The 72,089-nt window shown below is 42.7% G+C and overlaps 1 protein-coding gene across 1 annotated transcript; it reads left to right on the top strand.

Moving 5' to 3' along the window:
* The first annotated feature begins 6,464 nt into the window (after positions 1-6,464).
* LOC142659347 (uncharacterized) lies at positions 6,465-57,438 on the top strand. Its single transcript, XM_075835445.1, has 7 exons — positions 6,465-6,557; positions 15,341-15,504; positions 15,996-16,163; positions 16,248-16,371; positions 18,841-18,938; positions 19,093-19,207; positions 53,529-57,438. The coding sequence occupies exons 2-7, from the start codon at positions 15,427-15,429 to the stop codon at positions 55,082-55,084; spliced, it is 2,139 nt and encodes a 712-aa protein (XP_075691560.1). The 5' UTR covers positions 6,465-6,557; positions 15,341-15,426; the 3' UTR covers positions 55,085-57,438.
* The last annotated feature ends 14,651 nt before the right edge of the window (positions 57,439-72,089 follow it).

A 72,089-nucleotide genomic window follows, 5' to 3' on the forward strand; every position in this document is an offset into this window, starting at 1 on the left:
GCACACTTTGCCTGACCTCCTGGCCCGAAATTTGCATGTCCTGCTCGGATCTCTTCTGAGGTTTTTTCTTATCAGATTCCTGTGGCTTCCTACTGAAATGCCTCTATTACCTCCTGCTGACACCACTCTGAAAGATTAATGGTCTGCAGTGTCGATGTGTCGGTTACTGTTGATCTCTATATTATCTGCTGATGGCTCCTATGACCTCTGGCTCTCAGTGATTTGAAAAGTTTGTTGGGCTGATGTCTCACTGCAGTGTTTTCATGCCACTAACTGATCCATCCTCAATACTGATGGAGTTAACCCTTGGAGAGGTATGGTAGGGATCGGGCTATGAGGTACGTTGGAAGATACTTATATATATATATATATTCTATTATCAGAGGGACAATGTGGCTATACTGAGGTGGTATTGGCCTGAAGATTCATGTTTTTTTGCTTGTCATACCCCTCTGCCATTGTCTTGTACTTATTAACGTACTCTCCATCTTCACCTGCTTATCTCCTGGGAGTGCCTACTTTGGTTATACATATAGAACCATTCTAGTTAGTATAAAGTAAAACCTATCCTGGATGATCACCTTACTACAGTGGCTGACCTGAGTGTACTGGCCTTTAGCTGAATATCTAGGACCTGGGTTACTTAATCTGCCTGAATTTCCGATTGAGGTGGAAAGTCTGGGATAGTATGCCACCAAGAAAAAAATCCTGAGGAGGCAGTGTAAGGATGGATAAGTGGGGGTGCCCCCTTAAAATCATCTAAAATTGACAATTTCTTAGGTTCACCCACAACTTCCCCTACTCTTATTAACTCTTTGCAATCTAAAAGAGGAGAAGGAGGTGGGGATCCTGTAAGCCCAAAATAATCTTTTAAAAAACCTCCCCGGTCCTGAGATAGAGAGCAGAAATGGGCTCAGAACGGGGGGATGGACTACAGTTCTTACTGAAATTCTGTGTACCCTGAGGAAAATGGAAGAGGCCAAAGTGGCTGGTCTTGCTCTTCAAATGAGGGGGGGGGGGGGGCATTAGATCAGATGTTACTCTGATAAGAGATGATCTCTCTAAAAGAAATGTGAGGATGGATACAACTCAAGTCAGTATATCAGACGCTGAAGACTCGATTGTGAGTTTACAAAAAGAAGTGTTAGCGCTGAAACATTCTAATCAGTGTCATATCTGATAAAGTGACTGATATGGAAGAGAAGTCGTCCAGAGCTAATATACGTTTGGTTGGCTTTCCTGAGAACTCTGAGGGTGCAGACTGTGTACAATTCATCAAGTCCTGGTTCCTGGGTAAATTTGGGGAAAGCACTTTGTAAAATACGTTCTCAGTTGAGAGAGCCCATAGGCTACCATTGAAACCTAGACCACCAGGGGCTCCACCGAGACCACCATTAGTTACATTTCTGAGGGCTGGAGACCGAGACATTATCCTGCGGAAAGCAAGATCTGCCTCAGATCTCACTCATAATGGAGCTAGAATAACCCTCTATCCAGACTATTCTCAAGGAACATTCATCGAGGTCAAGAACAGGCTGAGGAAGGCAGGCCTGCAGTATTCACTGCTTTTTCCAACTAGGCTAAGAGTCGTTTATGAAAACCGCAGGTTTTTTTTTATTCTACAGAGGAGGCAGTTTCCTGGATGGACTCCAAAAAGATACAACTATAATTTTTCTAGGGGGAAAATGCTTTCCTGATCTGTTTAAATCATTTTTGTATTTCTATTTTTTTCCTCCTTTGGTCTTGCTGAACATAAATTATGTTAATAGCTGATCTAGGAGTATGTGGGTGGGAGAGGAGTATTGAATGCTCTTTTTTATTTTTGAATTATGTTTGTAACTGATGGAGGAGTAGGTGGGTGGGGGAAAAGTATTGCAAAGTTTTGAAGTTCGCAAGGTTGGGGACCTGCGAGCTACATAAGGGGGTGGGATGGGGAAGGTATGGGCTTAGTATATTGTGGAGGTTTTTGTTTTTTAAATATGCGATATATATCTTATCGCTGCAATACCAAATATGTATGGCTTTATTATTTTTTTCTATAATAAATGACTTGATAAGTGAAAAAGGGCGATTGTGTTTTGTGTTGTTTGAAACTTTTTATTGTATGTTTTACAACTTTTATTTTTACTTTTTTTACACTTTTCTTTAGTCCCACTAGGGGACTTTAATGTCCAACTGTTTGTTTGATGTTCTAATACATTGAACTACCTATGTAGTGCAATGTATTGGAACTGTCAGTTGTTCACTGACAGCAAGCCGATCAGGCTCCGCCTTTGGGCGGGGCCTAATCAGCTTACGTAATGGCAGACAGGAGTCCATTGTTAGGGCTCCTGTTGCCATAGTAACAGTCGCCAGCCTTGCCATCGCATGGCAAGGCTGCCGATTTTCTACAAACCTCTAGGATGCAGCGATCACAATGGATCGCTGCATCGAAGGGGTTAATGCCAGGAATCTGAGCTAGCTCCGGTTCCTGGCGATAGATCGGGGTGTCCGCAGTAACATATAGCGGACACCCACTGCTGATGACGCCGGCTCATCTTCTGAGCCGGAAGCTGAGCCGGCGCCATCTTGCCGATGGTACCGGAAGCCTCCTGGGCCCCGCCGACGACGGGGCATAGGAGGATTTACTGGCGCACCGGGAGGTAAGCATTAGCCCTCCGATCGCCTTTGCAGCCACCGGCAACCCAGCGATCACGTTGCTGGGGTGCCGGTGGCTATAAACTCCTCACATGCTGCGATCTCTATTGAACGCAGCATGTGAGGGGTTAATCGGTCGGATCGGAGGCTAGCTCCGGTCCTGCCCGATACCTCAGGGTGCCAGCTGTAACATACAGCTGTCACCCGGCGGTGATGTCACTGGCTCAGCTCCTGAGCCAGCTTCATCTCCATAACGTACAGTAACGTGAAAATGCGGTAAGACGCCAGTTTTCTTGACGTTACTGTACGTGATCCGGCAGGAAGGGGTTAAAGTACTCATTAGGAAGCCCGTCTGGACCCGGAGCTTTGTTAGGTTTTAATCCCATCACTACCCTTTTTATTTCAGTCTCTGAAATTGGCTCATTTAAACTACCTAGTTGCGACTCAGATAACTGTGGAAGAGTAATCTCCGACAAAAACTCTTTAATTAAGTTTGGCTAAACGTGTGGTAAAGAAGAATCATCTTTTAGATTATATAAATCGACTATAATAGTCTGCGAAGGAATCTGCAATCTTTTGAGGGTCATACATCTTCTGACCATTCGGAAGGGATAGGTATTGAATTTTTGATCTACCTGTTTGGACTTTTACTCTCCTGGACAGAAGTTTACCAGGCCTATCCCCTTGTGCATAAAAATTCAATTTGAGGCATTTTACATTTTTATCATATTGAAATAAAAGGTCTTAAGAACTCTATTAATGCTGCACGTATAGAATCTTGATTAAGCCGAGACTTCAAGAGAAACGTGTTCAATTTCCATGGGGCTCTAAAGGACACACTGTATTTTTCCATCAGGGTTAGGGAAATAGGAGCATGGTCCGACCATGTAATAACACCAATGTCACTTTTTTCAGAGTTTAGTAAAATCTCCCTATCTACCAAGAAAAAAATCTATCCTGGAATATACCCTGTGGGGTGCTGAAAAGAAAGTGAAATCCCTTTCAGAGGCGTGTTGATAACGGCACATATCATGTAAATATTCCCCTGATACCAAGGACTCTATATCCAAACTTCTGCCCTGAGTTAGATCTATCTAATCTGTTATGAATTACTATATTAAAATCTCCACAAATTAGCAAGGCTCCTTGTTGCACATTTTTAGCTTTGGCTATAATTTTAGTAATAAAACGGGACTTGTCGTTTGTTAGGAGCATATATTGAAACAATAGTGTACGTAACTGAATCCAATTTACACACTAAGATTATATACCAGCCTTGAGGATCTATTAACGGGAATGTGTCGCTAGAAAAATATATATTATTTTTTTTAGTTAAACAGTATACAAACGATTACACATTGTTCTAATTTTTTCACAAGTCAGGAAATATTATAAATTAGATTCTAATTTATAACATTTCCATGTGCTGGTCACTAGAGGGAGCAATTCCCAAAATTGCAGCATTGGCATGTGGTAAAGCAACCACCTTGCTTTATGGTGCAAAAAATTGGAGAAGACACATTCGCTCTAGTGTCCTCAAACAATCCCCCCTTCTTTATCCTGGCTAGTGCCAGGAGAAAGGAGGGGGTCGAATGTTCAAACCTCCTACACTGTGTGCCGCCATTTTTTGAACGAATATACAGTGTAGGAGGATTAGATACAGTGGTAATCACACAGTATAACACGAACATACACACACATAACTTACCTGCTCCTGCCGCCGCTGCTGCCTCCGATCCCTCCGCTCCTAGTCCTTGCTTCTGAACATATGTCCGGAAGCCGCGACTGGAAGTAGTCATCTTACTGTCCGGCCGCGGCTTCCGGTCCACATGAAAATGGCGCCGGATGTCGCTCGACCGAAGACCTTCCTTTTGGACTGTGTGGGAGCGGCGCATGCGCCGTTCCCACACAGATGGCGTACGCTATAGTGAATGGAATGGCTCCCTTTATTTCCTGTAAAATGCCTAAAGGGTTAAAACACTTTCTGAATGCTGTTTTGGATACTTTGAGGGGTGCAGTTTTCAAAATGGGGTGATTTATGGGGACTTCCTAATGTATAAGGCCCTCAATGCCACTTCAGAACTGAACTGGTCCCTGTAAAAATAGCCTTCTTGAAATTTTCTTGAAAATATGAGAAATTGCTGCTAAAGTTCAAAGCCTTGTAACGTCCAAGAAAAATAAAAGGACGTAAAAAAAACGATGCAAACAAAGTAGACATATGGGGGATGTTAACTAGTGAGTATTTTGTGTGGTATTACTATCTGTTTTACAAGCAAATACACTAAGGGTATGTTCACACGAGGGCGTCCGTAACAGCTGAAATTACGGGGATGTTTCAGCCTGAAAACATCCCCGTAATTTCAGCCGTACCGGCATGTGCAGGCGCTTGAACGCCGCGTCAATTACGGCCGTAATTAGCGCTGCTATTCATTGGAGTCAATGAATAACGGCTCCAATTACGGCCAAAGAAGTGACAGGTCACTTCTTTGACGCGGGCGTCTATTTACGCGCCGTCATTTGACAGCGGCGCGTAAATATACGCCTCGTGTGAACAGACAAACGTCTGCCCATTGCTTTCAATGGGCAGATGTTTGTCAGCGCTATTGAGGCGCTATTTTCAGACGTAATTCGGGGCAAAAACGCCCGAATTACGTCCGTAAATAGGCCGTGTGAACATACCCTTAAATTGAGAAAAATGCTAATTTTTGCTAATTTTTTCAAAATTGTGGGGTTTTTCAGAAATAAATACCAATATTATCGACCAAATTTTTTCACTAACATAAAGTACAAAGTGTCACAAGAAAATCTCAGAATGGCTTGGATCGGTAAAAGCATTCCGGAGTTATTACCACATAAAGTGACACGTCAGATTTGAAAAAAATCATCTGTGTCCACAAGGCCAAAACAGGCTCAGTCCTGAAGGGGTTAAGGAGATGGACATCTTTAGCCGGTAAATGCGACTCCTGAATGCACAATATATCACATCTAGAGTTGCTCGGTTCCTTCTGTTACTTATTTTTAATGTTTACATCGTTTATTGTAAAAAAAACAAAAAAACATATTACAATGTATTACTATGGTAACCGGTCGGCATCGCGCAGTTTCTTCAGAGGAAGCCGCTATTACTAACTGATCAGATGACGCGGTCGCTATTCATCACAGCATCTGAGGGGTTAAACAGCCGGGATTGAGCGGCGTCCGGTTGTCAGAAGCCGTGTACGGTGCCGGCTCCGCTCCTTCTAGGGTGACGGTGCACGTCCAACGTAATACTATAGATCTGATGTCACCAAGGGGTTAAACCCTCCTGTATTTCATATTTACAGCGCTAATAATAATCACCAACACTTTGCCGGACAAAAACGCAACAAAACCGGACAGAAATGACCTCATGTAACCTTACTACTGCATTATGGGAAATCTCCTGACTAATAACAACGCGAACAGTAAACAAAAGCGGTGACCGAAATTCATGAACACCCGCCCAGCGCTGCTCCACCTCATAAACGACTGCTGAAGGACCTTTGATGACGTCCCCACCACGTGACCGGGATAAGACAGAGCTCCGCCCCTCTTGTCACCCGTTTCTCGTCACATGTCCTTCATACGTCGCTCAATTTTTCCACTTCTATGCTCCGCCCCTGATGCCGCGGTCACATTATCATGATATCGTCACATGTCCTCCATCTACCACGTCACCACCATGTGACCAGGACTGAATTCCGCCCCTCATACGCGTATTTGCAGCTCCGCCCCGTCACAGAGCCCCGCCCCTCCTGTCCCGGTCATGTGGGGGTGACGTCATCACAGGTCCTTCAGGTATCGCCGTGAATGAGGCAGAAAGCAGCGCTGGTCGGGTGTTCTCTCTGTTATCAGTCACCCCTAGCAGAGATTTAACCCCTTCGGTGCCGGCCTCTTTGGGGGTAAGTTGTTATTTCTGGTCTTTGTAGTGGTCGGGTGTTTTGTTGGACGAGTCGTATTTTGTAATGACATAATATTCGCTATATATTTCCCAATCGTCTCAAATTCAGTGGGACATTCGCGGATCTACAGGGAACAGTGTGTGTGGTAATATCTACAGGGAGCAGCGTGTGTGGTAATATCTACAGGGAGCAGCGTGTGTGGTAATATGTACAGGGGGCAGTGTGTGTGGTAATATATACAGGGAGCAGTGTGTGTGGTAATATCTACAGGGAGCAGTGTGTGTGGTAATATCTACAGGGAGCAGCGTGTGTGGTAATATCTACAGGGAGCAGTGTGTGTGGTAATATCTACAGGGAGCAGTGTGTGTGGTAATATCTACAGGGAGCAGCGTGTGTGGTAATATCTACAGGGAGCAGTGTGTGGTAATATCTACAGGGAGCAGTGTGTGGTAATATCTACAGGGAGCAGTGTGTGTGGTAATATATACAGGGAGCAGTGTGTGTGGTAATATCTACAGGGAGCAGTGTGTGTGGTAATATCTACAGGGAGCAGCGTGTGTGGTAATATATACAGGGAGCAGTGTGTGTGGTAATATATACAGGGAGCAGTGTGTGTGGTAATATCTACAGGGAGCAGTGTGTGTGGTAATATCTACAGGGAGCAGTGTGTGTGGTAATATCTACAGGGAGCAGTGTGTGTGGTAATATATACAGGGAGCAGCGTGTGTGGTAATATATACAGGGAGCAGTGTGTGTGGTAATATCTACAGGGAGCAGTGTGTGTGGTAATATCTACAGGGAGCAGTGTGTGTGGTAATATATACAGGGAGCAGTGTGTGGTAATATCTACAGGGAGCAGTGTGTGTGGTAATATCTACAGGGAGCAGCGTGTGTGGTAATATCTACAGGGAGCAGTGTGTGTGGTAATATCTACAGGGAGCAGTGTGTGTGGTAATATCTACAGGGAGCAGTGTGTGTGGTAATATCTACAGGGAACAGTGTGTGTGGTAATATCTACAGGGAGCAGTGTGTGTGGTAATATTTACAGGGAGCAGTGTGTGTGGTAATATTTACAGGGAGCAGTGTGTGTGGTAATATATACAGGGAGCAGTGTGTGTGGTAATATATACAGGGAGCAGTGTGTGTGGTAATATCTACAGGGAGCAGTGTGTGTGGTAATATCTACAGGGGGCAGTGTGTGTGGTAATATATACAGGGAGCAGCGTGTGTGGTAATATCTACAGGGAGCAGCGTGTGTGGTAATATCTACAGGGGGCAGTGTGTGTGGTAATATATACAGGGGGCAGCGTGTGTGGTAATATATACAGGGAGCAGTGTGTGTGGTAATATATACAGGGGGCAGCGTGTGTGGTAATATATACAGGGAGCAGCGTGTGTGGTAATATCTACAGGGAGCAGCGTGTGTGGTAATATCTACAGGGAGCAGTGTGTGTGGTAATATCTACAGGGAGCAGTGTGTGTGGTAATATCTACAGGGAGCAGTGTGTGTGGTAATATATACAGGGAGCAGTGTGTGGTAATATCTACAGGGGGCAGTGTGTGTGGTAATATCTACAGGGAGCAGTGTGTGTGGTAATATCTACAGGGAGCAGTGTGTGTGGTAATATATACAGGGAGCAGTGTGTGTGTGGTAATATCTACAGGGAGCAGTGTGTGGTAATATCTACAGGGAGCAGTGTGTGTGGTAATATCTACAGGGAGCAGCGTGTGTGGTAATATCTACAGGGAGCAGTGTGTGTGGTAATATATACAGGGAGCAGTGTGTGTGGTAATATATACAGGGAGCAGCGTGTGTGGTAATATCTACAGGGAGCAGCGTGTGTGGTAATATCTACGGGGAGCAGTGTGTGTGGTAATATCTACAGGGAGCAGTGTGTGTGGTAATATCTACAGGGAGCAGTGTGTGTGGTAATATATACAGGGAGCAGTGTGTGTGGTAATATATACAGGGAGCAGTGTGTGTGGTAATATCTACAGGGAGCAGTGTGTGTGGTAATATATACAGGGAGCAGTGTGTGGTAATATCTACAGGGAGCAGTGTGTGTGGTAATATCTACAGGGAGCAGCGTGTGTGGTAATATCTACAGGGAGCAGCGTGTGTGGTAATATCTACAGGGAGCAGCGTGTGTGGTAATATCTACGGGGAGCAGTGTGTGTGGTAATATATACAGGGAGCAGTGTGTGTGGTAATATCTACAGGGAGCAGTGTGTGTGGTAATATCTACAGGGAGCAGTGTGTGTGGTAATATCTACAGGGAGCAGCGTGTGTGGTAATATCTACAGTGAGCAGTGTGTGTGGTGCTATCTACAGGGAACAGTGTGTGTGGTAATATCTACAGGGAGCAGCGTGTGTGGTAATATCTACAGAGAGCAGTGTGTGTGGTAATATCTACAGGGGGCAGTGTGTGTGGTAATATCTACAGGGGGCAGCGTGTGTGATAATATATACAGGGAGCAGTGTGTGTGGTAATATCTACAGGGAGCAGTGTGTGTGGTAATATATACAGGGAGCAGCGTGTGTGGTAATATCTACAGGGAGCAGCGTGTGTGGTAATATCTACAGGGAACAGTGTGTGTGGTAATATCTACAGGGAGCAGCGTGTGTGATAATATCTACAGGGAGCAGTGTGTGTGGTAATATCTACAGGGAGCAGCGTGTGTGGTAATATATACAGGGAGCAGCGTGTGTGGTAATATCTACAGGGAGCAGCGTGTGTGGTAATATCTACAGGGAGCAGCGTGTGTGGTAATATCTACAGGGAGCAGCGTGTGTGGTAATATCTACAGGGAGCAGTGTGTGTGGTAATATCTACAGGGAGCAGTGTGTGTGTGGTAATATCTACAGGGAACAGTGTGTGTGGTAATATATACAGGGAGCAGCGTGTGTGGTAATATATACAGGGAGCAGCGTGTGTGGTAATATATACAGGGAGCAGCGTGTGTGGTAATATATACAGGGAGCAGTGTGTGGTAATATCTACAGGGAGCAGCGTGTGGTAATATCTACAGGGAGCAGCGTGTGTGGTAATATATACAGGGAGCAGCGTGTGTGGTAATATATACAGGGAGCAGCGTGTGTGGTAATATATACAGGGAGCAGTGTGTGGTAATATCTACAGGGAGCAGCGTGTGGTAATATCTACAGGGAGCAGCGTGTGTGGTAATATATACAGGGAGCAGCGTGTGTGGTAATATCTACAGGGAGCAGTGTGTGTGGTAATATCTACAGGGAGCAGTGTGTGTGGTAATATCTACAGGGAGCAGCGTGTGTGGTAATATATACAGGGAGCAGCGTGTGTGGTAATATCTACAGGGAGCAGTGTGTGTGGTAATATCTACAGGGAGCAGCGTGTGTGGTAATATATACAGGGAGCAGCGTGTGTGGTAATATGTAGAGTGATCAGTGTGTGTGGTAGTATCTACAGGGAGCAGTGTGTGTGTGGTAATATCTACAGGGGGCAGCGTGTGTGGTAATATCTACAGGGGGCAGTGTGTGTGGTAATATCTACAGGGAGCAGTGTGTGTGGTAATATCTACAGGGAGCAGTGTGTGGTAATATCTACAGGGAGCAGTGTGTGTGGTAATATCTACAGGGGGCAGTGTGTGTGGTAATATATACAGGGAGCAGCGTGTGTGGTAATATATACAGGGGGCAGTGTGTGTGGTAATATATACAGGGAGCAGCGTGTGTGGTAATATATACAGGGAGCAGCGTGTGTGGTAATATATACAGGGAGCAGTGTGTGGTAATATCTACAGGGAGCAGCGTGTGGTAATATCTACAGGGAGCAGCGTGTGCGGTAATATATACAGGGAGCAGTGTGTGTGGTAATATCTACAGGGAGCAGCGTGTGTGGTAATATCTACAGGGAGCAGTGTGTGGTAATATCTACAGGGAGCAGTGTGTGTAGTAATATCTACAGGGAGCAGTGTGTGTGGTAATATCTACAGGGAGCAGTGTGTGGTAATATATACAGGGAGCAGTGTGTGGTAATATCTACAGGGAGCAGCGTGTGTGGTAATATCTACAGGGAACAGTGTGTGTGGTAATATCTACAGGGAGCAGTGTGTGTGGTAATATCTACAGGGAGCAGCGTGTGTGGTAATATATACAGGGAGCAGTGTGTGTGGTAATATATACAGGGAGCAGTGTGTGTGGTAATATCTACAGGGATCAGTGTGTGTGGTAATATATACAGGGAGCAGTGTGTGTGGTAATATATACAGGGAGCAGTGTGTGTGGTAATATCTACAGGGGGCAGTGTGTGTGGTAATATCTACAGGGAGCAGTGTGTGTGGTAATATCTACAGGGAGCAGCGTGTGTGGTAATATCTACAGGGAGCAGCGTGTGTGGTAATATATACAGGGGGCAGTGTGTGTGGTAATATATACAGGGAGCAGTGTGTGTGGTAATATCTACAGGGGGCAGTGTGTGGTAATATCTACAGGGAGCAGCGTGTGTGGTAATATCTACAGGGAGCAGTGTGTGTGGTAATATATACAGGGAGCAGTGTGTGTGGTAATATCTACAGGGAGCAGCGTGTGTGGTAATATCTACAGGGAGCAGTGTGTGTGGTAATATCTACAGGGAGCAGTGTGTGTGGTAATATCTACAGGGGGCTGTGTTTGTGGTAATATCTACAGGGAGCAGTGTGTGTGGTAATATCTACAGGGGGCAGTGTGTGGTAATATCTACAGGGGGCAGCGTGTGTGGTAATATATACAGGGAGCAGCGTGTGTGGTAATATATACAGGGAGCAGCGTGTGTGGTAATATCTACAGGGGGCAGCGTGTGTGGTAATATCTACAGGGGGCAGTGTGTGTGGTAATATCTACAGGGAGCAGTGTGTGTGGTAATATCTACAGGGGGCAGCGTGTGTGGTAATATCTACAGGGAGCAGCGTGTGTGGTAATATATACAGGGAGCAGTGTGTGTGGTAATATCTACAGGGAGCAGTGTGTGTGGTAATATATACAGGGAGCAGTGTGTGGTAATATCTACAGGGAGCAGTGTGTGTGGTAATATCTACAGGGAGCAGCGTGTATGGTAATATCTACAGGGAGCAGTGTGTGTGGTAATATCTACAGGGAGCAGCGTGTGTGGTAATATCTACAGGGAGCAGTGTGTGTGGTAATATCTACAGGGAGCAGCGTGTGTGGTAATATCTACATGGGGCAGTGTGTGTGGTAATATCTACAGAGAGCAGTGTGTGTGTGGTAATATATACAGGGAGCAACGTGTGTGGTAATATCTACAGGGAGCAGCGTGTGTGGTAATATCTACAGGGGGCAGTGTGTGGTAATATCTACATGGGGCAGTGTGTGTGGTAATATCTACAGGGGGCAGTGTGTGTGGTAATATCTACAGGGAGCAGTGTGTGTGGTAATATCTACAGGGAGCAGTGTGTGTGGTAATATGTACAGGGGGCAGTGTGTGTGGTAATATCTACAGGGAGCTGTGTGTGTGGTAATATCTACAGGGAGCAGTGTGTGTGGTAATATCTACAGGGAGCTGTGTGTGTGGTAATATCTACAGGGGGCAGTGTGTGTGGTAATATCTACAGGGAGCAGTGTGTGTGGTAATATCTACATGGGGCAGTGTGTGTGGTAATATCTACAGGGGGCAGTGTGTGTGGTAATATCTACAGGGAGCAGTGTGTGTGGTAATATCTACAGGGGGCAGTGTGTGTGGTAATATCTACATGGGGCAGTGTGTGTGGTAATATCTACATGGGGCAGTGTGTGTGGTAATATCTACAGGGGGCAGTGTGTGTGGTAATATCTACAGGGAGCAGTGTGTGTGGTAATATCTACAGGGAGCAGTGTGTGTGGTAATATCTACAGGGAGCTGTGTGTGTGGTAATATCTACAGGGAGCTGTGTGTGTGGTAATATCTACAGGGAGCTGTGTGTGTGGTAATATCTACAGGGAGCTGTGTGTGTGGTAATATCTACAGGGAGCAGCGTGTGTGGTAATATCTACAGGGGGCAGTGTGTGTGGTAATATCTACATGGGGCAGTGTGTGTGGTAATATCTACAGGGAGCAGTGTGTGTGGTAATATCTACAGGGAGCAGTGTGTGTGGTAATATCTACAGGGAGCAGTGTGTGTGGTAATATCTACAGGGAGCAGTGTGTGTGTGGTAATATCTACAGGGAGCAGTGTGTGTGTGGTAATATCTACAGGGAGCAGTGTGTGTGTGGTAATATCTACAGGGAGCTGTGTGTGTGGTAATATCTACAGGGAGCAGTGTGTGTGGTTTTATCTACAGGGAGCTGTGTGTGTGGTAATATCTACAGGGAGCTGTGTGTGTGGTAATATCTACAGGGAGCTGTGTGTGTGGTAATATCTACAGGGAGCTGTGTGTGTGGTAATATCTACAGGGAGCAGCGTGTGTGGTAATATCTACAGGGAGCAGCGTGTGTGGTAATATATACAGGGAGCAGCGTGTGTGGTAATATATACAGGGAGCAGCGTGTGTGGTAATATATACAGGGAGCAGTGTGTGTGGTAATATATACAGGGAGCAGTGTGTGTGGTAATATATACAGGGATCAGTGTGTGTGGTAATATCTACAGGGAGCAGTGTGTGTGTGGTAATATCTACAGGGAGCAGCGTGTGTGGTAATATATACAGGGAGCAGCGTGTGTGGTAATATATACAGGGAGCAGTGTGTGTGGTAATATCTACAGGGAGCAGTGTGTGTGGTAATATCTACAGGGAGCAGTGTGTGTGGTAATATCTACAGGGAGCAGTGTGTGGTAATATCTACAGGGAGCGGCGTGTGTGGTAATATATACAGGGAGCGGCGTGTGTGGTAATATCTACAGGGAGCGGTGTGTGTGGTAATATATACAGGGAGCTGTGTGTGTGGTAATATATACAGGGAGCTGTGTGTGTGGTAATATCTACAGGGAGCAGCGTGTGTGGTAATATCTACAGGGAGCAGCGTGTGTGGTAATATCTACAGAGGGCAGTGTGTGTGTGTGGTAATATATACAGGGAGCAGTGTGTGTGGTAATATCTACAGGGAGCAGTGTGTGTGGTAATATATACAGGGAGCAGCGTGTGTGGTAATATCTACAGGGAGCAGTGTGTGTGGTAATATCTACAGGGAGCAGTGTGTGGTAATATCTACAGGGGGCAGTGTGTGTGGTAATATCTACAGGGAGCAGTGTGTGTGGTAATATCTACAGGTTGCAGTGTGTGGTAATATATACAGGGGGCAGTGTGTGTGTGCGTGTGTGGTAATATCTACAGGGAGCAGTGTGTGTGGTAATATCTACAGGGAGCAGTGTGTGTGGTAATATCTACAGGGAGCAGTGTGTGTGGTAATATATACAGGGAGCAGTGTGTGTGGTAATATATACAGGGAGCAGTGTGTGTGGTAATATCTACAGGGGGCAGTGTGTGTGGTAATATCTACAGGGAGCAGCGTATGTGGTAATATCTACAGGGAGCAGTGTGTGTGGTAATATCTACACAGAGCAGTGTGTGTGGTAATATCTACAGGGAGCAGCGTGTGTGGTAATATATACAGGGAGCGGCGTGTGTGGTAATATCTACAGGGGGCGGCGTGTGTGGTAATATATACAGGGGGCTGTGTGTGTGGTAATATCTACAGGGAGCAGCGTGTGTGGTAATATCTACAGGGAGCAGCGTGTGTGGTAATATCTACAGGGAGCAGCGTGTGTGGTAATATCTACAGGGAGCAGCGTGTGTGGTAATATCTACAGGGAGCAGTGTGTGTGGTAATATCTACAGGGAGCAGTGTGTGGTAATATCTACAGGGAGCAGCGTGTGTGGTAATATATACAGGGAGCAGCGTGTGTGGTAATATCTACAGGGAGCAGTGTGTGGTAATATATACAGGGAGCAGTGTGTGTGGTAATATCTACGGGGAGCAGTGTGTGTGGTAATATATACAGGGAGCAGTGTGTGTGGTAATATCTACGGGGAGCAGTGTGTGTGGTAATATCTACGGGGAGCAGTGTGAGAGGTAATATCTACGGGGAGCAGTGTGTGTGGTAATATCTACGGGGAGCAGTGTGTGTGGTAATATCTACAGGAAGCAGCTTGTGTGGTAATATCTACAGGGAGCAGCGTGTGTGGTAATATCTACAGGGAGCAGCGTGTGGTAATATCTACAGGGGGCAGTGTGTGTGGTAATATATACAGGGAGCAGCGTGTGTGGTAATATCTACAGGGAGCAGTGTGTGTGGTAATATCTACAGGGAGCAGTGTGTGGTAATATCTACAGGGAGCAGCGTGTGGTAATATCTACGGGGAGCAGTGTGTGTGTGGTAATATCTACAGGGAGCAGCGTGTGGTAATATCTACAGGGAGCAGCGTGTGGTAATATCTACAGGGAGCAGTGTGTGTGGTAATATCTACGGGGAGCAGTGTGTGGTAATATCTACAGGGGGCAGTGTGTGTGGTAATCCTACCGACCCGCCTGGTGAGGTGATGACTACATCCAGGTGGAGAATGAATGGAGAGGTGACCACACATATGCACGACTCTCTCCATTCACTTGTATAGGAGGTCCAGAAACAGCCGAGCACGGCCAGAGGTAGAGCCGCATCTATCAGACATTTCTGGCATATCCTGGGGAGAAATGTCCGTGTTGGGAATACCCCTTTATTCCATGTGGTGACGGCTCTGAGAAGATGTTTCTCTCAATGATGAATAAGTGAGGTTCTGTATGTCACACATGATGTTGTCCCCTGTATGATCTCCATCTTCTCCTTTCTTCATAAAGACGTCTGCAGTACTAGATCCTCCAGTTCCTCCAGTTTTCTCATCTTCTCCTCCACAACGTTCCTTCTCCTGAGTGACCCACCAAGGATGGACAAGGACAGGAATGAGATGAGCAGAAGAATATTAGACTTCACCTTGGAGATCATGTACCTGTTGAGCGGAGAGGTAAACTTTTCTACATTATAGAACTAGTCACACATAGGGAAGGGACAATACATAATAGAAAGTGATAGGAAGAATCCGGTGTCCTGTATAACAGCGTCCAGACCTTCCAAGTGACGTCAAGAAGCCACCAGCAGAAAAGCTGAAGGTCAGCGACCAATATGGTCAGTTATGTGTCATGTCACCAATGCAGCAATAGTAATGTTGTAGAGCAATGAGAATGACAAGGAACCAGGAGGATCAGGATGACATCTATATAGAAACATAGAAGATGACGGCAGGAGGAGAGCACATGGTCCATCTAGTCCCCCCAATATTATTTCCTTTTTAGTTTTGGCCTCGTTCTATTTTCTCAATGTCTTTTTGTGGGTGAGGTCTCCAGTATTACAGATGTGGGGTCACTGGAGCTCTATACAGCGGGGTCACAATCTCCCTCCTTCTACTGAGGTGGGAATACTGTGTTCAGTTCTCTAAGTGTCTCTCTCCATACACAGGAGTACACAATAGTGAAGAAGACATCGGGTGACTGTACGACTCCCATCATCCATGAGTCAGGAGGATGGAGCAGTAGTCCCATCACAGAGCCTCCCCCTCACTCCCGGATACATGAGAAGAAGATCTTAGAACTGATCTACAAGATGACTGAGCTGCTGACTGGAGAGGTGACACTGCTGGGAATGCTGGGAAATTCTACAGTAACAGCACTGGAGGTTTCTGGGTGATGACTGTATTATTGTGTCTGTCAGGTTCCTATAAGGTGTCAGGATGTCACTGTCTATTTCTCCATGGAGGAGTGGGAGTATCTAGAAGGACACAAGGATCTGTACGAGGAGGTCATGATGGAGGACTACCGGCCGCGCACATCACAAGGTAAGAAGAGACAGATATATGTTTGGCATTACTGGGGGCACAGGCTGGACTGGCGGCCATGTTGAAGTCTTGATAGCGTCATGTTCAGTACATATACACGTGTGTACAGTGACATGTAATGTAGGAGCTCCACAATTTCGTCTCTTTTCACATCACGTTAGATTCTTATGTTTCCTGTATATGTCCAATAAATCCAGAGCGCTCCATTCACCAGACAGATTTTGTCTTTTTGTACAAATAAATCCTAGAGCAGTACACTGTACGTACGAGCGCAGTAAAGCGAGCTGTACCATCCACGGCTTCATGTGTGTAACTCTCATGCGCTCATTGCCGTCGGACTTCTCTCCTGGACTCCTCTCAGTAACTTGTAAGTTCTAATGCGGAAACGGAGGGTTTTGACGTGTGCAGGTTTGGAACACTAAACTCCATCTACGTAATGACATGCTGGGGGTCTAATGTCTCCAAACCAACTGACCAGTTCCCGTCTTAATGCTGCCAGGACTCCTAGAGAAAGCCTGTGAGTCCTGCTTCCCGCACCCACACAGAATGATTGACCGTTTTTCCTTTTTGATCCTGCTCATAAAATCTGAGGGTGTGACAGACGTTCCTGATGGGGCCGATGCCTGAGCTCCAAACACACGTTCCTAGCTTAATCTCCTGTCCGTGTTGAACATGTGAGGAGCGATGCTGGAAGGGGTTAATATCAGCCCCCCACAGACCTTGCGATCACCTGCTGTAAATCTTTACACGTCTGTGCACATTCGTGGGGAGAAACAATCATATTCTGTGACCTGCCGCTCGTCTGTAGTGTGGAGGATGGGCAGTCATACCAGGTGTATGTTACTGCCGGTCATCACTCTCCGCCAGTGTGCTAAGCTGGTCATACACATTAGATGTATGTAGGCTGGACCTGCTGTTTTTCTAATGTATGTGGCGACTCCCCATCTCTCCCGGGATGGCACATGTCAGGAGAGATATGGATCGGGCTGTGGAATTTCAACATGCCGGTTCCTTTTCTTAGTAGATAAGTCACTATCAGAGGAGTTTGGCAGCGACTTTCCCCTATTGAAGACGCATAAACACCCAACCGAGCGTTCATGTACATGGAGGAGGCGAGGAACGATAGTTCACCTGACATCTAGAGTTTATGACCGGTTTTAGACTAGTAGTTCACAAAACTGAGAACCCCTGCAGGTCTAAAATAACGGCTGCAAATCATTTTATCAAAAACTCTGCCCTAAAAATCCACAGAGCTCCTTCCTCGTTACACCACAATTGGGTTATAATAAACACATTTTGATGACAGATGCTCTTTAACCACTTGCCGCACCATGACAACACTGTACGTCATGGAGTGTGGGTGACGTATGGAGCGGACCCATGGGCTGAGCCCACTCCATACGGCTGCTATCGCCATAATCGTATCGACCCGCAGAATGACGTTATGTCACTTTTACTGCACGGGCGTCGCCATGACAACGAAACCCAAAAAACAATGGAATTGTTTTTTCCCAATTCCATCCCACAAAGAATTGTTTTTCAGTTTCCCAGTACATTATATGGTACATTAAATAGTTTTATTAAAAACTACGTGTCCAGCAAAAAACACACCCTCATATGGTTATTTTCATGGAAAAATAAATGAAGGTGGGGAGGAAAACATGAAAAAACTAAAAATAGCTGCAGTGCCGAGGGGTTAAGAAGTGATTATCCGCCGATAATGTAGATTATACCACCCCCGTCGGCTTCTTACAGGAGAAGTTGTATTATTGTATTAGACTATTCAGAGCAGATTGTTGTCCGCTGGTTGTAGCACAGAGAAATACACTAGGTTTATTAGACCGCACCAAAGCCATGAAAGACTTTCAGGGCCAATAAAGTGGTGGACCGTAAACTTTACTTTAGCAACCAGTGCCAGGCAGCTGCTGCCAAAGCAAATAGAATCATAGGATGCATCAAGAGAGGCCTAGATACAAATAACTAGTCAGACCACACGTGGAATATTGGGCACTTGTGTATAAGAAGGACATGGCTGAACTAGAACAGGTGCAGAGGAGGGCGACCAAGGTAATTAGGGGAATGGGTGGATTGCAGTACCAAGAAAGGTCATCAAACTTGGGGCTATTCCGTTTAGAAAGACCTCTGACACCCTGACAATTTTTTGGGTTGCACGGAACGCTTACAATAGTCACCCAGTGACCCGCCACTTTCATGTGTATTCGCGTCCATAGAACGCAGATACAATTAAATACTATGTCCGAGCAGGGAGATGTCAGCGCCCCGCCGTGCGCTCAGGTAGCTAACGGTTTACTTTAGGCCTGCGTCTTTCAAGGCCTTCACACAGGTAGTGAGGACCTCAACATTGTAAACTCAGCTCTGATCAGTAAACCTAGAAGTGTAGAGAGAAGTGTCTGATATATAGACAGATATACAGTAGTCATGTATTCAGTCACTTTGTGTTTCCCACAGATGGATCCAGTAGGAGAAATCCACCAGAGAGATGTCCCAGTCCTCTGTATTCCCAGGACTGTCCAGAGGAAAATCACAATGTCCCAGAGAATCATCAGGTAGATGAAGCTGAGCCCTATACCAGATCTATATAGGGGGGTGTGGAGCTTTTTGGTCCTGCGGTCATAGATTTTGGTGGTTTCTTATGTTGATCTGTAAGATTATTCGCACTCTCTGCTGTATTGTACTGAATTGTTACATATGTGAAATCAGGGGGAAGGTCTGACTAATATTAAAGCGGAGGATGAAGCAGAAGAAGAGCGGATGAGGGGCGATCAACCGGGTAAGAGTGAAGTGGAGGAGGAAATTCCAGGAGGTGTTACCACAGGTAAGTAATAATGAATTTAGAAAGTGAATTGGGAGGTTTGTTAAGGTGGAGTTCCTCCTTAGTTCTACATTACAGTAACACGTCAGACAATGTGTTATACATAGTGCAGGAGCTGAGGGAGCTGTGACTGCACATAGAAGTTCTCTACAAGGTGTTCTATGAATCCGGTCATTCACTAGGCTTAATGTCAGATTTTGGGAGGGGCACCAGGAGCCTGTAAAAATTACAATACTCTATGATGCATTAGTATTGAACCAACGATCTAACTATCTCTGGTTCAAATCCCCTAGGGGAACTAATAAAAAGTGTTCAAAATAGTTACATAAAGTTTTTAGCGATCGCTGTTCCTGGCCGTTAGTCTGAGTGTCAGTTGTAATACACAGCTGACACCCACAGTTATAGTGCGGGCTCAGCGCATATCTGTGTATGACAGACGTGGAGTGTATTAGGGTTCAAGGAGTCTTGGGGATACGGCTGAATGAAGGGGTCAAGTTCTGATGACTAATGTAAAAGGGGGCCAAGGTAAAGGAGTCAGATTAGGGAATGTTATACGCCTTGTTGAATATGTGTATTCAGGGCTTGCTTAAAACTGTGGATATTAGGAATTCATGTGATTGGGGTAGTGCATTCCAGAGGACTGGTGCAGCATGAGAGAAATCTTTGAGACGGGAATGGGAGGTTCGGATTATGGAGGATGTTAATCTAAGGTGGTTCGCAGTACGTAGAGGTGTAAGGAGATGTAAGGAAGTGCAGCATTGTGGAGAGCTTTGTGGGTGAGAGTAATAAGTTTGAATTTAATTCTGAAGGGAATGGGCAATTAGTGCAGGGACTGGCACAGGGTAGAGGCGTGGGTGTAGTGTTTGGTCAAAGATGAGCCTGCATTGAGGATAGATTGAAGAGGGGACAGTTTAGTGTGAGGACGACTATTAGTAATGAGTTGCAGTAGTCATGATGAGAGTGAATCAGAGTGACAATGAGAGTTTTGGCTGTTTCTACAGTAAGAAAAGGGTGGATTCTGGAGATATTTTTGAGGTGAAAGTGACAGGACCGTGTAAGGGATTGAATGTGTGAAGTAAAGGAAAGATCTGAGTAGAAAATGACCCCAAGACAGCGGGCGTGCTGCCTGGGAGTTATGGCAGTGCCAGACACTGAGATGGAGACATCCGGTTTAGGGAGGTTATCTGAAGGTGGAAACACAAGGAGCTCAGTTTGAGAGATTCCGTTTCAGATAGAGCGAGGATATGATGTTCGAGACAGCAGAAAGCCAATCACTTGTGTTTTGGCGGTGATGTCATGAGAAGAGGTCTATAATTGGGTCATCAGCGTACAGATGGTACTGGAAGCCAGATCTGCTGATGGTTTGTCTAATAGGGGCTGTGTAGAGAGAAAAGAGGAGAGGACCTAGGACTAATCCCTGAGGAACCCCAACAGAAAGGGGAAAAGGAGAAGTAGAACCAGCAAAAGACCCTGAGCGAGCGGTCAGAGAGATAGGAAGAAAACCAAGAGCGAGCCATGTCCTTAAGACCAATATAGTGGAGCATATTAAGTAGGAGTTGGTGGTCTACAGTGTCAAAGGCTGCAGAGCGATCCAGAAGAATCCGAGGGTTTTTGCCGTTCGATTTAGCCGTCAGCAGATCGTATGAGACTTCAGTAAGGGCAGTTTCTGTGGAGTGCGAAACCAGATTGTAAAGGGTCAAGAATAGAGGTATCGGAGAGATAGTGGATAAGGCGAGTGTAGCCCAAGCTTTCGAGAAGATTTTAGACGAAGGGGAGGTTAGAGACAGGTCGGTAGTTAGCAGCGCAGGACGGGTCAAAATTTTTTTTTTTTTTTAGTAATGGGTTTATAATGGCATGTGTAAAAGAGGAGGGAAAGGTTCCAGAAGAGAAAAAGAGGTTAAATATTTTAGTCATTTGACCGGTGACAGACTGGGAGAGAGACTGCACGAGGTGTGAGGGGATAGGGTCACTAGAGCAGGTAGTAGGATGAGGAGAAGAAGAGAGGAGCCGAGAGACTTCTTCTGTTATTGGGTCAAATTCTGAAAGTAAAGTTGAGGGAAGAGGATCGATGTTACTAGGGGACTGCGAGATATCATGCCGGAAGTTGTAAATTTGAACTTTTTAAAATAAGTGGCCAGGTCTTCAGCACTGAGATCTGTGATCGGCGTCTGCACTTTAGAAATTGTAAGGGAATGAAAAGTATCAGGGGAGTCGTTTTGGATTATTATTTAGTGTGGATGAGGAGGTGACATAGACTTGTTTGGCGCGGTGAAGGGCAGAGTTTTGAGCATCAATTTGTAATAGAGGAAATTAGCTGATGAGTGATTTTTCTCCACAGACGTTCGGCGCATCTCGAGCACCGCTAAAGAAAGCGGGATTGAGGCGTGTGTCATGGTTGTCGTCGTCTGTGTCAGGTGGTTCCGAGTGTTGGTGGGGCTACTTCATCCAACGCATTTTTGAGACTGTTATTGTAATGTTTGGCAGCCAGATTTGGACGGGAGATGGAAGAGATAGGGGACAATGTAGTTGCTGAGTGATAATGACATGTAGATTTCTGTATGTCTGATGGGTAGGCAATTTTTGATGGTAAAGGAGAGAAGGTTGTGATCAGAGAGCGGAAGAGGCGAGTTAATGAAGTCAGATACTGAGCAGAGTCGGAGGAGGACCAGATCAAGTGAATGCCCATCTTCATGTGTAGAGGAATTAGTAAATTGTGAAATGCCTAGGGAGGAGGCTAAAGATAGAAACTGGGAGGGAGATTGGGCTACCAAGGGGGATGTTAAACTCACCCATGATGAGAGCGTGTGTATCAGAGTATAGGAATTGTAGAAGCCACGCAGCAAAAAGATCCAGGTGAGCCATGGGGACGGTAGACACTCTGAGGAAGAATGGGCGAAAGAGTCTGAGGGTGTGGACTTCAAAGGATGGAAATTTGAGTAAGGGTACGGGGGGAATGACCTGGAAAGTGCAGTGTGTGGAAGTAGTATGTCTTCTACTCCACCCTGCCTGTTCTCTGGTCTGGGGTACAGTATGCTTACTCCTCCACCCTGCCTGTTCTCTGGTCTGGGGTACCGTATGCCTACTCCTCCACCCTGCTTGTTCTCAGGTCTGGGAGAAATGGAGACCACCATAAGATAGAGCAGCAGGAGAATCTGTGTCAGACAGGTGTAGCCACGTTTCCATAAGAGCCAGGAGGTTGAGAGAGTTAGAAAGGAATAAGTCATGAATAAAGGTGAGTTTGTTGCACACGGACCAGGAATTCCAGAGCGCTCAGTAAAGAGACCGGAGAAGACGTACAAGAAATGTTGGGATTAGCAGGATTTGTATGTGTGGCAGGTAAGGGGTTGATCTTAGCAGTAGAAAAGGGAGGACCAGGGTTAGGGGAGAACACACACGCACGCACGCACACTCTGCGCACACACACACACACACACCAACTCTGCACACACACACACACACCAACTCTGCACACACACACACCAACTCTGCACACACACACACCAACTCTGCACACACACACCAACTCTGCACACACACACACACCAACTCTGCACACACACACACACACACACCAACTCTGCACACACTCACACACACACACCAACTCTGTGCGCACACACACACACACACACAAACTCTGTGCGCACACACACACACACACACAAACTCTGCACACACACACACTCACACACACTCACACACACACACACACACACACACACACACCAACACACACACACACACCCACACACACACACACACACACCAACTCTGCACACACACACACCAACTCTGCACACACACACACACACACACACACACACACACCAACTCTGCACACACACACACACACACCAATTCTGCACACACACACACACACCAACTCTGCACACAAGTCACAAGGGGACACGTCCAGGATATTACCATATTACAACCTTAGGCCTCAATATCCAGGAATCGGTTCTACGCTATAATCTGCTGTACACTAAATAGCTTTTGGAACATGTCTTCTATAAAGAGGATCTGTCACTAGTTTATTAATTCTCTAACTAATCTAATAGCTGCTTTTCTGCTGATAACTACATTGTGATTTGTTTAAAAAAAACTTTTATTATTTGCAAAGTTACGAGCATTTTTCGAAATCTACTATTTTGGCTCTAATAGCCAAATAGGAGGTGACTCTTTCTTTTCAGTCTGGGCGGTGCAATGTTTTCTGTATGACGCTGTCCAATCATCATACAGCTTCTCCCCCTTCCCTGACCAGCAACACAGCGTGATCATATAGTATACAGCTTCTATACCCGACTGTGTGTTCTGTAAGGGAGAAAAAGAAAAAAATGTGAAAAAAAATGCACGGCGCTACAATAGTGCAGATAAAAATGGTAAAAAACAAAAAGAAAGCACAGGGTGAGGTATAAACTCACCTACAGGAGTTATGCTAGGTCAAGCACAACTCTGATGTGTGCATGGGTTAATAGAAGAATAGCTGCTGCCAAGGTCCGATCCGGGAAACGAGGATTGTTACTGCAGAGTAATGTGAGAAAAAGACCAAATAAGGACTTATAACGGCGCTGCTATAATGAAGTTTTAAAATCAAGGTATATAAATAAATGTTTTATTGGTAGGTAGGCTACGCGTTCCGACATCGAACTGATGTCTTCATCAGGCCAAGCAAAATCACACTGATTGTTACAGCTTATATACACAGCATATCCGATAAAGCAGAAGAAAAAAACCGCCAAATCTGTATAGGTCAAAGATCAGTGACGTCGTCAGAGTTTGAAAACGTAACAGAAATTTACATTAAAATCATTAGTACAATCAAATGTAATGAAATAAGTGTGAGCTGGTGGGTTAGATTAGAAGCCGTGTAAGTAGTACGGACGGTCTAAGTTAAAACTATATAAATATAAAAAAAAAATATATGTAAAAAAAAGAACGATCTACACTACCGTTCAAAAGTTTAGGGTCACTTAGAAATTTCCTTATTTTTGCAAGAAAAGCACAGTTTTTTTTCAATGAAGATAACATTAAATTAATCAGAAATACACTCTATACATTGTTAATGTGCTAAATGACTATTCTAGCTGCAAACGTCTGGTTTTTAATGCAATATCTACATAGGTGTATAGAGGCCCATTTCCAGCAACCATCACTCCAGTGTTCTAATGGTACATTGTGTTTGCTAACTGTGTTAGAAGGCTAATGGATGATTAGAAAACACTTGAAAACCCTTGTGCAATTATGTTAGCACCGCTGTAAACAGTTTTGCTGTTTAGAGGAGCTATAAAACTGACCTTCCTTTGAGCTAGTTGAGAATCTGGAGCATTATATTTGTGGGTTCGATTAAACTCTCAAAATGGCTAGAAAAAGAGAGCTTTCATGTGAAACTCGACAGTCTATTCTTGTTCTTAGAAATGAAGGCTATTCGATGCGAGAAATTGCCAAGAAACTGAAGATTTCCTACAACGGTGTGTACTACTCCCTTCAGAGGACAGCACACACAGGCTCTAACCAGAGTAGAAAGAGAAGTGGGAGGCCCCGCTGCACAACTGAGCAACAAGATAAGTACATTAGAGTCTCTAGTTTGAGAAATAGACGCCTCACAGGTCCTCAACTGGCATTAAATAGTACCCGCAAAACGCCAGTGTCAACGTCTACAGTGAAGAGGCGACTCCGGGATGCTGGCCTTCAGGGCAGAGTGGCAAAGAAAAAGCCATATCTAGGACTGGCTAATAAAAGGAAAAGATTAATATGGGCAAAAGCTCAGACATTGGACAGAGGAAGATTGGAAAAAAGTGTTATGGACAGACGAATCGAAGTTTGAGGTGTTTGGATCACACAGAAGAACATTTGTGAGACGCAGAACAACTGAAAAGATGCTGGAAGAGTGCCTGACGCCATCTGTCAAGCATGGTGGAGGTAATGTGATGGTCTGGGGTTGCTTTGGTGCTGGTAAAGTGGGAGATTTGTACAAGGTAAAAGGGATTTTGAATAAGGAAGGCTATCACTCCATTTTGCAACGCCATGCCATACCCTGTGGACAGCGCTTGATTGGAGCCAATTTCATCCTACAACAGGACAATGACCCAAAGCACACCTCCAAATTATGCAAGAACTATTTAGGGAAGAAGCAGTCAGCTGGTATTCTATCTGTAATGGAGTGGCCAGCGCAGTCACCAGATCACAACCCCATAGAGCTGTTGTGGGAGCAGCTTGACCGTACGGTACGCAAGAAGTGCCCATCAAGCCAATCCAACTTGTGGGAGGGGCTTCTGGAAGAGTGGGGTGAAATTTCTCCCGATTATCTCAGCAAATTAACAGCTAGAATGCCAAAGGTCTGCAATGCTGGAATTGCTGCAAATGGAGCATTCCAAGACCAAAGCAAAGTCTGAAGGAGAAAATTATTATTTGAAACAAAAATCATTATTTATAACCTTGTCAATGTCTGGACTATATTTTCTACTCATTTTGCAACTCATTTGATAAATATAAGTGTGAGTTTTCATGGAAAACACAAAATTGTCTGGGTGACCCCAAACTTTTGAACGGTAGTGTATGTATTCGATACTATGAAGGTAACATTAACCAGTGAATGTAGTAGATGTTACTCACTTTGTATCACTGTAAACTTCTGGAAACAGAAAGAGGTGTAGTCGGCAACAGGAAATGTTACACTGAAGTTACAGAGTAGCGTCACTGTCGTCATGGTAATAGACAGCTGAGATGAGAGAGAGGAGAAGGAGCTACGGAGCAGCAGGGGAGGATTATTCAGCTCTTAAACTACAGGAAAAGGTAAGTGGAAGCAATAAAACCTTTATTGCAAGATTATATTAGTTTTTTTTAATAATTAGAATGCGGTTTGAATAAATTGTAATGAAATACGTGTCTTTTTTGAAGAATGGGGTTGTAATGAGCAAGCAACATATCTGTAAATACACACAGCCCAAAAATAGTGATACACAAATAGATCATAAATATAGAATATTACAGTATGGAATAATCTTTGCAGAGAATTGTTATACAATACATGAAGAATAAAAAATGGAAAGAAAGGAAAATAAGCAATCTCAGTCCAGGGAAGTTTCTGTTATATCATTAACCCCTTCCCTCTTTAGCCACTTTTGACTTTCCTGACAGAGCCTCATTTTTCAAATCTGACGTGTCACTTTATGTGGTAATAACGTCTGAATGCTTTCACCTATCCAAGCGATTCTGAGATTGTTTTCTCGTGACACATTGCACTTTAAGTTACTGGCAAAATTTGCTCGATATGTTCAGTATTTAATTGTGAAAAACACCAAAATTTAGTGAAAAATTGCAAAAATTAGCATTTTTCTCAATTTAAATGTATCTGCTTGTAAGACAGGCAGTTATACCACACACAATTGTTGCTAATTAACATCCCCCATATGTCTACTTTAGATTGGCATCGTTTTTTGAACATCCTTTTATTTTTCTATGACATCACAAGGCTTAGAACTTTAGCAGCAATTTCTCACATTTTCAAGAAAATTTCAAAAGGCCATTTTTACAGGGGCCAGTTCAGTTGTGAAGTGGCTTTGAGGGCCTTATATATTAGAAACCCCAAAAAAGTCACCCCATTTTAAAAACTTCACCCCTCAAAGTATTCAAAACAGCATTTAGAAAATGTCTTAACCCTTTACACATTTCACAGGAATTAAAGCAAAGTAGAGGTGAAATTTACAAATGTATATATTTTTGCAGAAATAAATTTTTAATACAATTTTTTTTTATAACACAGAAGGTTTTACCAGAGAAATGCAACACCAGCAGTGACTAGCAAGGAGGTTTAGCGATAGGGGTGGTGGTTGGGGGTGGCTTTGGCCTCTGGGCTGGTGCTCTAGGGGGGCTTTCCTCTCTCTCTCCTCTGGTGATGGGCTGAGTAACCACAAGTAGGTTTTTGTTTTGAGCTTTTTGGAGACAGAAAAAGGGCTTACAAGCAGCCAAACTTAGGTTTTCGGGTTTAGGCTGGGTTCACACGACCTATTTTCAGACGTAAACGAGGCGTATTATGCCTCGTTTTACGTCTGAAAATAGGGCTACAATACGTCGGCAAACATCTGCCCATTCATTTGAATGGGTTTGCAGACGTACTGTGCAGAGCTGTAATTTACGCTTCATCGTTTGACATCTGTCAAACGACGACGTGTAAATTGACTGCCTCGGCAAAGAAGTGCATGGCACTTCTTTGCAACGTAATTTGAGCCGTTCTTCATTGAACTCAATGAAGAGCAGCTCAAAATTACAGGCGTCAAAGACGCCTCGCATAATGCAAGGAGCTGCTTTTACGGCTGAAACGAGGCAGCTGTTTTCTCCTGAAAACAGTGTCATTTCAGCCGTAAAAGCCAGCTAGCGTGTGCACATACCCTTATGTATATAGTATGGTATTTGGTTATAGTTATGTGTCGGTAAGATTATATGGTGTTTAGGTGTATGCATGGATTTGTGTGAATGTTTAGGTAAGATGGGCAGTAGATAGGTGGGGTGGGGGGGCCTGGGGGTGTGCCCAGCCCGATTCTGGACTACGTGGACGTGAGGAGGACATGAGACGTGGGATTGGGCTGGGTGGGTGATGTGTTGGGTGGTGGGGGCCAGCATCTGAACTATGCGGACATGGAAGGACGTGATGCTGGTTGGGGGAGGTGATGGGTGGTGATGGATAAGTTAGTATGTACAGGGTTAGGTATGAATGTGGATAAGTTAATAAAAGAGAAAAAATAAAAAATAAAAAAAAAATATATATATATATATATATATATATATATATATATATATAAAAACATTTCTTTTTTTTGTGTTTTTTTTTTTCTTTTCTTTTCATTTACATGGTGCACTGAAGTAAGTGCACCATGGGATGGTAACTTTTATTTTTAGAGTTTATTATTATTATTATTTTGTTTATATTATTATTGTGATTATTATTTATTTTGTTTTATATATGTGGTGTTTTGTTTTTTTAGGGGGGCCATTGGTTGGCACATGATTTTTAAGAGTATGTTAGAATAAGTATGTTGTGTATATAGTGTTATAGTTATGTTTTCGTGGGGTTGGGTGGTATAGGTGTGTGTATGAATGATTATGGAATTATAGTTATGTATGCGTGGGGATGTATGTAAGAAGGGCCAGGCTGGCTAAATTGTGATGCACAGAAATGTACATAAGTTTTGTTTTGTTGTGTTTGTTTTGTAAGTACCTTTATTTTGTAATGTTTTATATTTTTCTATTAAAAGAGTACCAGAGCAATGCAACTCAATATTTGTTGCCCAGTTTCTGCAGTTTTAGGAAATATCCCACATGTGGCCCTAGGTTGCTACTGGACTGAAGCACCGGCCTCAGAAGCAAAGGAGCACCTAGAGGATTTTGGGGCCTTATTTTTGTTAGAATATATTTTAGGCACCATGTCCGGTTTGAAGGGCTCTTGCGGTGCCAAAACAGTCAAAATCCCCCAAAAGTGACCCCATCTGGGAAACTACACACCTCAAGGAAATTAGCTAGGGGTATAGTGAGAATTTTGACCGCACAGGTTCTTTACAGAAATTATTGGAAGTAGGCCGTGAAAATTAAAATCGAAATTTTTTCAAAGAAAATGTAGGTTTAGGGATTTTTTTTTCTCATTTCCACAAGGACTGAAGGAGAAAAAGCACCATAAAATTTGTAAAGCAATTTCTCCCGAGTAAAACAATACCCCACATGTGGTAATAAACGGATGTTTGGACACACGGCAGGGCTTAGAAGGGATGGAGTGCTATTTGTGGAAACCCCCCCCCCCCCCACAAGTGACCCCATTTTGGAGACTACACCCATTGAGGAAATTATGTAGGGGTTTAGTGAGCGATTTGACCCCACAGTTTTTTTCCAAGAAAATGTAGGTTTAGCTAATTTTTTCTAATTTCCACAAGGACTGAAGGAGAAAAAGCACCACAAAATTTGTAAAGCAATTTCTCCCCGAGTAAAACAATACCCCACATGTGGTAATAGCCGGCTGTTTGAACACACGGCAGGGCTTAGAAGGGAAAGGGCGCTATTTGTCTTTTGGAGATCAAATTGAGCAGGAATTGTTTGCGGAGGCCATGTCACATTTGCAAAGCACCTGAGGGGACAAAACTATGAAAACGCCCAAAAAGTGACTCCATTTAGGAAACCACACATCTTGAGGAATTCATCTAGGGTTGTAGTAAGCATTTTGACCCCACAGATGTTTCATAGAATTTATTAGAATTGGGCAGTGAAAATAAAAACAATCCTTTTTATTCAATAAGACTTAGCTTTAGCACAAAATTTTTCATTTTCTCAACAAATAGAGGAAAAAAAGAACCCAACATTTGAAAAGCAATTTCTCCCGAGTACGGCAATACCCCATATGTGGTCATAAACTGATGTTTGGGCAAACTGCAGGGCTCAGAAGGGAAGGACCGCCATTTGGAGTGCAGATGTTGCTGGATTGGTTTCTGGGTGCCTGTGGGCCCAAAACAGTGAAAACCCCCCCAGAAGTGACCCAATTTTGGAAACTACACCCTCAATGCATTTACCTAGGGTTGTAGTAAGCATTTTAACCCTTCATGTGTTTTGTAGAAATTAGTGTGAACTCGATGTTGCAGAGTGAAAATGGGATTTTTTTTTTCCATAGATGTGCCAATATGTGGTGCCCAGCTTGTGCCACCATAACAAGACAGCCCTCTAATTATTATGCTGTGTTTCCTGGTTTTAGAAACACCCTACATGGGGCACTAATCTTTTGCCTGGACATTCGACCAGGCTCAGGAGTGAAAGCGTACCATGTCAAATTGAGGCCAAATTTGGCGATTTACAAAGTATTGGTTCACAACTGCAGAGGCTCAGATGTGAATTAATAAAAAGAAACCACTGAGAAGTGACCCCATTTGGAAACCACACCCCTCAAGGCATTTGTTAAGGGTGTAGTGGGCATTTTCACCCCACAGGTCTTTTCCATAAATGAATGCACTGTGGATGGTGCAAATTAAAAATTTATATTTTTCCCTAGATATGTCAATTCAGTGGCAAATATGTCATGCCCAGCTTATGCCACTGGAGACACACCCCAAAAATTGTTAAAAGGGTTCTCCCGGGTATGACGATGCCATATATGTGGAAGGAAACTGCTGTTTGGGCACTGTAGGGTTCAGATGGGAGGGAGCGCCATTTGGCTTTTGGAGAGCGGATTTTGCTTGGTAGATTTGTTTGAGTATTGCTGGTGTTTTCATTTATAATGTGGGGGTACATGTAAGCCGGGCGGAGTATATAAGGGGCATAGTCAGGTGGTATAATAATGGGGTAAAAAAAAACAATAAAATCTATAGATGTGTGTTACGCTGTGAGGCAATCCTTTCTGCACAGGCCGGTGTCGCACTGATATATGGCGTCCTTTCTTATCCCCCTTTTGGTCCACACTCCGCACCTTTGCAGTTTGGGGAATTTTGCTGGGAAGTGTTGTCCTGGTATAATACGGGCACCCTCGCTTCCAGCGGATATGTTTGGGCCCTCCCTTTCCTGGTTCCCTAATTTTAGGTCCTTGATAAATCGCCTCTTCAAACAGAAGAAATGTTCCCCTCGGGCAGAACTGCATATTTTTTATTTCCTGACTTAGCGGAGCCATAACTAATTTTTTATTTTTCATAGACGTACTGGTATGAGGGCTGTTTTTTGCGGGACAAGCTGTAGTTATTATCGGTACCATTTTGGGGTACATGCGACTTTATGATCACCTTTTATCCTATTTTTTGGGAGGCCAGGTAAATTAAAAAAACGCAATTCTGGCATAGTTTTATTTAGGTTTTTTCTTTATACAGCGTTCACCATGCGCTATAAATTACATGTTACTTTATTCTGCAGGTCAATACGATTCCGGCGATACCTAATTTATAGGACTTTTTTATGTTTTACAACTTTTTGCACAATAAAACTACTTTTGTAAAAATAATATATATTTATATTTGATCACTTTTTAATCCTATATTTATAGGGCAAAGTGACCAAAAAAACAAAAACTCTGGTATACTTTTATTTTATTTTTTTACGCTGTTCACCGCGTGCAATAAATATCATATTTTGATACCTCAGGTCGTAACGGTCGCGGCGATGCCAAATACATATGATTTTTTTTTCAATAATAAAGGACTTGATAAGAGTAAAAGGGGGATTGTGTTTTATTTTATTACTTGAAACTTTTATTGTTTTCACTTTTTTTTTTTTTACACTTTTTCTCAAGTCCCACTAGGGGACTTGAAGGTCCAGCTGTCAGATGAATTTTTTTCTAATACATTGCACTACCTACGTAGTGCAATGTATTAGATCTGTCAGTTATTCACTGACAGCAAGCCGATTTAGGCTTCGCCTCCTGGCGGGGCCTAATTGGCTTCTGTAATGGCAGAGCAGGAGACCATTGTGTCTCCTGTTGCCATAGCAGCAGTCGCCAGTCCCGATTGCCTGTCATGGCTGGCGATCGGCTAGTAACCGCTACGATGCAGCAATCGCTTTCGATTGCTGCATCGAAGGGGTTAATGGCAGGGTTCGGAGCTAGCTCCGGTTCCTGCCGTTACAGGTGTATGTCAGCTGTAACATACAGCTGACTTCCACCGCTGATGACTGCCGGATTAGCTTCTGAGACGGCGCCATCTTGCCGGCGGCTACGGAAGCCGATCAGGCTCCGCCGCCGGGCGGATCTTGACCGGCTTTCATGCTAGGCTGACCGGGAGGCCAGTATTAGGCCTCCGGTTGCCATTGCAGCCACCGGCACCCCGGCAATTTCATTGCTGGGATTCCGATGAGCTGCAAACACCTTAAGTGCAGCACTCGCGTTTGAGCGCTGCACTTAAGGGGTTAATGATTTTAATGTTAATTTCTGTTACGTTTTCAAACTCTGACGTCGTCACTGATCTTTGACCTATACAGATTTGGCGTTTTTTTTTCTTCTGCTTTATCTGATGTGCTGTGTATATAAGCTGTAACAATCAATGTGATTTTGCCTGGCCTGATGAAGACATCAATTCGATGTCGTAACGCGTAGCCTACCTACCAATAAAACATTTATTTATATACCTTGATTTTAAAACTTCATTATAGCAGCGCCGTTGGGGTATGTGCACACGATGAGAGGCTTTTACGTCTGAAAAGACAGACTGTTTTCAGAGAAAACAGCTGCCTCGTTTCAGCCGTAAAAGCTCCTCGTATTATGCGAGGCGTCTTCTTCAATCTTGAGCTGCTCTTCATTGAGTTCAATGAAGAACGGCTCAAATTACGTTGCAAAGAAGTGCCCTGCACTTCTTTGCCGAGGCAGTCAATTTATGCGTCGTCGTTTGACAGCTGTCAAACGACGGCGTGTAAATTACAGGTCGTCTGCACAGTACGTCGGCAAACCCATTCAAATGAATGGGCAGATGTTTGCCGACGTATTGTAGCCATATTTTCAGACGTAAAACGAGGCATAATACGCCTCGTTTACGTCTGAAAATAGGTAGTGTGAACCCAGCCTTATAAGTCCTTATTTGGTCTTTTTCTCACACGACTGTGTGTTCAACTGGAGATATCTCCTGTTCTGTCACAGATAGAACTGTCATATGAAATATTAGAATCTCCTCTTTCATATGGCACCAGAACCGCTGTTCTAGGTGGTCCACAGTCAGAGATATGGCTGTTTGAAGTGATCCCCATTACCTCCAACCTGCGTCTCTCATACTGTGTGAAGCAGCTACATGCTGTTAGGTCAGAGGTTGAGAGGCAGCTCCACCTCAGGAGAATCCCTGCTGTTACCTCCCAGTTGTCTAATAAAGGCTCATTTACATACTGCCTATAGACTATAAACGCCCTGGTGGTCCACACCTATCTCTGCAAGGACGTTTAAAAAAGGTCGAGTTTTCCTCTCTACACCTCTTCTTCCACTCCATCAGAGTTAAATAGATCACTTATTTTATTATGCAAAATTTAAGCCCTATATGTGCGGAGAAAAACAAGACCAAAGGAATAGCACAACAATTTGCTTTTAAATTGTCACATAACTTGAATGTGGCCACTTCACTAGGTCCACCTTATTAGTACTGGATAGGACCCTCTTTCCCCTTAGAACAGCCTGAATGTTTGGTTTTTTTTTAAAGGTAATTTTATTAAAGAGGCTCTGTCACCAGATTTTCAAACCCCTATCTCCTATTGCAGCAGATCGGCGCTGCAATGTAGATAACGTGTTTTTGTTTTTTCAAAAACGAGCATTTTTGGCCAAGTTATGACCATTTTTATATTTATGCAAATTAGCCTTTATGTCCAACTGTGTGTGTGTGTGTGTGTGTGTGTGTGTGTGTGTGTGTGTGTGTGTACACAGCGTGTCCTTGCGAGATCACGCTGTGACGTCACTCACTTCCTCCCACAGGAACTTCATCGCGTCGGATGAGCGAGGACACGCTGTGTGTCTGTGAACTGCCAGAAGCTGGGTGGTAACGAATAGAAGTGGATGATGCTGATTCGTCAGCATCATACACTTCTATTCACAACGCCCAGCTAGTAAAACAAGTAAACACACCCAGATGTAACGAACACCATACACGCCCAGTTGGACATAGCTTTAAACTTACTGTCGTGGAAATCCATCGCTCAAAATATATTAGACTGAAATTTATACGAGTCCAAATAGACTCTCAAGACCAGACCCCATTAGTCAGTATCCTAATTAGGATATTTCACCGATATATATCGAGAGAGGAGAAGAAAACACACAGACTCTGCTGATATGTTAAAAAATACTCCTCTGAAGGATTTATTACCAAACTCAAACTGTTAAACTGAAATTCAGAAGGGGTGTAGGCTTGAGGTTAACCAATCAGAGACAATGTGACAATATTTGTTCAGTAAAAAGCATACAATAAAATACATCTCAGATACATCATTATAATTCTTCGCACATCAGGTTTGCAGGTGGCCTTCTCTTTTGGACAGAATGTTCTCGTGGAGATGGGGGGGGGGGGGGGGAGACCTTCCTTCACGCATACTTGCCACCCTCCCATCTCACTCCCTACAAACTTCGCATGGGAACCAAGCTCAAAGATAAAACATACGAAATCAACATTACTTGTATTAAAGGAACAATGACTTTTCTATTCACTACAAAAGAACCAAGATGGGAACTCCAGACAAGATGGCTGCTGCACGAAACTAAATCATTTAAACATTATTATAATCACTTTCACGTAATACATATTTTAGTAATTCGGCATCCTGCTTGATGAATGTAATTTCATACAGAGAATATAAGCAAATAAACCGTCCTTCACAAACCCCCCCCCCCTTTTTCTCATATTAAATTACAGAAATTATATATTATGATTATGAAACTCCAAACATTATATCAATAGGGCCACAACTAATATGATGCCATCACCAATGTCCGGTTTGGGTATGGGGTCCAACCAGTGTATTGACAAGTCCTGTACATCATCGTCCTCTTCTTCTCCTGTCTTCTGATTAAAACACTTGATACTGCTGACGGATTCACTCAGGTCTTTGGTCTTTACTTTGAACTTTGCTGATGTCATCAGGACTTGGCTTGGTCCTTCTCATCTTTCATGCTGTGAGCCTGGTGTGAGATCCCACGTAGGCGGATTAGTGGAGTGTTATTGTGTCTACCACAAACCCTCCGCTCATCTGTCTTCTGTCTTCTTCCTCCGGTAAGTTACTTGTCTGGGCGGCTGCTTGGCATTGTAACACTGCCATCAGTTCATGACAACCGCGCTGTATTGGCTCCGGCTGCGCCTGCCGCATCTCAGTGATGGAGTTCATCGAGTTCATCGTATTAAAAATCTTTTAGTTCATATTTACTGGCACTTGCTGGGGGCCCCCAACCCTTGTCAATTTGTTAAAATAAATACTAATCTGGTGATAACATCTACGTACTATAAAAGTTGTTCTAAGTACATACAATAACAATGTCAGGCCCTTAAACTAAATCAAACAAACACCTTTATATAAGAAAAACTTCTCTGTTCCAAAGGACATGGCACCTAGAAGATGTGTAATTATTGGGTAGATTTCATTTGCACTTGGTGTCACGCTTTCCAGCAGGATTTGTACCTTGATCTGAACTGATTGCCCGGAACATCTCCAGCTCGCCAAAATATACACAGATTCCACATGTTTATCTGACAAATGTCGCAAACCAATTTGTCTTACTCTAATTTGTATTGCATGGGAAGGCCTCTCAAGGTCTGTTCTCTTCGTGGGAGGTGGGTATGATAAGGTTGGCACCGGTCTGCCAGGACTGTTCTGTAGGCAAATCAAACGGCTCTAATAGAATTTAGCAGCAACAGCTGTAAAGCCTGGGACATACCAATTAGATCTTACCACATCGATCCTTGCAGTCTTGGGGCATATGTGAGGTCATACACCATCAATACAAGTGCTATCAAGAGTGCCTTGGGTATTACCGGTTCACCTTCCCTTATCCGTACACATTCTGTTAGAATCTGGTTCTCACGCCTCCATTCAGAGTTGGACTCTTCCTGTGGAGAACAAACTTTTTCATTGTATAAACATTAATTGATCTTAATCAAATAATTAATATGAAGAAAAACATTAACAAATAACATCTTTACATCAAACGTTCACATTGAGCAATAACTAGAAGTGATACATGCAAACTCGTTTTCTTATATATATATATATATATGTGTGTATATATATATATATATATATATACATACACATACACACAAACACTGCACAGAATTTTCCTTTCACAATAATAACAACAAAAAACAAATAACAAAATGTTTTCAAATGGGAATATTCCACTTCTGCACCTTTATCTGACACCTCCAATAGTCCAATGCTGAGGCTCATCCAGAACTTTACATAAAACTTAACCTCAGTATTTAATATTCCCACAACACTTCTTAAATACAATTATTAAACAAACTAACCTTGGGACAATGTCTAGAGAACTGCTGACATCTTATTATTGTACAAACATCAGGTCAATACTTGGGATAACACTATTCCCCTGTCACTACACACAAGTTCTGCAGTGGGGAAGTTACCGGCCGGGCTTCAGCCCCCCCTGAGAACAGGTCTACACACACGAGCACATTGTCATACATTTCTACCTCGGGTAGTTGTATGTTCTGCAGTCGCTGGGACGGGTAATCTGGCCGGGCTGCACTTTTCACAGGTAGCTTTGCTGTTTTACCTATGTCATGCCGTGCGCACATCATGCCGGCTGCTACAAACCTAGTGGTGGCATTATTGTATCCAGGGACAAGCCAATTTACTGATACCTTGCTGCACATACCCTTGTTGTCAGGTCTGTCTTCTCTTGCTCTCTCAATTGGCTTACCCGATGATCCAATAAAGTTCCTGCTACTAATGGGCCCATAATTGTGGGCGATGCCAAAAGCGTACCTAGAGTCAGTGTATATGTCGGCCGTCTTACCTTCTGCCAGGTTACAAGTCTCGGCGAGCACCTCCAGCTCCGCTCCTTGAGATGAACAAGAAGGTGAGAGTGGTTTCTGTGTAATTTACCTTGTGCCTTGTATCCTGTTCTACACATACTGTATATAACAAAACCGAGAAAGCAACATGAATCAATATGCCCCAATATTAAGATAGGTGGAATACATATCAAATTTGATGGGTTGATTCAAGGGTGTTATACCCAAACAGCATCACGACGAAATGTATAAGACCAAAGGAAGAAAAAATGCTGGGAAACCAAAGGGTAATAGAAAAATGCAAAAAGTTCTTTATTAACATATATGCGTCATACAATAGTAAAATGAATTCATAGGCCAACAGTAAAAACAAGGATACTCGGCTAAAGATTGTCCAAATAAACACGGATACTGCATGCAATATGTGTGCATGCCCTAATAAAGCCAGTGCAAGCAATAAAAATGTCTAACGTATGTAATTACCCAAAACCGATATAAATGCATGCTATTTGCATGCAGTAAGAATCAAACAATACATTAATCCTAGCAGTTAATAGTTAATGTTTTGGGCAGGGTGCAATATATGCTAGACACCCTACATATATTGTACATGCAGAATGAATGAACGAACATGCGCAGGCAAAAGTAAAGCAAGAAAAGGGTATGTTATATCAGTGAGTAAACCATAGTATGGGGGTCTGACATACCCATAGTGTAGAGACCGGACAATCACAGCTGGGATCCACCCCTACGCGTGTTTCGGCGCTAATGCCTTCGTCTGGGGGTGGTGTTAGGTTGAAGTCATAGGCCCTTTATATGGGAGCAAGCCAATGGGCTAAGTATAATGCACCTGAAGTGTATGTTGAATAATGAAACTATAAGCCCTGTATAATTACCGGTCGCTGTTTCCTGGAGGCTAGGGAAGCCGCGCCCACACGTCGGCGCCAGCATCGACGAGCTGGAGTCCGAAACACGTGACCGCGTCAGTAAGACCCGGTCACGTGGATCAGACAGCAGGCACGTCGCTAGTGACGGGGGCCGGACCACAGCCACCAATGAAAGAGCGACACAGGGAGAAGAGATCATGACTAAGGGAGGAGATAGCATACTCAATTAATTAAATACGTGAAGGGAATATAGATCCTAAAAATGCGGATATACTGCAGTTAATGGATGATATGCATGGCACAGCCATGATCATAAATACATGTATATGATATGAGTCTGTTATTAAGCAATTATATGTGAAGTTAAAAAACGTGGAGTGTAAAAGAGAACGCTGAGTATGATAGTGTGTGAACAGTGGTGATAGTCAGGTGAGTGTATGTATAACTAAAGATTTTAGTAGTGAGAATGCCATAAAACCAAAGCCGTATGTATGGTTATCTAAAATGCCTGAACACTGTAGGGTATCAACAAGTAGAGAATAGTGTGAATAATAAGAAAGGATAAAGCATGGTGGTAAAATTAAATGTATATGTAAGAACTGGTGATAATTGGCCAATTTAGGTTTGGATGTTACGCGAAGAGACCGGAAAGTGAAGTAAGGATAAGCAAACTGCATATGGGAATACATGCATCCTTGCTTATCAATGAAAAGAGGTGTAAAAATAAGATCAACTGAACCGGTTGATCTAAAAGTGAAATGAATGCACAACACAAAACGTAAATATAAATGACATAATACTGTGATACATAATAAATAAATAAAGTGCAGTGTAAGTAAGTGTTTTAATATATATGCATATATATATATATATATATATATACACACGAACAATCAAAGGCAAGAATAAAAAGTGTAATACATTATACATCAATCATCTACATAGTACTACTTGTGACTGTATATCAATCAGTAGAATAAAATAAAATACAAACAATATCAATATTAGCAATATGGTTCATATATGTAAATACACTCGACATACATGTACTATCAGATCCATCAGAAAAAATAAGGAAATATCATAATATAATCTGTTCAGATTGGTTGTAAGAAGACTAAATAGACGTTCAGGTTGTCCTTGGGGTCCCAAAAGGAAAAGACTTCAACAATAGGGATAGCAACATTGATATGTTTCTCATCTATATAACAAGAAATATAAAGAATTAAAATCATGGAAAGTTAAAAATGATCATAAAAATTACATTAAACCCAACACCACTAAAATCGAGCTGGCAATCGGAGAAACCGGTGGTTTCATTGAGGCCCTTTGGAAAGACTGTTTGAAGTTTCCAAATCCACTTACACTCTTTTTGTAAAAGACGTTTTTTCAGGTTACCGCCTCTCATGTTAGTATTGATATGATCAATGCCTCTCACTTTCAGAAGTTTAGAGTCACATGCATGGTGGGAATGGAAGTGTCTAGGAATTATTTTTAGTACGTCTACATCTGTCACTGTTTTGGCATTTTCAATGTCCCTGACATGTTCCCTAACTCGGATGCGTAGTTCTCGGTTAGTCATAGTTACATAGTTACATAGTTAGTACGGCTGAAAAAAGACACATGTCCATCAAGTTCAACCAAGGGAAGGGAAAAGGAAGGAAAAATTTCTACACATAGGAGCTAATATTTTTTTGTTCTAGGAAATTATCTAACCCTTTTTTAAAGCCATCTACTGTCCCTGCTGTGACCAGCTCCTGCGGTAGGCTATTCCATAAATTCACAGTTCTCACTGTAAAGAAGCCTTGTCGCCTCTGCAGCTTGAACCTTTTTTTCTCCAGACGGAGGGAGTGCCCCCTTGTTTTTTGAGGGGGTTTTACAAGGAACAGGATTTCACCATATTTTTTGTATGTGCCATTAATATATTTATATAAGTTAATCATGTCCCCCCTTAGTCTTCTTTTTTCAAGGCTAAATAGGTTTAATTCTTTCAATCTTTCCTCATAACTTAAATTCTCCATGCCCCTTATTAGCTTCGTTGCTCTTCTTTGTATTTTTTCCAACTCCAGGGCATCCTTTCTATGAACTGGAGCCCAGAACTGAACGTCATATTCTAGATGAGGCCTCACTAATGCTTTGTAAAGTGGCATTATTACATCCCTGTCCCGCGAGTCCATGCCTCTTTTAATACACGACAATATCCTGCTGGCCTTTGAAGCAGCTGATTGACACTGCATGCTGTTATTGAGTTTATGATTTACAAGTACACCCAGATCCTTCTCAACAAGTGAATCCGCCAGTGTAGCGCCCCCTAGGACATATGATGCATGCAGGTTGTTGGTACCAAGATGCATAACTTTACATTTATCTACATTAAACTTCATTTGCCAAGTGGACGCCCAAACACTTAGTTTGTTTAAATCTGCCTGTAATTCATGAACATCTTCCATAGTCTGAACTATATTACATAGCTTGGTGTCATCTGCAAAAATAGAAATAGTGCTATTAATCCCATCCTCTATATCATTAATAAATAAGTTGAATAATAGTGGTCCCAGCACTGAACCCTGGGGTACACCACTTATAACCGGGGACCATTCAGAGAAGGAATCATTGACCACAACCCTCTGGATACGGTCCTTGAGCCAATTCTCAATCCAATTACAAACTATATTTTCTAAACCTATAGTCCTTAATTTACCCATTATGCATATATATATTTTTGGACATGGACAGGTTGCATAATAAATAACGCCCTTGGTTTTGCATGTAATAGGCCAACAGATTTTAAATTGGGTCTTACCGCCGGAGTCAGTGAATGTTTCGGAACGTTCAATATTGGGGCAGCTTAGGCAGTCTCCACAAGGTTTACAGCCCCATTTTGGGCCTTTAGTGCCAAAGATTTTCCCTGATTTAGTTGGTGTCCGATAACTGTGTACTATACAGTCACGCAGGTTACGTGAACTACTTGGTGCCATGGCAGGATAGTTAGGCAGTACCTTTTGCAATATTGGGTCGGTTAAGAGAATTGGCCAAAACTTGCTCAGGATGTTACGCATTTCTACCCAACGTGAGTTATATGTAGTTACGAATCTCACCTTGCAATCATGCTGATCTTTAATGGTCGTTTTAAGCAGATGATGAAGTATGTCTACATTACAAATTTACATTGGAAACCCATGTCACATATAGATAGAACATTTCAAAAGGGTGGAGTTTTATTGTTCCACATTCATCTGATAATCCAGAACACTTGTAAATCCCACCCACCAGGTCCTGTAAATACCTGATTAATACAAAAACAAACAAAATATGTTACTGAAATCTGGCATAAAATAAACAATATTCAAAAAATTTTTTTGTTTTGCCTTCTCCCCATCTAAATCTGTAAAGACTCATCTGTGGGTGACGTCACCTCTGCCTCCTGTGTAAATTTGCTGGAGGGGTATGGTCTCTTACACAATACCTCATATTGGGTGGAGACTACAGCACAGCTTACCCAGTGCCATATTCACCGTTCTGGAAGGATCTGGAACCATCTACACAGAAAAACCTCAAAATGTAGGTTACTGTCATACACATTTAATCTGGATTACTCATTGAAGCTCATACACATTTTATAGATCTCCTAGAACCAAATTCATTAATTCAAAACAAAATAAAACACAAAACTACCTGATCAGTCCCTTCACCATTCCCTCCTATTTGGACTCTGCGAAAGTAATGTAGCAGGGTTCAAAACTACATATCAACATGTGTGAAAACAAAACAAATGTAATTAGTTATTCAATAACACAGAAAATAATATCTGGTAATATTAATTACTGCAAACCAATAAACTATACATAAAAATAGGGTACAGTGGGGGCACATACATTTTCAAGACCCCGTGTCTTACAATATCTGTATTTTAATTCATTTGAATCAACATCAAAACATTCCAACATTAAATCTTATCACATTATAATACATTAATATGCAGTATAGCTCTTATCTTTTTACAAACAGATCCAGCCGGCTGTAATATTTTTCTCGCTTGGTGTAGTTACAGACAACTGCGCGTGCGCGAAGATAAGACACATTCCATAAAAAATATGAAAAAAAGTGGAACTGATTTTAACCCCATACACAAAACACTAAAATTTTTAGACATTACTGCTGTTAAAAATAGGAAACATACAATATAGTTCTGCTTTTAATGTGGCCATTAGTTTCAAACTTCAGACATGTTACATTACACACATCACACAGATCTCACATCACACGTTACATTACACTCCCCCCGTTCTGACCCACATTAGTCACTGCAATGTACCCGGCTGCTCCGTTTTCTTCACTCTTCCAATGAAAATTTACACCTGTATTTAAATTGTTCTTTCTCACATCATCTTACTTGTAATCACCTGCTTTGTCCTTTTAACTTATGCCTTGTCCTGGCCACTCCAGTCCCTTTCTCAACATCTATTTTATCACATGCAAACATCCTTCTTACGGCTGCCAGCCTCTTCAACAATTTTTTTGCAGTGTGTTATTTTGCCTTCACATACTTTACAATTAAAGCCCCAGCTCCTTTTGCTCATTCTAATGTTGGCCGGGACCAGTGCCCCAAAGCATCTTTGTCCAACTTCCTCCTGACCCCATGGTCGGAGAGTAGTAGGGCGATTTCCGGTGAATCCCCCACCTCCAGGCAAACAGGCCATGTTTGCCGACAGATATCTCAGACCAGTCTATCGCCTAGACTGTCTTACCAATACAATATCAAAAGTCGTTCCTCCAGACATTCTAGCAGTAGGATCCTCTGATCCCTCACTGTATTGAACATCAAGAACAGACAAAATGCTGCCAATCAACAATTACAAGAGCAAATTCTTCAATACAATCGACATTCATGAACCTCCATTGATTCAAGCAGGAGTTGGTCACATTCACTTATGCAGAACACTTGCTGCCGGGGGGTGTCTTTCGGTTCATACAGCCTGTAATGTAGCATATATCCCAAACTCTTTCCTCTAGCACTTTGCAATGGTTTCATATGTAAATTATATTTGGTAACATATATATATATATATATATATTATCCTCCCCGCTCAGCCGTTCACTCTGCAGGTTGTAGTTTAGGGGGCTGTTATCTATGTTGGTGATGATTTCTTTACGGGCTCTGGGTCTGAGCCAATACCAATGTCCTTCACTGTAATTACTACTATGACACAGGTGGCACCTGGGGTAAGTGTCAGGGTCATTCATTAAATACAGGATGTTATATTACAACGGTATTCAATCCAGCGGTCTGATGTTATTCTACTACAGACTTAATTACTTGGATGTTATTTTACATCAAAGTATATATGCCGGATTATCACATGTGCTAGAAATCAGTCTGTACTGATTCCCACCTTATGCCAGTCTGGCAATGCATACAACTGGTTTATGGACCCTTACACACAATATCACTGTCTGGCAATGAGTTAGGAAAATATAAATTATTTCTAATACAGTATTCAAAGTTTTCCCTGTTGCACTGGGTAATGGTATTGAGTGCAAATTCAATATAGACACAATTGCTTCTCCTTGCACTGGATTCTACATTATCAGGACTTAAAAAGGCTCTGTCACCAGATTTTGCAACCCCTATCTAATATTGCAGCAGATCGGCGCTGCAATGTAGATAAGAGTAACATTTATTTTTTTTTAAAACGAGCATTTTTGGCGAAGTTATGACTATTTTTATATTTATGCAAATGAGGCTTTCTAAAGTACAACTGGGCGTGTTTAAAGTGAAAGTACAACTGGGCGTGTATTGTGTATGTACATCTGGGCGTTTTTACTTCTTTTACTAGCTGGGCGTTGTGAATAGAAGTGTATGATGCTGACGAATCAGCATCATCCACTTCTCTTCGTTACCACCCAGCTTCTGGCAGTGCACAGACACACAGCGTGTTCGAGAGATCACGCTGTGACGTCACTTTATGCCCCAGGTCCTGCATCGTGTCGGACGAGCGAGGATACATCGGCACCAGAGGCTACATTTGATTCTGCAGCAGCATCGGCGTTTGCAGGTAAGTCGATGTAGCTACTTACCTGCAAACGCTGATGCTACTGCAGAATCAACTGTAGCCTCTGGTGCCGATGTGTCCTCGCTCGTCCGACACGATGCAGGACCTGGGGCAGGAAGTGACGTCACAGCATGATCTCTCGAGAACACGCTGTGTGTCTGTGCACTGCCAGAAGCTGGGTATTAACGAAGAGAAGTGGATGATGCTGATTCGTCAGCATCATACACTTCTATTCACAACGCCCAGCTAGTAAAAGAAGTAAAAACGCCCAGATGTACATACACAATAAACGCCCAGTTGTACTTTAGAAAGCCTCATTTGCATAAATATAAAAATGGTCATAACTTGGTCAAAAATGCTCGTTTTTTTAAAAAAAAAGTTACTCTTATCTACATTGCAGCGCCGATCTGCTGCAATAGGAGATAGGGGTTGCAAAATCTGGTGACAGATCCTCTTTAACCATTAAAGCCCCTGTGGTACTACAGGACATTACTCACAACTGTCCAACTTTTCTCTCACCTACAAACAGTCAATACCTCCCAACTATAAACCCAGACAAACGGGTAACAGAACAACTATTAATCCTCAACAATTTTACACAACTAAATAACAAATTACGCTACAATAGAGCAGCAAGCACAAGTTTTGTTTTTTCCTCACAGTCCAGACTACAATCTTTTAATTTCAAATACTTCACATGTGAGTTACGACTTCTCTCCGCCATGCTCTATGTCACTGCATTCCAAAGGCGGAGGTCTTACACGTCTCACAATTTTTCTGGTTAACAATGTAATTGCTGGCAAAAATTCTCTCATGTCTTTCATATCAACAGTTTAAAATCACGTACACACCTGCAATCCTTCATCACACAAAAAGCTTCAACATACCTTTTTGGATCCATCTTTCAACCTACTGCTGACTAAGGAGGTCTCGTCCAGAAGATGTGACGTCTGACAACTAGATTCCAAGGCTTACGCATTACATGTGTGAATGGTGTAAGAATAAGCTCCTTACCTACCGCGGTTTTTTGTAATTCACAGATGCAAAGCCAGACCTCTCCAGCGACAGTTTATCAGACGTGCAATCTCCCGGGTTTAACGGCACCATTACTGTCGTGGAAATCCATCACTCAAAATATATTAGACTGAAATTTATACGAGTCCAAACAGACTCTCAAGGCCAGACCCCATTAGTCAGTATCCTAATTAGGATATTTCACCGATATATATCGAGAGAGGAGAAGAAAACACACAGACTCTGCTGATATGCTCAAAATGCTCCTCTGAAGGATTTATTACCAAACTCAAACTGTTAAACTGAAATTCAGAAGGGGTGTAGGCTTGAGGTTAACCAATCAGAGACAATGTGACAATATTTGTTCAGTAAAAAGCATACAATAAAATACATCCCAGATACATCATTATAATTCTTCACACATCAGGTTTGCAGGTGGCCTTATCTCTTTTGGACAGAATGTTCTTGTGGAGATGGGGGGGGGGGGGAGACCTTCCTTCACGCATACTTGCCACCCTCCCTTCTCACTCCCTACAAACTTCGCATGGGAACCAAGGTCAAAGATAAAACATACGAAATCAACATTACTTGTATTAAAGGAACAATGACTTTTCTATTCACTACAAAAGAACCAAGATGGGAACTCCAGACAAGATGGCTGCTGCACGAAACTAAATCATTTAAACATTATTATCACTTTCACGTAATACATATTTTAGTAATTCGGCATCCTGCTTGATAATTCACAATGTAATTTCATACAGAGAATATAAGCAAATAAACCATCCTTCACAACGCCCAGTTGTACATAAGAAAGGCTCATTTGCATAAATATAAAAATGCTCAACTTGGCCAAAAATGCTCGTTTTTGAAAAAAAAAACGTTACTGTTATCTACATTGCAGCGCCGATCTGCTGCAATAGGAGATAGAGATTTGAAAATCTGGTGACAGAGCCTCTTTAAGACCTCATAACAAACAGCGGTACAAGTACAAAGGCAGTAGAGCCCGAATAATACATATAGGAGACAATACAATAGTACCAATGTATTCGGTCAATTATCAATTGAAACATACAAATATAGTTTTGACACATCAATATGCATAGATATTAGAAAACAAACAGCCTTTCCTTATCAGCAAAAGAATATACAAAAGAGTTTGGTGAATACCCGTGAAGGGAGAAGTGCAGTGGAGGAGTGGGGGACACAGAGACGGCAGCAGAGTCCACATCCAGATATCCTTGACAATATCATGTTAAATAGCCCTGTCACCAGATTTTGCAACCCCTATCTGCTATTGCAGCAGATAGGCGCTGCAATGTAGATTACAGTAACGTTTTTATTTTTAAAAAACGAGCATTTTTGGCCAAGTTATGACCATTTTTGTAATTATGCAAATGAGGCTTGCAAAAGTCCAAGTGGGTGTGTTTAAAAGTAAAAGTCCAAGTGGGCGTGTATTAGGTGCGTACATCGGGGCGTTTTTAATACTTTTACTAGCTGGGCGCTGTGAAGAGAAGTAACATCCTCTTCTCTTCAGAACGCCCAGCTTGTGACAGTGCAGCTCTGTGACGTCACTCACAGGTCCTGCATCGTGACGGCCACATCGGCAGCAGAGGCTACAGTTGATTCTGCAGCAGCATCAGCGTTTGCAGGTAAGATCGACTTACCTGCAAACGCTGATGCTGCTGCAGAATCAACTGTAGCCTCTGGTGCCGATGTGGCCGTCACGATGCAGGACCTGTGAGTGACGTCACAGATCTGCACTGTCACAAGCTGGGCGTTCTGAAGAGAAGAGGATGTTACTTCTCATCAGAGCGCCCAGCTAGTGAAAGTATTAAAAACGCCCCGATGTACGCACATAATACACGCCCACTTGGACTTTTGCAAGCCTCATTTGCATAACTACAAAAATGGTCATAACTTGGCCAAAAATGCTTGTTTTTTTAAAATAAAAACGTTACTGTAATCTACATTGCAGCGCCTATCTGCTGCAATAGCAGATAGGGGTTGCAAAATCTGGTGACAGAGCCTCTTTAAGAGCTAGTATGAGGTTTGGCCAGCCACAGTTCCTTGTTTTCGGAAATTTGTCAAGACATCCACGAGCTTCATATGGGAGGGTAGAGTTAACCAACGCAATCAATGTGGATAACGTAAGAACTTTAGGATGTTTCCAGTGCAGGAGTATTTGTTTGTTTGTTTTTTGGTTTGTTTTTTTAGCATAGAATAATAGTAGTGTCATGAGAGATTTAACAGCCACAGTATGAATAGTTTCTTCCACCAGGAAATAGGAGACAAATTCTAGGGTCAAGAATACGAGGGAGCTCAAGAAATTCAAGTACTTCAGCCCAGAAATTATTAATAATTGGACATTCCCAGAACATATGCAGGAAGGAGCCCTCCGCTCCACAGCAACGCGGGCAAACAGGTGTAGGTATATGTCCTATTCTAAATAATTTGTCAGGAGTGTAATAAATTTGGTGGAAAAATTTTACTTGAATAAGTCGGTCTCTTGTAGATATTAAAGGACCTGTCAGAGCAGATGGTATTTCTTTATGATCATCCACAGATACAGAGGGAAGAGTTGGAGATCATCGGTCCAAGGCTTTGTCAAGTTTATTGGAAGATACATTAAAGAGGCTCTGTCACCAGATTATAAGTGCTCTATGTCCTACATAATCTAATTGGCGCTGTAATGTAGATAACAGCAGTGTTTTTTATTTTGAAAAACGATCATTTTTGAGCAAGTGATGAGCTAGTTTAGATTTATGCTAATGAGTTTCTCAATAGACAACTGGGTGTGTTTTTACTTTTTACCAGCTGGGTGTTGTACAGAGGAGTGTATGAGGCTGACCAATCAGTGACTAATCACCATCATACACTTCTCATTGTTCCATCCCAGCTTCTTTCACTGCTAAATCACACTGTGCTGTGGATCATGCTAGGCTGGAACAATGAGAAGTGTAGGTAACTGACAGGTCAGCTTCATACACTCCTCTGTACAACACCTAGTTGGTCAAAAGTAAAAACACGCCCAGTTGTCCATAGAGAAACTCATTAGCAAAAATCTAAACTAGCTCATAACTTGCTCAATGATTGTTTTTCAAAATAAAAAACCACTGCTGTTATCTACATTACAGCGCCAATCAGATTATGTAGGAGATAGAGCATTTATAATCTGGTGACAGAGCCTCTTTAAGCAACTAACGATTAAAATGTGGACAATGGTTTAGCGACCAAAGAGCGTGTCTAAGCTTAAAATAGCGGAACCTGAGATGAGTCGGAATCTGGTGTTTGGATCTAAGCTGAGTGAAAGTGGCAATCTTGTCCTCCACCACCCCATCCTCCAAGGTCAATAACTCAAGGGCTGACCACTCACTACGGTCAGGGAGTCTTCTTAGCTGCAGTAAAAGCGGGTTATACCATTGTGGAGTCCTGGGTGACAAGGACTCCCCCTCTGACAAATAGCAGTATTGATCTCTGACAAACCTTTAGAGTAGTCTGCATTGGGACTGTAAGAGTGTATCCCGGAGGGGGGGGCCTGCCTATAACTAGATTTCACTAGGGCTTTATGGGAACCAAGAAGTGAAGCCTCCAGCTCAGTACAGGGTTTAAATTGCCTATGAGTAAAACACCACCAAACGTACACCAATTGGCTGGCAAGGAAGTAAAGATATAAATTCGGGAGAGGCAACCACCCCCCGCTCAGTGGGGCGTTGTAGTTTGCCCAGAGCAATTATAGGAGTCCCGCCCCCCCTGCCCAAATAAAAGATCGAAGATCTTTATCGATATTTGTATACAGTGATAGTGGTAGCCACACTGGAGAGTTATGAAGAATATACAAAAACCTGTGCAGGGACTTCATTTTAAAAAGATTAATTCTACCTGTAGCTGTGAGAGGGAGGTGTTTCCATCTATCAAGGTCTATCTTCAGAGACTGTACCAAAGGAGTGATATTATCTTGTATAAAGCTACATATATTGGGCCTAATTACTAAACCTTCATAAGTAATTTTATCTGCCCACTGGAGTGGGCAAGGAAGTGCAACCCTCCCAGCAGCATCATCTATCGCCATCACCAAGGACTTTGACCAATTCACAGGAGGTCCAGAGAAGGATGCAAATAAATCAAACAAGGATAACATTTCCTGCAGAGATGGACCCGGATCATTAAGAAATAGAAGCATAAGGGGGAGATGTGACAATTGGTCTTAATACTGGCTATAGGTTGATAGTATAATAGCTGAATCTATTGGTAAGTTTGGGTTTGGACCCATATTCATCCAAGTACAGACCACACATAAGACCATTCTACTGAGTCAAATGCCTTTTCAAGGTCTAGAGGCGCAACAATTCTGGATCCTCCCAAGCCCACAGCAGAGGACATGTTGGTTAAGAGCCTTCGGAGGTTAACATCAGTGGCCCTCCCGGGCATAAAACCAGACTTTGTCGGATGGATAATATGAGGAATGATTTTTTTGCAGACTCATCGCTAAAATTTTGGCCAATATTTTAATGTTTCAATTAAGGAGCGAGATAGGCCGATAGGAGCCACACTCTTTCAGATCTTTAGGGGTTTTGGGGGAACAGTACTACAAGAGCCACTCTCATAGAGGGAGGGAGGGTATCGCCCCCATCAAAGGATTGGAAAAGTTTAAGCAAATGAGGGGCAATTCAACGTGTAGTTTATACCATTCAGGCCATCCAGTCCCAGGGTTTTCCGGTTCGGAAAGGAGCCAATAGCCTCCGTAATTTCCTCTATAGTCAAATCGGCTTCGAGAATACCGACGTGCTCTCTATCCAGGGTAGGGAACCCAATATTATCAAAGTATGCCTCTAGATCAGAAGGGGTAGTAGAAAACTTATAAGTCAGAATAAAATTTAGCAAATACTTCATTAATGGCCATGGGGTCACTAACATACATACCAGTACAGGAGGTTATTTCCAAAATAGGGTTTGGGGTAGTGTCTGCTCCAGCCAGGTAGGCCAGTGAAAAACCATTCTCGTCTCCATGCTCAAAAACCCTCTGCCAAGAATATAACGTTTTTTTCTTATTAAGTTCAGTTAACATAAGACTATATTCTCGTTTCGCGGAGAAGGCAGCAAAGGCTGAAGACTCCCCAGTCCTAAGATACTCTTCCGCTGCCACAGCCAACTCTGCTTCCAAAACTATACGCTTCTGATAGCCCCTTCCTATACAAGGATATTGCCCGTATGACTACCCCTCTAATATATGCCTTGAAGGCATCCCATACCAGATTGCTATCTGCTGAACCCAGATTAGTACTCCAGAACCCTACAATTTATTTTTCCAATGTAATCATAATCTCAGCACAGGAGCGCTAAAGCGAGGTATTGCGCATCCACTTCATATGCCAACGAGGCAGCATTACCAAATGCCAAGTCAATTCGGGAGAATGATCTATAGGCTGGTGAGTGGCATGTATAAGCTACAGAGTTAGGATAACTAGCTCGCCAAATTTCCCGTAGATGATACATGGCAGCCTAATCCGTTAAAAGGGAACCAGGGACTCCCTCCCAGTTTATCTGGGCCAGAACACAGCAAGAGATTAAAATCCCACAGGAGCAGAAGAGGAACAGGTCCAAGCTCCGTTACCAACGTCATATCAGTGACTAGTTGGATAGGGGGCCGGAGGAGGATTATAGATATTCACTATAATAAGCTGTAAAATGGATTTGGCAGAATAACACAATGAACTTCCCTGTGGATCTTTCCTTACATTCGTGACATCACAGTATAGAGATTTGTGAACCAGCAAAGAGACCCTACAGGAGTAACTGGAGTAGGAGACGTGATAACCATGCCTGACCCAAGGCCGTGTAAGAGCTTGCAGCTTGGAACCATGTAAATGGGTCTCTTGTAAAAGAACGACCTGTGGATTGTACGTAGAGAGGAAATTAAACACTAGAGCAAGTTTGAATTTGTAATTTAATCCTCTCACGTTCCAGGAGATAATTTTAAGATGGCGTAGCTTTTCCATGAGTATTACTAAGGGCATTATAAATCTGGAAAGCCGCAGCACACTGGGGTTGAATATTGAATTTGTGTCCCCTATGGAAATCTCCAACAGCAGCACTCTAATAGATCAAATCACCAGTCCACATATTCAGAGCAATTACATAACTACAAGCAGACAAGTATGACAGGCAAAAACATTTAAATCCAACCCACCCTACCCATTCCCCCGAATTTGAGACTGGTTTCATTCCCAATTGCAGAAAACAGAAACTAAACTACAAGGTATGTTGAAATGGTTAGCAAAGGGGTCTTTTAAACATAGGGGCAACCCCCTTCCCCTAGAAAACAGCAAGTATTTTCACATAAAATCAATAGACACGAGAGAACTACAGCTTGGAAGACAGAAGTATTACGGCAATATATCCAAGTCCTGGTAGATGACCTGACATCCATCATCACTGAAGATATCATAGAGGAAACTTCAAATCTTCACCCGAAGAGTAAAGTGGAGAACATGTTCCATGGTGTAAAACAGTCTCCCTTTATTATAGTTCCTTACAGTATAGGAAAATATGGAGCGATAGGAGCCCAATAGTTAGAGTACCTGACGTAGATTGATAATTTGGCGCATCTCTCAGCACCCATCAGACCTGAAATCTTTGGTGAGGAGAATCGAGAACTCAGTCAAGGAGCAAAATTAAGAATATGTTCCACGTTGCAGAACAGTTTCCCCCTGTGGTATGTCTCTGTCACATGAGGAGATACAAAACTACAGGAGTGTAGAAACCAGAGTCCATTAAAGTCCATTGCGTTCTAACCAGGCAGATACGTCTTCCAGGTTGTCGAGGAGCCATTGTGCACCAATCTGAGTTTTGCGTGGGTATATCATAGAATAGACTATTTGTTTCTCCCTCAAATATTGCTTGGCCTCCGTAAACTTCTGCCTCCGTTTTTGTACCTTCAACGAATAGTCTGGAAAGACTCAAATCTTAGTTGATATGTTTCAAAGGCCCTTGTTTCCTTGCAAGTACCAGCAATTTATCTCTGTCTTTGAAATTCAGAAACATAGCAATAAAAGTACGCGGTGGTGCCTTTGGTGGAGGAGCTCTAGTCGGGATCCGATGCGCACGTTCCACACAGAACATGGGAGAAAAAGCAGTATCCCCAAAAGTTGGTTTGGGCCAATGTTCCAAAAACACAGCAGGTTCAGGTTTTTCCATGTCTTCAGCCAGGTCAATGAAGTGGATGCTACCTCTAAGCAAGTGGTTATCCATATCATTAATTTTAGCCCGCCATGGAGACTATTGTGTTTCTAGAGTGTCGACCGATGACCTCGGCGGAGTCACTACATCCTCCAAGTCAGAAATACGCTTCTCAGACTCCGTAGCTCTTTCACGCAGTGCATGCACATCAGCTCTGAGAAGACCAAAGTCCGTTTAAAGGGCATCAATTTTCTCAGTTAAAGCCGTATGGGATTCCGTGATAGCCTTCAGCACGTCTAACATGGACGGCTCAGGAGGGGAGTTGACGGTAGTGGAAGGAGAGGCGGAAGCCTCAGAAGATCACGGTGTGCGGTGCTCAGATGCAGGACCAGTGGACTTGTCCAACTTAACCATAATTTTGGATTGCTTGGAGGAAGCCATTATGTGAGTACCCCTAGCAGCAGGATGGTGTAAGAACTGAGAATCGCCTCTGACCAGTGCACAGCCACATATACATTAGAGAATTCTATGCAAGGGGGAAGATCCTCCACGTGTCCCATCATATCCAGGTTACATCTGTGCGGTGTAGGGAGGGACAACAGGTAGGTCGTAGCATACCCACAGTGTCGGTGGCAGCAAGCTGCTAAAATCACTCACCACTCCTGTGCGCAAAATGGCGGCTGCATCCCCAGAAGCTTCTACTCCGCAGAGGGTCCACTCTTTCCTGTCCCTACGTAGTACTAGGGTGTCAGGGCAGCACTGAGGCCTTGATGCAGGGCCCTGGCCGTGTAACCGCGGTCCTCCGCTGTAGTGGTCAGACCGGAAGTGACCGGCTTCCGTCAGAAATTTAGGCCGGGTATCCGCTCCAACTACTAGGCCCGAAATTAAACATTTGTCCGATTTGGGCAACGAAGGTCCCAAACACAGCGGGAGTGCAACAGGACAGCGGCCAGGTGAATGATGGGCTCTGGGAGAGCGGATGGAGGTGGATAAAGTGTGCCACCAGCGGAGCTCGGGAATCACGTCCTCTCCGACTGGAGTTCCGAGTGCATTCACAGCCTTAACTCTTAGTGGAATGATACAACAATGTACTGGAAACCTCTTTTACAGATTCTGATTGATTACTACACACTGTCTATTCCACTACATCCCAAAGATGTTCTATAAAATTGAGATCTCCTTACTGTTCAGCCATTAGGAAATACAGACCTCATTGTCATATCCATGAATTCAGCCTGAGATGTGTGCTTTGTGTCATGACACATTATCTTGTTAAATGTAAACTGTGGCCAAGATTAGATTGTCAATAACTTTTGAGTTAAGTGAAGATGTTGTATGTCTAATGAGTATTGAAGGGCCAAATGTGTTGGCAGAGGACAGGCTTCATTGTCAGAAGATTCTGCTTTTCCCCAAAAAATTTTTTATCAAGTTTAGCTTTATTTATTGAAAGTGGTGGACTGGGTGTAAACCAGAATAATGGACGCTTGTCATGAATATATTTAAAATTGTTTATACAAAGCTTTTTAAGACTGAAATCGCACACAAAATTTTTGAGGCAGGTTTTTGAGCTAAATCTTTCTGTGGATTTAAAAGTCATGGCTTAAACGTCTTCCTGCTTGATCCACTTCTGGAATTGGCTCAAAACACTGCATGTGTGTTTCCAGATTAATATGAATGTTTTACATCTTTCAAGTTTTGTGTTTTGAAACAAAATCACAATATACTTTTTTAATTCTAACAGAAAATCCCACTAAGAAGTCTGAGGGAAACTTCATGGTATCGATAAATTTTAAAGTAGAAGATGAAGATCTCATGCAGCAGTCTTCAGGAGAAAACCTCATTACCCTTAATGTACAACCAGGACATCACAGTAGAGAACTATCCTATAATTCCACTAATAATGAGGAACCTACTCCTGACAAATCACAGATCGTTACCACAAGTACACCTCAGAAAGGGGATGAAAGGTTTCAATGTGGTAAACAGCTCAAAAAATTCTCAAGTCTTTTTACAAGCAGAAGAATTCACAAAGGGGAGAAGCCGTATTCATGTTCAGAATGTATGAAATGTTTTACACAAAAATCACATCTTGTTAGACATGAGAGAAGTCACACAGGAGAGAAGCCGTATTCATGTTCAGAATGTGGGAAATGTTTTCCACATAAATCAAATCTTGTTCGACATGAGAGAAGTCACACAGGAGAGAAGCCGTATTCATGTTCAGAATGTGGGAAATATTTTACAGAGAAATCAAGTATTGCTAAGCATAAGAGAATTCATACAGGAGATAAGCTGTATTCATGTTCAGAATGTGGAAAATGCTTTTCCTACAAATCATATCTTGTTAGACATGAGAGAATTCACACAGGAGAGAAGCCGTATTCATGTTCAGAATGTGGGAAATGTTTTACAGAGAAATCAAGTATTGCTAAGCATAAGAGAATTCATACAGGAGAGAAGCTGTATTCATGTTCAGAATGTGGAAAATGTTTTGCACAAAAATCATATCTTGTTATACATGCGAGAATTCACACAGGAGAGAAGCCGTATTCATGTTCAGAATGTGGGAAATGTTTTACAGGGCAATCAAGTATTGCTAAGCATAAGAGAAGTCACACAGGAGAGAAGCCGTATTCATGTTCAGAATGTGGGAAATGTTTTCCACATAAATCAAATCTTGTTCAACATGAGAGAAGTCACACAGGAGAGAAGCCGTATTCATGTTCAGAATGTGGGAAATGTTTTACACAAAAATCATGTATTGCTAAGCATAAGAGAATTCATACAGGAGAGAAGCTGTATTCATGTTCAGAATGTGGAAAATGTTTTGCACAAAAATCATGTCTTGATATACATGTGAGAAGTCACACAGGAGAGAAGCCGTATTCATGTTCAGAATGTGGGAAATGTTTTAAAGGGCAATCAAGTATTGCTAAGCATAAGAGAAGTCACACAGGAGAGAAGCCGTATTCATGTTCAGAATGTGGGAAATGTTTTCCGCATAAATCAAATCTTGTTCGACATGAGAGAAGTCACACAGGAGAGAAGCCGTATTCATGTTCAGAATGTGGGAAATGTTTTACACAAAAATCATATCTTGTTATACATCAGAAAATTCACACAGGAGAGAAGTTGTATCCATGTTCAGAATGTGGGAGATGTTTTACCTATAAATCATATCTTGTTATACATCAGAGAATCCACACAGGAGAGAAGCCATATTCATGTTCAGAATGTGGGAAATGTTATACTACTAAAGGCAAACTTCGTGCTCATCAGAGAAGTCACACAGGGTAGAAGCTATTTTGATGTTCTGCATGTTACATAGTATGGTTGAAAAAAGACATGTCCAGCAAGTTCAACCAAGGGAAGGGGAAGATTTCTACACATAGGAGCTGATATTTTTTTGTTCTAGGAAATGATCTAAGCCTTTTTTAAAAGCCATCTACTGTAGCTACTGTGACAAGCTCCTGCGAGCAGCTATTTCATAGATTCACAGTTCTCACACTAAAGAAGGCTTGTCGCCTCTGCAGATTGAACCTTTTTTTCTCCAGACGGAGGGAGTGCCCCCTTGTTTTCCTACTCTGAATGGTCCCCCTTGTTTTTTGAGGGGGTTTTACATGGAACATGATTTCACCATATTTTTTTTTGTGCCATTAATACATTTATATAAGATAATCATGTCCCCCCTTAGTCGTGTTTTTCAAGGCTAAATGGGTTTTAATTATTTTAATCTTTCCTCATAACTTAGATTCTCCATGCTCCTTATTAGCTTCGTTGCTCTTCTTTGTATTTTTTCCAACTCCAGGGCATCCTTTCTATGAACTGCAGCCCAGAACTGAACTTCATATTCTAGATGAGGCCGCACTAATGCTCTGTAAAATGGTAATATCACATCCATGTCCCGCGAGTCCATGCCTCTTTTAATACATGACAATATCTTGCTGGCCTTAGAAGCAGCTGATTGACATTGCATGCTGTTATTTAGTTTATGATTTACAAGTACACCCAGATCCTTCTCAATAAGTGACTCCCCCAGTGTAGCTCCCCGTAGGACATATGACGCATGCAGGTTGTTGATACCCAGATGCATAAGTTTACATTTATCTACATTAAACTTAATTTGCCAAGTGGACACCCAAACACTTAGGCCTTATTCACACGACAGTGAAAAAAAATGTCCATTTAAAACTGATCAACTGTCAGTTTTTCATGGCCATTTTGCATCAGTGTGTCTCTAAATTTTCATCCGTTTCAAGTCCATCTGTCCGTTTTTAATGGCCGTTTGACATCTATTTTGCATCAGTTTTTCATGGCCGTTAAAAAAACTGATGAATTTCATTGGTCAGGCTTTTTTTGTCCCAGCCCCCTGAAAACAACCAAAGGAAGGTCACATGTTCACCTAGACAATATTCACAGCCTCCCTGTAGATGATGCCACACACCTCCCTGTATATGATGCCACACACCTCCCTGTATATGATGCCACACACCTCCCTGTATATGATGCCACACAGCCTTCTTGTATATGCCACACGCCTCCCTGTAGATGATGCCACCTGCCTCCCTGTAGATGATGCCACACCTGCCTCCCTGTATATGATGCCACACCAGCCTCCCTGTATATGATGCCACACCAGCCTCCCTGTATATGATGCCAGACGCCTCCCTGTAGATGATGCCACACCTGCCTCCCTGTAGATGATGCCACACCAGCCTCCCTGTACATGATGCCACACCAGCCTCCCTGTACATGATGCCACACCAGCCTCCCTGTACATGATGCCACACCAGCCTGCCTGTACATGCCACACAGCCTTCTTGTATATGCCACACGCCTCCCTGTATATGATGCCACACCTGCCTCCCTGTAGATGATGCCACACCAGCCTCCCTGTAGATGCCACACCAGCCTCCCTGTAGATGCCACACCAGCCTCCCTGTATATGATGCCACACCAGCCTCCCTGTATATGATGCCACACCAGCCTCCCTGTATATGATGCCACACCAGCCTCCCTGTATATGATGCCAGACGCCTCCCTGTAGATGATGCCACACCTGCCTCCCTGTAGATGATGCCACACCAGCCTCCCTGTACATGATGCCACACCAGCCTCCCTGTACATGATGCCACACCAGCCTCCCTGTACATGATGCCACACCAGCCTGCCTGTACATGCCACACAGCCTTCTTGTATATGCCACACGCCTCCCTGTATATGATGCCACACCTGCCTCCCTGTAGATGATGCCACACCAGCCTCCCTGTACATGATGCCACACCAGCCTCCCTGTACATGATGCCACACCAGCCTCCCTGTACATGATGCCACACCAGCCTGCCTGTACATGCCACACAGCCTTCTTGTATATGCCACACGCCTCCCTGTATATGATGCCACACCTGCCTCCCTGTAGATGATGCCACACCAGCCTCCCTGTAGATGCCACACCAGCCTCCCTGTAGATGCCACACCAGCCTCCCTGTAGATGCCACACCAGCCTCCCTGTAGATGCCACACCAGCCTCCCTGTAGATGCCACACCAGCCTCCCTGTAGATGCCACACCAGCCCGCCTGCAGATGCCACACCAGCCTCCCTGTAGATGCCACACCAGCCTCCCTGTAGATGCCACACCAGCCCGCCTGTAGATGCCACACCAGCCTCCCTGTAGATGCCACACCAGCCTCCCTGTAGATGCCACACCAGCCTCCCTGTAGATGCCACACCAGCCTCCCTGTAGATGCCACACCAGCCTCCCTGTAGATGCCACACCAGCCTCCCTGTAGATGCCACACCAGCCCGCCTGTAGATGCCACACCAGCCTCCCTGTAGATGCCACACCAGCCTCCCTGTAGATGCCACACCAGCCTCCCTGTAGATGCCACACCAGCCTCCCTGTAGATGCCACACCAGCCTGCCTGTAGATGCCACACCAGCCTCCCTGTAGATTGTGCCACATACTCACAAGAGCAGCGCCGTCTCTCCTCTTCTTCACTTGTGGTCACTCGTCTGCACGGGATCTGGCAAGGCAGCGCGACGGGGCGATGACATCATCGAGGCGCCTTCAAACCCATGAAGACGAGTGACCACACGTGAAGAAGCGCCGCAAACGTGAGTATGCCAACGATAGCCAGCAAGGGAACTAGTAGTTCCCTTGCCAATCCCCATGTAACAGATCCGTTTTTAACGGTTGTTACATGTATTGACAGCCGTTAAAAACGGATCCATTGACTTCTATGGGGGCCGTCAGGCCGTTAAAACGGCCAGAAATAGGACATGTCCTATTTTTTGACGGCCATTATTCACGGGCCGTTAAAAAAACGGCCGTGTGAATGCACCCATAGAACATCATTGTTCTGAAAACGGCCATGTGAAAGCCGTTAAAAGGACGGCCATCACATGGCCGTTTTTCACTGTCGTGTGAATAAGGCCTTAGTGTGTTTAAATCCGCTTGTAATTTACAAACATCTTCCATAGACTGAACAATACTACATAGCTTGGTGTCATCTGCAAAAATAGAAATAGTGCTATTAATCCCATCCTCCATATCATTAATAAATAAGTTGAATAATAGTGGTCCCAGCACGGAACCCTGGGGTACAAAACTTATAATCGGGGACCATTCAGAGTAGGAATCATTGACCACAACTCTCTGGATACGGTCCTTGAGCCAATTCTCAATCCAATTACAAACTCTACTTTCTAAACCTATAGTCCTTAATTTACCCATTAGACGTCTATGGGGGACAGCGTCAAATGCCTTTGCAAAGTCCAAAAACACTATATCCACAGCAGCCCCTCTGTCTCGGCTTCTGCTCACCTCTTCATGAAAACAAATCAGGTTAGTTTGACAACTTCTGTCCTTAGTAAAACCGTGTTGGCTGTCACTTATTATACTATTTTTTTTGTCACATAATCCTGTATATATTTCCTAAATAGCCTCTCAAACATTTTCCCCATGATGGATGTTCTGCTTACTGGTCTATAATTACCCAGGGAAGACCTAGAGCCCTTTTTTAAAATAGGCACCATATATCTCTAAATATTATGAAGAGGGGGACAGAAATAACTGAATCAAGCTCTTTAAGAACTCTAGGGTGTAACCCATCTGATCCCGGGGCCTTGTGTACATTTTCTTTCATTTAGCTTGGACCATATCAACGTTCAGCCAATTCAGTATATCAACTGATGTATTAACAACACTGGCACCGGCTACATCAGCTGCTCTTTCTTTTGCTGTATATACAGAGCAAAGAAGCCATTTAGTAACTCTGCCTTCTCTAACCTATAATCCTACCATGTTGATCCAGGGGAAGGTTGATGCCAGTTGCCTCATTTCGGGGGAAAATTCATATATGGCAATCAGAATAAATCTCTGGATCAACGTCCCATCTCCAGAATCTAGTACTCATAACTTGTAATATTATATTTTTCAAGAAAGGCATCCAGGCCCTCCTAGAACTTGTTAAAAAAAATTAACTACAACACCATCCTGTGGCTGAGAGTTTAATAGTCTCACTGCTCTGACAGTAAAGAATCCCCATTTGTGATGATGGTGTAACCTTATTTCCTCTAGACGTAGATAATGCCACCTTGTCCTTGTTACAGGCCCAGATTTAAAAATATAATTAGAAAGATCTCTGTTTATCTACAAGCATGTAGTTCTGTCATGTTTTACTTCTTTTACAGAGTGAAAACACTTTTTTTTCAAAATTATTTATTTTTGTCTCCCCATATTTGAAGAGCCGTAACGTCTTTATTTTTTCGCCGATGCAATTGTAGCAGGGCTTTTTTTTTGCGGGACGACTTGTAGTTTTAATTGGTACCATTTTGGAGTAGATGCTAATTTTTGATCACCTTTTTGTCACTTTTTTTTAAGGCTGAATTCAAAGAACAGCATTTTTTGCATGGTTTTTAATTTTATTTTTTAAGATGTTCACCGCGCGTGTTAAATGATGTAATAAATTTATAGTCGAGGTCGTTACGGACGCAGCGATACCAAATATGTGTAACTTTTTTACTTTTATTTTGTTTGTTAATAATAAAGCAGTTTGTAAGGGGGAAAAGTGTGTTTTTTCCTTTTTTTTTTTCCATTTTTTATTAAACTTTTTTTTTACTAGTCCCATACACTATGCGATTATCTGATCGCATTTATAATACATTGCAATACTTCTGTATTGCAGTGTATTATGCCTGTCCGTGTAAAACGGACAGGCATCTGCTAGGTCATTCCAGAGGCATGATCTAGCAGGCATTCACTACCCTTTATTAGGCCCCCGGCTGCCATCGGAGACACAGATACTCGGCGATCTTATCGCCGGGTGTCAGTGGGATGAGAGGGAGCTCCCTCCCTCTCTCCAAAACCACTCAGATGCGGTGCACGCTGAGAGCAGGGAGATTTGACAGCTGCCTGCTCTGTTTATTTATTCCGATGCATCGACTTAAAAAGTGTATTGCATCGGAATAAAGCCCGTTAGTGACCGACGTAAAAACACTATGGGGCGGTCACTAACTGGTTAAGCTCAGCCAGAAAGTTATACGTTGGATTCACAGCCAGGACATGATAGCAAACTGTGTCCTTTAGTATGTTTATGCACAGTGTTATATATTGACTACGGTCCATAATAACCAAGTTTCCCCCCTTGTCAGAGGGTTTAATTATGAATTCAGAATCATTCTCAAGGCTCTGAAGGGCCAACAATTCCTCCCACAATAGGTTATGACTCATGTAATTATCAGCCTCCAACCAATCTACTCAGTTGGTCAGTGACCATTTTCAAAAACACATCCAACAAGGAGTTATCGTTGAGGGGTGGGTTCTTTTGTTGAGGGCATTCTCAAATCAGTAAAGGGCCCCATGCCCAAGTCTCTTTGGCCCTCGTCCCATAACTCCTCAAGTAACCTGACATGAGGAAGATCTTCCTCCAAAATCCCCAATTCAGCACATAGCCTCTTATCGTGCATCTTAAAATGTATGACTTGTGATTTGAATAGAGGCAAAACGATGTTCTTATCATGAGCATCTAGGTCTCTTTTGATGCATCCCATGATTTTATTTGCCTTGGCAGCAGCTGCCTGGCACTGGTTGCTAAAGGTAAATATACTGTCCACCAATATCCTCAGATCTTTTCCAGTAGCAGGTTTACCCAGTGTTTTACCATTTAATGCATAATTGTAAAATTAGTTTCCTCGGCCCAAGCACATAACCTTACATTTGTCAACATTAAACTTAATTTGCCATTTCTCTGTCCAGACCTCCAGCTTCCCCAAATCCCTCTGTAATATTACATTATCCTCCTTTACAGAGCTTAGTATCATCTGCAAATACTGAAATTATACTCCTGTAAACCCTCTACAAGGTCATTAATAATCATATTAAAAAGAATTGGACCCAATACTGACCCCTGTGGAACCCCACTGGTAACTGCAACCCACTCTGAGGATGTACCATTAATAGCCACCCTCTGTTTTCTACCACTGAACCAGTTGTTGACCCAATTACACATGTTTACCCACAGTCCCAGGATTTTCATTTTATATACAAACCTTTCATGCGGCACAGTGTCAAACACCTTTGAAAAATCTAGATACAGCACATACCCAGAATTAGCCAGATCCAGTCGTGATACACCACATCCACAGGCTTACCCAGGTCCAGTATAGATAAACCACATCCACAGCCTTACCCAGGTCCAGTCTAGAACTTAACTCCTCATAGACGCTAATCAGATTGGTTTAACAGGACCGATCCCTCATAAACCCATTCTGATTCTGCGTTAACAGTTTATTTACATTGACATACTAGAGAATAGCATCTCTTAGAAAACCCTCAAATATTTTACCCACAATGGGAGGTTAAACTTACAGGTCTATAGTTTCCGGGCCCACTTTTTGACCCCTTTTTTTTAATATTGGCACCACATTTGCTATGCGGCAGTCCTGTGGAACAGACCCAGTCATGATAAAACCCTTAAATATCAGACATAATGGTCTGTCTCTCACGGTACTTAATTCCTGCAGAATGCGGAGGTTTATACCATCCGGACCTGGTGATTTGTCTATTTCAATGTTTTTAAAAGGAACCTGTCACCAGCACCTATTGAACTCTACTCACCACTTGCTGGCCGCTGCTGTTAAAAGTTAATTTCCGTTATCCTCTCGTCTAAACTCCTCTAACCGTAATTAACGGTCTGCAAAAAATTTTCATAGTTTATGGTAATAATCCGGCAGTCTCGTTCGTTTCTCTTATGCCCGCCCACCGCAGAAAACTGGCCCTCCCTGAATGCCAAAATTTCGTCTGAGATAGCATGCATCCGGCCATGTATGGTCCGACACCCTTCCCTGCTTTGTCCAGGCCTCAAATCTACTTAGAGGGCATGCCCCTCTATGGTGTCCCGGTGTGCGGACGCTTCAGAACAGCACATCAAAGCCAGTAGTAAAGAGCTATATAAGTCATCAAACTAGTTTTGACAGGTGTCACGCCCTTTAGGGTGTGGTCAGGGCGTGGCTATATGTTACCCACACCTCCAACCTTTGTTCTTTGGTATTAGGTGCCTCCCCAGACCACGCCCTTCCGGTTCCGGCTGAATTATTGACACGCCTCTTCCGGATCTGTCGTACACCCCTTCGGGTTCCGGTCCGCTAGAGCGCTATATAAGTCGTAAAACTATTTTTGAAAGGTGATCCGCACCTTTAAGGGCACGGCTATATGTTTGCCACGCCCCCAACCTTTGATCTTTGCTATTAGGTGCCTCCCAGACCACACCCTTCCAGTTGAAATATTTACCCGCCTCTTCCGGATCCGTCGAACACCCCCTTCCGGGTCCGGTAGGTGACCCCGCCCCTTCCGAAACAGCATCATATGACGCACACGTAAAAGGATTGTGATTAGTGCTCGCTGAAGCCATGATGTGATTGGTTCATACGGCATTGTGGGCGTGTTCATTCCCGTGGAATGAATGTGATTGGTGCGCGCTGAAGCCATGATGTGATCAGTGCGTACCAAGTTGTGGGCGTGTTCATTGACGAGAAACATACCCTGACATGCCTGGAACGCGTCCAAACATGTTTTCTGCGGTTCTCTGAAACTATAAGTATACTTGTGCGCATGACAGGGTTACATTTTGAATAACGATTGTGATTGGTGCTCGCTGTAACCAAGGCATGACCAGGGTTATATTTGAACATGTTATTCACAAATTATTTGAATAAAAGCTCAATTTGTTCTTTTTGAATAAAACACAAAATTGCTGGGTAAATTTATTGTAAAAAAATAAAACAATGTTTAAATAGATTACCTGGGTGGGATTCGAACCCATGCTAGCTTATATGCCGATTGGATTTTGAAGTCCAACGCCTTAAACCACTCGGCCTCCTTGGTAAAGGATGGGTAATGTGGAAATAGAATAATATGAAGAAGTGTATTAAGGAGATGATTCAGATGGAATTTTAGTTCAGGCGTAGCTAATATTACGAAGCAATGTACATTTGACGTAGTCAACAATTAGGGTAATGTCAATCACACACAGTCCATAGCCAGCATATGATGATGTACATACATCTGGTACAGATAACAGATGGCTTCATTCACACGCATTATAAAAACAGGCCGTCAGGATATTGAAGCTTAAAGGTCAGGGGCCAACTTTTACAGACACCAGGTTGCTTCACACGCATTATAAAAACAGGCCGTCAGGATATTGAAGCTTAAAGGGGTTGTCCCAAGTTGATAAATGGAGCCATAAAGCTCCCCCATGTAAAAATAAGAAGAATTCTAATTACCTGTCCGCCGTGCAGCGATGTCGTTTTCTAGATATCGTTGATTGCAGTTGCGGTCGGTCCCTCTTTGTATCCTGCTCGTTGCCTAGGTTCCCGGCCACCGCTATTTACCTTTAGCGGTGGCCGCGCATGCGTAATGACATCCTCTGCGTCCGGAGCAGAGGATGTCATTTACTCATGAACGCGCATCTCGGCGCATGCGCAGGAGATGAAGTGGAAGGCACCGGTCGCGAGAAGTCTGCGCTCCGCTAAAGGTAAGTGTGTGTATATATGGGTGTATTTGTGTATATGTGTGTGTGTTTATGTGTGAGTGTATATATGGGTGTATTTGTGTATATGTGTGTGTGTTTATGTGTGAGTGTATATATGGGTGTATTTGTGTGTATATGTTTGTGTATATGTGTGTGTGTTTGTGTTTATATATGGGTGTGTTTGTGTATATGTTTGTGTGTGTTTTTGTATATGTGTGGGTTTGTGTATGTGTTTGTGTATATATGGGTGTGTTTGTGTACATATGTTTGTGTGTATATGTGTATATGTTTGTGTGTATATGTGTGTGTGCTTTTTTGGTGTGTTTATGTGTGTGTGTTTGTGTATATGTGTGTGTGTATATATGGGTGTGTTTGTGTATATGTTTGTGTATATATGGGTTTGTTTGTGTATATGTTTGTGTGTATATGTGTGTTTGTGTATGTTTGTGTGTGTATATGTGGGTGTGTTTGTGCATATGTTTGTGTTTTTGTATATGTGTGTGTGTATATGTGTGTGTTTGTGTATATATGGGTGTGTTTGTGCATATGTGTATAGGTTTGTGTGTATGTTTGTGTGTTTTTGTATACGTGTGTGTTTGTGTATATATGTGTGTGTGTTTGTGTATATATGGGTGTGTTTGTGTATATGTTTGTGTGTATATGTTTGTGTGTATGTATGTGTGTATATGTTTGTGTGTATGTGTGTATGTGTTTATGTAATATATGGGTGTGTGTTTATATGTGTTTGTGTATATGTTTATGTGTGGTTGTTTGTGTGTGTGTAGGTGAGTATAAGTATCGGTATTGTTCACATTGCTAACTTTTTTTTTATGTTGTTGCAGATTTTGATGTACCAATTGGACTACATCTTCGATTCGTTGGACTACTGCGTAGATCTACGTTTTTTGAAAATTTTAATAAAATGGTTAACGAGGGTTTTGTTGGGGATTTCTTATTTCAATAAAAAAAAATTGTCTTTGTGTTTTTTTTTCAAACTTTATTAGTGCCTAGATAATGGCAGTTGGCTGATTGACAGCGTCCATTATTAAGGCGGTACTTAGTGTTAGCCGGTGCAGAGGCTAGCACTAACCACCCATTATTACCCCGGTACCCACCACCACCAGGGGTGCCGGGAAGAGCTTGGTACGATCCAGTACCCGACCATCTGTTGTGATGGTCGGGTACTGGGGCGGCCGTAGGCTGGTATTATGAGGCTGGGAAGGGCCAAAAACAGTGGACCTTCCCACCCTTGTAATTCTAGGCTGCTGCTGCTGTGTTGTATCGGGCTGGTTATAAAAATGTGGGGGACCCCCACGTCGTTTTTTTTTTAAATTTAACAATAGACGTTGGGTCCCCCACATTTTTAATAACCAGCCATATACAAGGCCGCAGCAGCCTGGCATTACACGGGTGGGAGGGGCCACTGGTTTAGTACATTCCCAGGCTAATAACACTGTGTTGTTTGTGGCTGGTTATGATAAATTGGGTGGAACCCCATGTCTTAATAATAAAAATAATAAATAAATAATAATAAAAAATGACGTGGGGTCCCCCCCATTTTTATAACCAGCCAGATACAACACAGCAGCAGCCTAGCATTACAAGGGTGGGAAGGTCCACTGTTTTTGGCCCTTCCCAGCCTCATACCAGCCTGCGGCCGCCCCTGAGCCCGACCATCACAACAGATGGTCGGGTACTGGATCGTACCCAGCTCTTCCCGGCACCCCTGGTGGTGGTGGGTACCGGGGTAATAATGGTGTTTAGTGTTAGCCTCTGTACCGGCTAACACTAAGCCTCCCCTTAGTAATCGACCTTGTCACTCAGACAGCGGCCATTACTAAAGTGATAGTAATAAAACTTGAAAAGAAAAGACAAAGATATAGATAAAATATTTTATTGAAATAAAGCACCCCCAACACAACCCTCATTAACCATTTTATTGATGAAAAAAAAAGCGTCATCTAAGTAGTCCTCGAAACCGACGTAGTCCAAACACCAAACCTGTAAAAAATCAAAAATATATTTAAAAAAATGAAATAAAACATGTAGGCTTAGTTTCACTTTCATGTGTGATACTGACTGTTATACCATGTATAGAAGCCTGCGGCAAAGTTGGCTTAGATACAGGGCGCCAGCAGACAGTATCATACATGGCCATACAGACATATATATACACAAACAAACATACATGCAAACATACATACATACATATATACAAACATACATACACATATACACATACAAACATGACAACATACACACATATACACATACAAACATGACAACATACATACATACAAGCAAACATACATACAAGCAAACATACATACAAGCAAACATACATACAAGCAAACATACATACAAGCAAACATACATACAAGCAAACATACATACAAGCAAACATACATACAAGCAAACATACATACAAGCAAACATACATACAAGCAAACATACATACATACATACATACATGCAAACATACATGCATGCAAACATGCATGCAAACATACATGCACATATACACATACATGCACATATACACATACAAACATGACAACATACATACATGCAAACATACCTACATGAAAACACATACATGAAAACATACACACATACAAACATGACAACATACATACAAGAAAACATACATACATGAAAACATACATACATGCAAACATACATGCACATATACACATACAAACATGACAACATACATACATACATGAAAACACACACATACAAACATGACAACATACACACATGCAAACATACATACATGCATGCAAACATACATATATGCAAACATACATATATGCAAACATACATACATACAAACATACATACATGCAAACATACATGCACATACAAACATGACAACATACATACATACATGAAAACATACATACATGCAAACATACATACATGCAAACATACATGCACATATACACATACAAACATGACAACATACATACAAAAATAAACTCACCTAAGACGTTCCCACGAAGAGCTGAACGATCCCGTCACTTTTCTTCTCCCATTCACAATAACAGAGCGGTGGCCGCGGATGACGTAATCACGTGGGCCTGATATGATTACGTCATCTGCGCCACAACGCATTGTTACTATGAATGCGAGCGGCGCCAAGAAGAAGGAAGATGGCAAGTGACGGGACCGTTCAGAGCGCCGTTAGAACGCCTTAGGTGATTATTATTTTATTTTATATATTTTTAGTTGTTCGCCGGGTGCTGATGCAGCACCGATGCGGCGGGTACAAAAATGTAGTAAAAGGGTGGGGGAGGGAAAAGTGGCTTGCCGAAACGGGGTGAATGTAGTGTAGTGTTGATGACATTCACGGTAAGTTCGTCTCAATCAGGCTTACTATGCCCGCTTGAGACGAACATTCTCCCGATGTTGCTAGAACTACAGTATCTAGCAACGTCGGGAGCGCGCACACTGCAGAGCGGAGCGGCTTGATTGACATCGAGCCGCTCACGCCCCTTTTTAGAAAAGATAACCAGCACTTGCTGAGTTATCAAGTGTAAAAAAAAGGCACTTAGGAAATGAATTTAAAATTTTTTTTTAACACCAAATATTTTAAAATTAATTTCCTGCTTAGAATGTATAAAAAAAAAAAAATTTGAGTCAACTTGGGACAACCCCTTTAAAGGTCAGGGGCCAACTTTTACAGACACCAGGTTGCTTCACACGCATTATAAAAACAGGACGTCAGGATATTGAAGCTTTAAAGAGACTCTGTCACCACATTATAAGTGCCCTGTCTCCTACATAAGGAGATGGGCGCTGTAATGTAGGTGACAGTAATGCTTTTTATTTAAAAAAAACGATCTTTTTTCACAAAGTTAGGAGCGATTTAAGTTTATGCTAATGAGCTTTCTTAATGCCCAAGTGGGCGTACTTTTACTTTCGACCAAGTGGGCGTTGTACAGAGGAGTGCATAACGCTGACCAATCAGCATCATGCACTCCTCTCCATTCATTTACACTGCACTAGCGATATAGATATATCACTATGTGCAGCCTCATACACAAGCCCTAACATTACTACAGTGTCCTGATAATGAATACACATGAAAGCCAGCCTGAACGTCATGTGTACTCACAATCCTGACACTTCTGAATCTTTTTTGTGAGATTCCAGCAACGGATACGAAATCTCGCGAGATCTCAGAGCTAAACGAGATTTGGTCGGAATCTCACAAAAAAAGATTCAGAAGTGTCAGGATTGTGAGTACACATGACGTCCAGGCTGGATTTCATGTGTATTCATTATCAGGACACTGTAGTAATGTTAGGGCTTGTGTATGAGGCTGCACATAGCGATATATCTATATCGCTAGTGCAGTGTAAATGAATGGAGAGGAGTGCATGATGCTGATTGGTCAGCGTCATGCACTCCTCTGTACAACGCCCACTTGGTCGAAAGTAAAAGTACGACCACTTGGGCATTAAGAAAGCTCATTAGCATAAACTTAAATCGCTCCTAACTTTGTGAAAAAGATCGTTTTTTTAAATAAAAAGCATTACTGTCACCTACATTACAGTGCCCATCTCCTTATATAGGAGACAGGGCACTTATAATGTGGTGACAGAGTCTCTTTAAGGTCAATATCCAATATTTCAAACAAGCAAATCTGTGACCGCTGCTAAAGATAAAATTAGCATGGCAAAGGTGGACAATACGACTCATGATGAATTATTACATAAAATCTATTATGATGCTAAGCATGTCGGTGGTTTTGGAGGGGTTCAAAATTTATACCAAGAGGCGAAAAAACACAAGGCTTAAGAATCAAAAATTGGTTATCGGCTCAAGATGCCTATTCACTTCATAAGGGATTAAGGCATAATTTTAAAAGAAATATGATTCGTGTATCGAGGGTAGACGCCCAGTGGCAGGCCGATCTCGTGTCCATGATTGATGTTGCCAATTTCAACGAAGGCGGAAAATATATTCTCACAGTTATCGATGTATTTTCAAAATATGCCTGGGTGAAAACAGGCACATGTGTCGCAGGGGCCTTTCAGACCATTTTACTCGATGGACATATGCCCCAAAAATTGCAAACCGATAGAGGCAAAGAGTTTTTGAATACAAATGTAAAAAAAGTACTACAGATTAACAATATACACCATTTTATAACCAACAACGACGTTAAAGCCACCGTAGTAGAGCGATTTAACTGGATATTAAAATCTAAAATGTGACGCTATTTTACAGCGCACAACACTTTCCAGTTATATAGATGTTCTGCAGTATTTAGTGTTTAGTTATAACCACAGAGGACAATAAGCTGTCGACCGGTGGAAGTCACAAACGCAAATTCGCTAGACATTTGGAAGAATATTTACGGCGAATATTTTAAAGCTAAAAAAGTGAAACCATTGTTTAAAGACGGCGACCAGGTCAGGATTTAGACATTTAAGGATCTTTCCAGCAAAGGCTATGAACAGACGTTCACGGATGAAATATTTACTGTGCAGGCGGTAAACACTAAAGGCTTGAAGCCTCTGTACAAGTTAAAGGACGCCTCTGGGGACCTGTTCGAAGGCTCTTTCTACGCCGAAAAAATACCGGAAAACCATGATCGGTTGTACAGAATTGAAAAAGTTTTTAAAAAAAGCGTGGCAGAGGTGAAACATTAAACTGTATTACGTGAAGTGGCACGGCTACCCAACATCATTCAATAGTTGGATTGAAAAGCGGCAGTTAACAAGTATTTAAAAACGCAGAAAGATGGAGACGGCACCGTTTTATATAACGCTTCCAAGCAATGCATCATACCGTACATATCCACAAAATGAGTTATCTAATTACACAATCAAACTTTCTAAACCGGTCACATTAATTGGACCCTGGGAAGTCGGGCTTACAGAGATACAGTACTCACACACTTGGAATACATTTGAAACAGATGAAGGCTACATATATTTAGGTCTGCCGAGCGGTGCACTTAAGCAAGTCAACGTGAAGTCAGGATATTACAATTCTGTTAAAGAACTGGTAAAAAGCGTCAACGAGAGGATTGAGAATTACAAGCATCCGCCTATTGATGTAAAATGGTCATATGACGCCATTGAAAGAATAGTGACTGTAACAGGGCTGCATCCTTTCATACTCAGCGATAGACTGACGAACATATTGGGCTTAGACTCTAATAAAACCAATGTAGCCAGCATTGGCACAAAATGTGCCGATATAAAAAGCGGCTTTTACACGCTATACGTCTATACAGATATAATCGAACATCAAAGAGTCAGGGATAGTTTTATACCCCTATTACGAACGGTTGAAATTACAGGCAATAACAACTAAATGATCACGCAGCATTACATCAAACCTGATTACGTCAACGTCAGTAAAAACCACTTTGAGCATATTACTATTCAAATAAAGACCGATCAAAACAGAAATGTGCCATTAAAGTACAGGAAGTCGATAGTTAAACTACACTTTTGCCCGCTAAGAGGCACGTACTAATTAAAAAGGCGGCATGTTGATCGTGAAAAACTATGGGGAGTCGCATATTTACGCCAGCTACTATAGGGCATTACACATTACCCATCCTATACCAGGGTGGCCGAGTGGTTTCAGGCGTGGGACTTAAAAATCCAAAATCGGCATATAAGCCGGAGTGGGTTCGAATCCAAACATTGTTTTATTTTTTATTTAATTTTTTTACAATAAATTTACCCAGCAATTTTATGTGTTTATACACCGTGTTCCAAATTATTATACACATTGGATAGAAGTGTCATAAACATTTAACTATTAGTTTTTCAATTAAACTCATGGATGGTATTGTGTCTTAGGGCTCTTTGGATCATTGTAATCAATCTCAGACACCTGTGATAATTAGTTTGCCAGGTGTGCCCAATCAAAGGAAAACTACTTAAGAAGGACGTTCCACATTATTAAGCAGGCCACAGGTTTCAAGCAATATGGGAAAGAAAAAGGATCTCTCTGCTGCCGAAAAGCGTGAAATAGTGCAATACCTTGGACAAGGTATGAAAACATTGGATATTTCAAGAAAACTTAGGCGTGATCATCATACTGTGAAAAGATTTGTGGCTGATTCAGAGCACAGACGGGTTCGTTCAGATAAAGGCAAAATGAGGAAGGTTTCTGCCAGACAAATTAATAGGATTAGGAGAGCAGCTGCTAAACTGCCATTGCAAAGCAGCAAACAGGTATTTGAAGCCGCTGGTGCCTCTGGAGTCCCGCAAACCTCAAGGTGTAGGATCCTCCAGAGGTTTGCAAGTGTGCATAAAGCCATTATTTGGCAACTCCTAAACAATGCTCACAAGCAGAAATGGTTGCAGTGGGCTCAGAAATACATGAAGACTAATTTTCAAAACGTGTTGTTTACTGATGAGTGGCGTGCAACCCTGGATTGTCGAGATGGATGGAGTAGTGGATAGTTGGTGAATGGCCACCATGTCCCAACAAGGCTGCGACGTCAGCAAGGAGGTGGCGGAGTCATGTTGTGGGCTGGAATCATGGGGAGAGGTTCCCTGACTGTGTGAAAATGACCACTGCAAAGTATGTAGAGTTTATGACTGACCACTTTCTTCCGTGGTACAAAAAGAACCGTGCCTTCCGTAGCAAAATTATCTTCATGCATGACAATGCACCATCTCATGCTGCAAAGAATACCTCTGTGTCATTGGCTGCTATGGGCACAAAAGGAGATAAACTCATGGTGTGGCCCCCATGTTCCCCTGACCTCAACCCTATTGAGAACCATTGGAGCATCCTTAAGCAAAATATTTATGAGGGTGGGAGGCAGTTCACATCAAAACACAAGCTCTGGGAGGCTATTCTGACATCCTGCAAAGATATTCAAGCAGAAACTGCCCAAATACTCACAAATTCAATGGATGCAAGAATTGTGAAGGTGATATCAAAGAAGGGGTCCTATGTTAACATGTAACTTGGCCTGCTAAGTTTTTTTTGTTTGAAAGAGCTTTTGATTTCTGTAAATATGACCTCCTGATGCTGCAAATTCAACAAATTACCATTTTAGTTCTCTTTACAACCTTTAAAATGTTTTGATCTCTGTTGTGCATAGTAATTTGAAACAGTGCATTTTGAGTTTTTTACTTCTAAAAATAAATCTGTTATCATTAGGAGATTTGTTCAATAAAATTCGCATTATACTCCAACGGTTGATGGTTTGAAGATTATACTGACTGTCATTTGCATCGACTATTTAGGAAAATCAGCGAAAAATAACATTTGCATAATAATT

Source organism: Rhinoderma darwinii, chromosome 1 (genome assembly GCF_050947455.1).
Source record: "Rhinoderma darwinii isolate aRhiDar2 chromosome 1, aRhiDar2.hap1, whole genome shotgun sequence".
In the NCBI taxonomy this organism is placed as follows: domain Eukaryota; kingdom Metazoa; phylum Chordata; class Amphibia; order Anura; family Rhinodermatidae; genus Rhinoderma; species Rhinoderma darwinii.

What these genes read in the sequence shown, in the direction of transcription:
- LOC142659347 (XM_075835445.1), top strand. Translation starts at nt 15,427, where the DNA reads ATGGACAAGGACAGGAATGAGATGAGCAGAAGAATATTAGACTTCACC. An exon ending in TGTACCTGTTGAGCGGAGAG is followed by an intron (nt 15,505 to 15,995) that starts GTAAACTTTTCT and finishes CTCCATACACAG; the next exon opens with GAGTACACAATAGTGAAGAA. An exon ending in CTGAGCTGCTGACTGGAGAG is followed by an intron (nt 16,164 to 16,247) that starts GTGACACTGCTG and finishes TGTGTCTGTCAG; the next exon opens with GTTCCTATAAGGTGTCAGGA.